Source organism: Melospiza melodia, chromosome 3 (genome assembly GCF_035770615.1).
Source record: "Melospiza melodia melodia isolate bMelMel2 chromosome 3, bMelMel2.pri, whole genome shotgun sequence".
Lineage (NCBI taxonomy): Eukaryota > Metazoa > Chordata > Aves > Passeriformes > Passerellidae > Melospiza > Melospiza melodia.
The window spans coordinates 74,760,959-74,831,502 of NC_086196.1; positions in this window are offsets into that span (position 1 = coordinate 74,760,959).

The following is a 70,544-nucleotide window of genomic DNA, read 5'->3' on the forward strand; positions in this document are numbered from 1 at the left end:
TTTGTAAGTACCAAGTGCATCCTGCAATCTGCCACCAAAAGCGGGGCAGCTTACTTTTGTTTGCCAGGGAAACGGGCCGAGGTTTGTGTCCGGGGGCCTATGGCAGGGAGTGACCGGCTGGCTCCTGAAAAGCTACGATAGGCAGGATGTTTACCAGACCCATGGTGGCACCAGTGCCAAGTTGGGCTGATTTGATAGTACCAAGTGGCTCCTGCAATCTGCCATCCAGAATCGGGGTAACTTACTTTTGTTTTCCAGGGAAACGGGCCGAGGTTTGTGTCTGGGGGTCTATGGCTGGGAGTGACCGGCTGGCTCCTGAAAAGCTACGATAGGCAGGATGGTTCCCAGACCAGAGGTGGCACCAGTGCCAAGTTGGGCTGGTTTGATAGTACCAAGTGGCTCCTGCAATCTACCATCAAAAAGTTGGCAGGCGAGTTTTGTTTTCCAGGGAAAAGCGCCGTTGTTTGTGTTTGGGGGCCTGTGGCTCAGAGTGGCCGGGTGGCTGCTTAGAATCCACGTTACGCAGGATGGTTCCCAGACCCAAGGTGGCACCAGTGCCAAGTCGGGCTGGTTTGACACAACCAAGTGGCTCCTGCAATCTGCCATCCAGAATCGGGGCAGCTTAATTTTGTTTGCCAGGGAAACGGTCCGAGGTTTGTGTCTGGGGGCCTATGGCTGGGAGTGACCGGCTGGCTCCTGAAATGCTACAATAGGCAGGATGGTTCCCAGACCCATAGTGGCACCAGTGCCAAGTTGGGATGATTTGATAGTACCAAGTGGCTCCTGCAATCTGCCATCAAAAAGCTGGCAGGCGAATTTTATTTTCCAGGGAAAAGCGCCGTTGTTTGTGTTTGGGGGCCTGTGGCAGGGAGTGGCCGGCTGGCTCCTTAGAATCCACGATATGCAGGATTGTTCCCAGACCCAAGGTGGCACCAGTGCCAAGTCGGGCTGGTTTGATGGTGCAAAGTGGCTCCTGCAATCTGCCATCCAGACGCGGGGCAGCGGATTTTTGTTTCCAAGAGAAATGGTCCGTGGTTTGTTTTTGGGGGTATATGGCTGGGCGTGGCCGGCTGGCTCCTTAAAAAGCTCGATATGCAGGATGGTTCCCTGACACAAGGTGGCACCAGTGCCACGTCGGGCGGTTTTCGTAGTACAAAGTGCGTCCTAAAATTTGCCATCCAGAAGAGGGGCAGTTGAGTTTTGTTTGCCAGAGAAAAGGGCCGTGGTTTGTTTTTGGGGCATATGGCTGAGAGTGGCCGGCTGGCCCCTGAAAATCCACGATAGGCAGGATGGTTCCCAGACCAGAGGTGTCACCAGTGCCAAGTCGGGCTGGTTTGATAGTACTAAGTAGCTCCTGCAATCTGCCATGCAGAAGCGGGGCAGCTTACTTTTGTTTGCCAGGGAAACGGGCCGAGGTTTGTGTCTGGGGGCCTATGGCTGGGAGTGACCGGCTGGCTCCTGAAAAGCTACGATAGGCAGGATGGTGACCAGACCCATGGTGGCACCAGTGCCAAGTTGGGCTGGTTTGATAGTACCAAGTGGCTCCTGCAATCTGCCATCAAAAAGTTGGCAGGCGAGTTTTGTTTTCCAGGGAAAAGCGCCGTTGTTTGTGTTTGGGGGCCTGTGGCTGGGAGTGGCCAGCTGGCTCCTTAGAACCCACGATACGCAGGATGGTTCCCAGACCTGAGTTGGCACCAGTGCCAAGTTGGGCTGGTTTGATGGTGCAAAGTGGCTCCTGCAATCTGCCATCCAGAAGCGGGGCAGCTTACTTTTGTTTGCCAGGGAAACGGGCCGAAATATTTGTCTGGGGGCCTCTGGCTGGGGGTGGCTGGCTGGCTCCTGAAAAGCTACGATAGGCAGGATGGTGACCAGACCCATGGTGGCACCAGTGCCAAGTTGGGCTGGTTTGATAATACCAAGTGGCTCCTGCAATCTGCCATCAAATGTTTGGCAGGCGAGTTTTGTTTTCCAGGGAAAAGCACCGTTGTGTGTGTTTTGGGGCCTGTGGCTGGGAGTGGCCAGCTGGCTCCTTAGAATCCACGATACGCAGGATGGTTCCCAGACCCAAGGTGGCATCAGTGCCAAGTCGGGCTGGTTTGTTAGTACCAAGTGGTTCCTGCAATCTGCCATCCAGAAGCGGGGCAGCTGAATTTTGTTTGCCAGAGAAAAAGGCTGTTGTTTGTGTTTCGGTGCCTGTGGCTGGCAGTGGCCGGCTGGCTCCTGAAAATCCATGATACGCAGCATGGTTCCCAGACCCAAGGTGGCATCAGTGCCAAGTAGGGCTGGTTTCATAGTACCCAGTGGCTCCTGCAATCTGCCATCCAGAAGAGGGGCAGTTGAGTTTTGTTTTCCAGAGAAAAGGGCCGTGGTTTGTGTTTGGGGCCTATGGCTGAGAGTGACCGGCTGGCCCCTGAAAATCCACGATAGGAAGGATGGTTCCCAGATCCAAGGTGGCAGCAGTGCCATGTTGTGCTGGTGTGATAGTCCCAAGTGGCTCCTGCAATCTGCCATCCAGAAGCGGGGCAGCTGAATTTTGTTTGCCAGACAAAAAGGCTGTGGTTTGTGTTTGGGGGCCTGTGGCTGGGAGTGGCCGGCTGGCTCCTGAAAATCCATGATACGCAGTATGGTTCCCAGACCCAAGGTGGCACCAGTGCCAAGTGGGGCTGGTTTCACAGTGTCAAGTGCCTCCTGCAATCTCCCATCCAGAAGCGGGGCAGCTGAGTTTTGTTTGCCTGTGAAACGGGCCGTTGTTTTTAATTGGGGTCTGTGGCCGAGAGTGTTCGGCTGGCTCCTGACAACCCACAATACGCAGGATGGTTCCCAGACCCAAGGTGGCACCAGTGCCAAGTCGGGCTGGTTTGATAGTACCAAGTGGCTCCTGCAATCTGCCATCCAGAAGCGGTGCAGTTGAGTTTTGTTTGCCAGAGAAAAGGGCCGTGGGTTGTGTTTGGGGGCATATGGCTGGGAGTGGCCGGCTGTCTCATTAAAAAGATCGATACGCAGGATGGTTCCCAGACCCAAGGGGGCACCAGTGCCAAGTCGGGCTGTTTTTGTAGTACCAAGTGCGTCCTGCAATTTGCCATCCAGAAGAGGGGCAGTTGAGTTTTGTTTGCCAGAGAATAGCGCCGTTGTTTGTGTTTGGGGGCTTGTGGCTCGTAGTGGCCGACTGGCGCCTTAGAATCTGTGTTACGCAGCATGGTTCCCAGACCCAAGGTGGCACCAGTGCCAAGTTGGGCTGGTTTGATAGTACCAAGTGGCTCCTGCAATCTGCCATCCAGAAGCGGGGTAGCTTACTTTTGTTTGCCAGGGAAACGGGCCGAGGTTTGTGACTGGGGACCTATGGCTGGGAGAGACCGGCTGGCTCCTGGAAAGCTACAATAGGCAGGATGGTTACCAGACCCATGGTGGCACCAGTGCCAAGTTGGGCTGGTTTGATAGTACCAAGTGGCTCCGGCAATCTGCCATCAAAAAGTTGGCAGGCGAGTTTTGTTTTCCAGGGAAAAGCGACATTGTTTTTATTTGGGGGCCTGTGGCTGGGAGTGGCCGGCTGGCTCCTTTGAACCCACGATATGCAGGATGGTTCCCAGACCCAAGGTGGCACCAGTGCCAAGTTTTGCTGGTTTGATACTACCAAGTGCGTCCTGCAATCTGCCATCCAGAAGCGGGGCAGCTTAATTTTGTTTGCCAGGGAAACGGGCCGTGGGTTTTGTTTGGGGGCATATATCTGAGAGTGGCCGGCTGGCTCCTGAAAATCCACGCTAGGCAGCATGGTTCCCAGATGCAATGTGGCACCAGTGCCAAGTCGGGCTGGTTTGATGGTGCAAAGTGGCTCCTGCAATCTGCCATCCAGAAGCGGGGCAGCTGATTTTTGTTTGCCAGAGGAAAATTCCGTGGATTGTTTTTGGGGGCATATTGCTGGGAGTGGCCGGCTGGCTCCTTAAAATGCTCGATAAGCATGATGGTTCCCAGGCCCAAGGTGTCACCACTACCAAGTCGGCCTGCGGTTTTAGTATCAAGTTCATCCTGCAATTTGCCATCCAGAAGAGGGGCAGTTGAGTTTTGTTTGCCAGAGAAACGGGCTGAGGTTTCTGTTTGGGGACATATGGCTGAGAGTGGCCGGCTGGCCCCTGAATATCCACGATACAGAGCATGGTTCCCAGATCCAAGGTGGCACCAGTGCCAAGTCGGGCTGGTTTGATAGTACCAAGTGTCTCCTGCAATCTGCCATCCAGAAGCAGGGCAGCTTACTTTTGTTTGCCAGAGAAATAGGCCTAGGTTTTTGTTTGGGGGCCTGTGGCTAGGAGTGGCTGGCTGGCTCCTAAGAATCCACGATACGCAGGATGTTTCCCAGACCCAAGGTGGCACCAGTGCCAAGTCGGGCTGGTTTGATAGTACCAAGTGGCTCCTGCAAACTCCATCAAAAAGTTGGCAGGCGTGTTTTGTTTTCCAGGGAACAGCGCCGTTGATTTTGTTTGGGGGCCTGTGGCTGGGAGTGGCCGGCTGGCTCCTTAGAATCCACGATACGCAGGATGGTTCCCAGACCCAAGGTGGCACCAGTGCCAAGTCGGGCTGGTTTGATTACACCAAGTGGCTCCTGCAATCTGCCATCCAGAAGTGAGGCAGCTAAGTTTTGTTTGCGAGAAAAAAGGGCCGTGGTTTTTGTTGGGGGCCTGTGGCTGGGAGTAGCCGGCTGGCTCCTTAAAATCCACGATAGGCAGGATGGTTCCCAGACCCAAGGTGGCACCAGTGCCAAGTCGGGCTGGTTTGATAGTACCAAGTGGCTCCTGCAATCTGCCATCCAGAAGCGGGGCAGCTGAGTTTTGTTTGCCAGAGAAAAAGGCTCTGGTTTGTGTTTGGGGGCCTGTGGCTGGGAGTGGCCGGCTGGCTCCTGAAAATCCACGATACGCAGCATGGTTCCCAGACCCAAGGTGGCACCAGTGCCAAGTGGGGCTCGTTTGACAGTGTCAAGTGCCTCCTGCAATCTCCCATCCAGAAGCGGGGCAGCTGAGTTTTTTTTGCCAGGGAAACGGACCTTTGTTTTTGATTGGGCTCTGTGGCCGAGAGTGGTCGGCTGTCTCCTGACAATCCACAATACGCAGGATGGTTCCCAGACCCAAGGTGGCACCAGTGCCAAGTCGGGCTGGTTTGATAGTACCAAGTGTCTCCTGCAATCTGCCATCCAGAAGCGGGGCAGCTGAGTTTTGTTTGCCAGAGAAAAGGGCCGTGGGTTGTGTTTGGGGGCATATGGCTGGGAGTGGCCACCTGGCTCCTTAAAATGCACGATACGCCGCATGGTAACCAGACGCAAGGTGGCACCAGTGCCAAGTCAGGCTGTTTTTGTAGTACCCAGTGGCTCCTGCAATTTGCCATCCAGAAGCGGGGCAGTTGAATTTTGTTTGCTAGAGAAAAGGGCTGTGGTTTGTGTTTGGGGGCCTATGGCTGAGAGTGGCCGGCTGGCCCCTGAAAATCAACGATAGGCAGGATGGTTCCCAGATCCAAGGTGGCGCCAGTGCCAAGTAAGGCTGGTTGTATGGTTCAAAGTAACTCCTGCAATCTGCCATCCAGAAGCGGGACAGCTGAGTTTTTTTTGCCAGAGAAAAGGTCCATGGTTTCTTTTTGGGGCATACGGCTGGGAATTGCCGGCTGGCTCCTGAAAATGCTCGATATGCAGGATGGTTCCCAGAGCCAAGGTGGCACCACTGCCAAGTCGGGCTCTTTTTGTAGTACCAAGTGCGTCCTGCAATTTGCCATCCAGAAGAGGGGCAGTTGAGTTTTGTTTGCCAGAGAAAAGGGCCGTTGTTTGTGTTTGGGGGCCTGTGGCTGGGAGTGTTCGGCTGGTTCCTGAATATGTACGATACGCAGGATTGTTCCCAGATCCAAGGTGGCAGCAGTGCCATGTTGTGCTGGTGTGATAGTCCCAAGTGGCTCCTGCAATCTGCCATCCAGAAGTGGGGCAGCTGATTTTTGTTTGCCAGAGAAAAGGTCCGTGGTTTGTTTTTGGGGGCATATGGCTGAGAGTGGCCGGCTGGCTCCTGAAAAGCTACGATAGGCAGGATGGTGACCAGACCCATGGTGGCACCAGTGCCAAGTTGGGCTGGTTTGATAGTACCAAGTGGCTCCTGCAATCTGCCATCAAAAAGTTGTCAGGCGAGTTTTGTTTTCCAGGGAAAAGCGCCGTTGTTTGTGTTTGGGTGCCTGAGGCTGGGAGTGGCCGGCTGGCTCCTTAGAATCCACGATACGCAGGATGGTTCCCAGACCAGTGGTGGCACCAGTGCCAAGTCGGGCTGGTTTGATAGTAACAAGTGCGTCCTACTATCTGCCATCCAGAAGCGGGGCAGCTTACTTTTGTTTGCCAGGGAAACGGGCCGAGCTTTGTGTCTGGGGGCCTGTGGCAGGGAGTGACCGGCTGGCTCCTGAAAAGCTACGATAGGCAGGATGGTGACCAGACCCATGGTGGCACCAGTGCCAAGTTGGGCTGGTTTGATAGTACCAAGTGGCTCCTGCAATCTGCCATCAAAAAGTTGTCAGGCGAGTTTAGTTTTCCAGGGAAAAGCGCCGTTGTTTGTGTTTGGGGGCCTGTGGCTGGGAGTGGCCGGCTGGCTAATTGGAATCCACGATACGCAGGATGGTTCCCAGACCAGAGGTGGCAACAGTGACAAGTCGGGCCAGTTTGATGGTGCAAAGTGGCTCCTGCAATCTGCCATCCAGAAGCAGGGCTGCTTACTTTTGTTTGCCAGGGAAAGGAGCCGAGGTTTTTGTCTGGGGGCCTATGGCTGGGAGTGACCAGCTGGCTCCTGAAAAGGTACGATAGGCAGGATGGTTACCAGACCCATGGTGGCACCAGTGCCAAGTTCGGCTGATTTGATAGTACCAAGTGGCTCCTGCAATCTGCCATCAAAATGTTGGTAGGCGAGTTTTGTTTTCCAGGGAAAAGCGCCGTTGTTTGTGTTTGGGGGCCTGTGGGTGGGAGTGGCCGGATGGCTAATTAGAATCCACGATACGCAGGATGGTTCCCAGACCTAAAGTGGCACCAGTGACAAGTCGGGCCAGTTTGATGGTGCAAAGTTGCTACTGAAATCTGCCATCCAGAAACGGGGCAGCTTACTTTTGTTTGCCAGGGAAACGGGCCAAGGTTTGTGTCTGGGGGCCTATGGCTGTGAGTGACCGGCTAGGTCCTGAAAAGCTACGAGAGGCATGATGGTGACCAGACCCATGGTGGCACCAGTGCCAAGTTGGGCTGGTTTGATAGTACCAAGTGGCTCCTGCAATCTGCCATCAAAAAGTCGGCAAGCGAGTGTTGATTTCCAGGGAAAAGCGCCGTTGTTTGTGTTTGGGGGCCTGTGGCAGGGAGTGGCCGGCTGGCTCCTTAGAATCCACGATACGCAGCATGGTTCCCAGACCCAAGGTGGCACCAGTGCCAAGTCGGGCTGGCTTGATAATACCAAGTGGTTCCTGCAATCGGCCATCAAAAAGTTGGCAGGCGAGTTTTGTTTTCCAGGGAAAAGCGCCGTTGTTTTTGTTTGGGGGCCTATGGGTGGGAGTGGCCGGCTGGCTCCTTAGAATCCACGAGACGCAGGATGGTTCCCAGACCTGAGGTGGCACCAGTGCCAAGTTGGGCTGGTTTGATAGTACCAAGTGCGTCCTGCAATCTGCCATCAAAAATTTGGCAGGCGAGTTTGTTATCCAGGGAAAAGCGCCGTTGTTTGCGCCTGGGGCCCTATGGCCTGGAGTGGACGGATGGCTAATTAGAATCCACGATACACAGGATGGTTCCCAGACCCATGGTGGCACCAGTGCCAACTTGGGCTGGTTTGATAGTACCAAGTGGTTCCTGCAATCTGCCATCCAGAAGCGGGGCAGCTTACTTTTGTTTGCCAGGGAAACGGTCCGAGGATTGTGTCTGGGGGCCTAAGCCTGGAAGTGACCGGCTGGCTCGTGAAAAGCTACGATAGGCAGGATGTGGACCAGACCCATGACGGCACCAGTGCCAAGTTGGGCTGGTTTGATAGTACCAAGTGGCTCCTGCAATCTGCCATCAAAAACTTGGCAGGCGAGTTTTGTTTTCCAGGGAAAAGCGCCATTGTTTGTGTTTGGGGGCCTGTGGCTGGGAGTGGCCGGCTGGCTCCTTAGAATCCACGATACTCAGCATGGTTCCCAGACCAGAGGTGGCACCAGTGCCAAGTTGGGCTGGTTTGATTGTAACAAGTGCGTCCGGGAATATGCCATCCAGAAGCGGGGCAGCTTACTTTTGTTTGCCAGGGAAACGGGCCGAGGTTTGTGTCTGGGGGCCTATGGCTGGGAGTGGCCGGCTGGCTTCTGAAACGTTACGATAGGCAGGATGGTGACCAGACCCATGGTGGCACCAGTGCCAAGTTGGGCTGGTTTGATAGTACCAAGTGGCTCCTGCAATCTGCCATCAAAAAGTCGGCAAGCGAGTGTTGATTTCCAGGGAAAAGCGTCGTTGTTTGTGTTTGGGGGCCTGTGGCTGGGAGTGGCCGGCTGGCTCCTTAGAATCCACGATACGCAGCATGGTTCCCAGACCCAAGGTGGCACCAGTGCCAAGTCGGGCTGGCTTGATAATACCAAGTGGTTCCTGCAATCGGCCATCAAAAAGTTGGCAGGCGAGTTTTGTTTTCCAGGGAAAAGCGCCGTTGTTTGTGCCTGGGGCCCTATGGCCTGGAGTGGACGGATGGCTAATTAGAATCCACGATACACAGGATGGTTCCCAGACCCATGGTGGCACCAGTGCCAAGTTGGGCTGGTTTGATAGTACCAAGTGGTTCCTGCAATCTGCCATCCAGAAGCGGGGCAGCTTACTTTTGTTTGCCAGGGAAACGGTCCGAGGTTTGTGTCTGGGGGCCTATGGCTGGGAGTGACCGGCTGGCTCCTGAAAAGCTACGATAGGCAGGATGGTGACCAGACCCATGGTGGCACCAGTGCCACGTTGGGCTGGCTTGATAATACCAAGTGGTTCCTGCAATCGGCCATCAAAAAGTTGGCAGGCGAGTTTTGTTTTCCAGGGAAAAGCGCCGTTTTTTGTGCCTGGGGCCCTATGGCCTGGAGTGGACGGATGGCTAATTAGAACCCACGATACGCAGGATGGTTCCCAGACCTGAGGTGGCACCAGTGCCAAGTTGGGCTGGTTTGACGGTGCAAAGTGGCTCCTGCAATGTGCCATGCAGAAGCGGGGCAGCTTACTTTTGTTTGCCAGGGAAACGGGCCGAAATATTTGTCTGGGGGCCTCTGGCTGGGGGTGGCTGGCTGGCTCCTGAAAAGCTACGATAGGCAGGATGGTGACCAGACCCATGGTGGCACCAGTGCCAAGTTGGGCTGGTTTGATAGTACCAAGTGGCTCCTGCAATCTGCCATCAAAAACTTGGCAGGCGAGTTTAGTTTTCCAGGGAAAAGCGCCGTTGTTTGTGTTTGGGGGCCTGTGGCTGGGAGTGGCCGGCTGGCTAATTAGAATCCACGATACGCAGGATGGTTCCCAGACCAGAGGTGGCAACAGTGACAAGTCGGGCCAGTTTGATGGTGCAAAGTGGCTCCTGCAATCTGCCATCCAGAAGCAGGGCTGCTTACTTTTGTTTGCCAGGGAAAGGAGCCGAGGTTTTTGTCTGGGGGCCTATGGCTGGGAGTGACCAGCTGGCTCCTGAAAAGGTACGATAGGCAGGATGGTTACCAGACCCATGGTGGCACCAGTGCCAAGTTCGGCTGATTTGATAGTACCAAGTGGCTCCTGCAATCTGCCATCAAAATGTTGGTAGGCGAGTTTTGTTTTCCAGGGAAAAGCGCCGTTGTTTGTGTTTGGGGGCCTGTGGGTGGGAGTGGCCGGATGGCTAATTAGAATCCACGATACGCAGGATGGTTCCCAGACCTAAAGTGGCACCAGTGACAAGTCGGGCCAGTTTGATGGTGCAAAGTTGCTACTGAAATCTGCCATCCAGAAACGGGGCAGCTTACTTTTGTTTGCCAGGGAAACGGGCCAAGGTTTGTGTCTGGGGGCCTATGGCTGTGAGTGACCGGCTAGGTCCTGAAAAGCTACGAGAGGCATGATGGTGACCAGACCTATGGTGGCACCAGTGCCAAGTTGGGCTGGTTTGATAGTACCAAGTGGCTCCTGCAATCTGCCATCAAAAAGTCGGCAAGCGAGTGTTGATTTCCAGGGAAAAGCGCCGTTGTTTGTGTTTGGGGGCCTGTGGCTGGGAGTGGCCGGCTGGCTCCTTAGAATCCACGATACGCAGCAGGGTTCCCAGACCCAAGGTGGCACCAGTGCCAAGTCGGGCTGGCTTGATAATACCAAGTGGTTCCTGCAATCGGCCATCAAAAAGTTGGCAGGCGAGTTTTGTTTTCCAGGGAAAAGCGCCGTTGTTTTTGTTTGGGGGCCTATGGGTGGGAGTGGCCGGCTGGCTCCTTAGAATCCACGAGACGCAGGATGGTTCCCAGACCTGAGGTGGCACCAGTGCCAAGTTGGGCTGGTTTGATAGTACCAAGTGGTTCCTGCAATCTGCCATCAAAAACTTGGCAGGCGACTTTTGTTTTCCAGGGAAAAGCGCCGTTGTTTGTGTTTGGGGGCCTGTGGCTGGGAGTGGCCGGCTGGCTCCTTAGAATCCACGATACTCAGCATGGTTCCCAGATCAGAGGTGGCACCAGTGCCAAGTTGGGCTGGTTTGATAGTACCAAGTGCGTCCGGGAATCTGCCATCCAGAAGCGGGGCAGCTTACTTTTGTTTGCCAGGGAAACGGGCCGAGGTTTTTGTCTGGGGGCCTATGGCTGGGAGTGACTGGCTGGCTCCTGAAAAGTTACGATAGGCAGGATGGTTCCCAGACCCATGGTGGCACCAGTGCCAAGTTGGGCTGGTTTGATAGTACCAAGTGGCTCCTGCAATCTGCCATCAAAAAGTTGGCAGGCGAGTTTTGTTTTCCAGGGAAAAGCGCCGTTGTTTGTGTTTGGGGGCCTGTGGCAGGGAGTGGCCGGCTGGCTCCTTAGAATCCACGATACGCAGGATGGTTCCCAGACTTGACGTGGCACCAGTGCCAAGTCGGGCTGGTTTGATAGTACCAAGTGCGTCCTGCAATCTGCCATCCAGAAGCGGGGCAGCTTACTTTTGTTTTCCAGGGAAACGGGCCGAGGTTTTTGTCTGGGGGCCTATGGCTGGGAGTGACCGGCTGGCTCCTGAAAAGCTACGATAGGCAGGATGGTGACCAGACCCATGGTGGCACCAGTGCCAAGTTGGGCTGGTTTGATAGTACCAAGTGGCTCCTGCAATCTGCCATCAAAAAGTTGTCAGGCGAGTTTTGTTTTCCAGGGAAAAGCGCCGTTGTTTGTGTTTGGGGGCCTGTGGCTGGGAGTGGCCGGCTGGCTAATTAGAATCCACGATACGCAGGATGGTTCCCAGACCAGAGGTGGCAACAATGACAAGTCGGGCCAGTTTGATGGTGCAAAGTGGCTCCTGCAATCTGCCATCCAGAAGCAGGGCTGCTTACTTTTGTTTGCCAGGGAAAGGAGCCGAGGTTTTTGTCTGGGGGCCTATGGCTGGGAGTGACCAGCTGGCTCCTGAAAAGGTACGATAGGCAGGATGGTTACAAGACCCATGGTGGCACCAGTGCCAAGTTCGGCTGATTTGATAGTACCAAGTGGCTCCTGCAATCTGCCATCAAAATGTTGGTAGGCGAGTTTTGTTTTCCAGGGAAAAGCGCCGTTGTTTGTGTTTGGGGGCCTGTGGGTGGGAGTGGCCGGATGGCTAATTACAATCCACGATACGCAGGGTGGTTCCCAGACCTAAAGTGGCACCAGTGACAAGTCGGGCCAGTTTGATGGTGCAAAGTTGCTACTGAAATCTGCCATCCAGAAACGGGGCAGCTTACTTTTGTTTGCCAGGGAAACGGGCCAAGGTTTGTGTCTGGGGGCCTATGGCTGTGAGTGACCGGCTAGGTCCTGAAAAGCTACGAGAGGCATGATGGTGACCAGACCCATGGTGGCACCAGTGCCAAGTTGGGCTGGTTTGATAGTACCAAGTGGCTCCTGCAATCTGCCATCAAAAAGTCGGCAAGCGAGTGTTGATTTCCAGGGAAAAGCGCCGTTGTTTGTGTTTGGGGGCCTGTGGCAGGGAGTGGCCGGCTGGCTCCTTAGAATCCACGATACGCAGCATGGTTCCCAGACCCAAGGTAGCACCAGTGCCAAGTCGGGCTGGCTTGATAATACCAAGTGGTTCCTGCAATCGGCCATCAAAAAGTTGGCAGGCGAGTTTTGTTTTCCAGGGAAAAGCGCCGTTGTTTTTGTTTGGGGGCCTATGGGTGGGAGTGGCCGGCTGGCTCCTTAGAATCCACGAGACGCAGGATGGTTCCCAGACCTGAGGTGGCACCAGTGCCAAGTTGGGCTGGTTTGATAGTACCAAGTGCGTCCTGCAATCTGCCATCCAGAAGCGGGGTAGCTTACTTTTGTTTGCCAGGGAAACGGGCCGAGGTTTGTGTCTCGGGGCCTATGGCTGGGAGTGACCGGCTGGCTCCTGAAAAGCTACGATAGGCAGGATGGTGACCAGACCCATGGTGGCACCAGTGCCAAGTTGGGCTGGTTTGATAGTACCAAGTGGCTCCTGCAATCTGCCATCAAAAATTTGGCAGGCGAGTTTGTTTTCCAGGGAAAAGCGCCGTTGTTTGCGCCTGGGGCCCTATGGCCTGGAGTGGACGGATGGCTAATTAGAATCCACGATACACAGGATGGTTCCCAGACCCATGGTGGCACCAGTGCCAACTTGGGCTGGTTTGATAGTAACAAGTGGTTCCTGCAATCTGCCATCCAGAAGCGGGGCAGCTTACTTTTGTTTGCCAGGGAAACGGTCCGAGGATTGTGTCTGGGGGCCTAAGCCTGGAAGTGACCGGCTGGCTCCTGAAAAGCTACGATAGGCATGATGGTGACCAGACCCATGACGGCACCAGTGCCAAGTTGGGCTGGTTTGATAGTACCAAGTGGCTCCTGCAATCTGCCATCAAAAACTTGGCAGGCGAGTTTTGTTTTCCAGGGAAAAGCGCCGTTGTTTGTGTTTGGGGGCCTGTGGCTGGGAGTGGCCAGCTGGCTCCTTAGAATCCACGATACTCAGCATGGTTCCCAGACCAGAGGTAGCACCAGTGCCAAGTTGGGCTGGTTTGTTTGTAACAAGTGCGTCCTGCAATCTGCCATCCAGAAGCGGGGCAGCTTACTTTTGTTTGCCAGGGAAACGGGCCGAGGTTTGTGTCTGGGGGCCTATGGCTGGGAGTGGCCGGCTGGCTCATGAAAAGCTACGATAGGCAGGATGGTGACCAGACCCATGGTGGCACCAGTGCCAAGTTGGGCTGGTTTGATAGTACCAAGTGGCTCCTGCAATCTGCCATCAAAAAGTCGGCAAGCGAGTGTTGATTTCCAGGGAAAAGCGTCGTTGTTTGTGTTTGGGGGCCTGTGGCAGGGAGTGGCCAGCTGGCTCCTTAGAATCCACGATACGCAGCATGGTTCCCAGACCCAAGGTGGCACCAGTGCCAAGTCGGGCTGGCTTGATAATACCAAGTGGTTCCTGCAATCGGCCATCAAAATGTTCGCAGGCGAGTTTTGTTTTCCAGGGAAAAGCGCCGTTGTTTGTGCCTGGGGCCCTATGGCCTGGAGTGGACGGATGGCTAATTAGAATCCACGATACACAGGATGGTTCCCAGACCCATGGTGGCACCAGTGCCAAGTTGGGCTGGTTTGATAGTAACAAGTGCGTCCGGGAATCTGCCATCCAGAAGCGGGGCAGCTTACTTTTGTTTGCCAGGGAAACGGTCCGAGGTTTGTGTCTGGGGGCCTATGGCTGGGAGTGACCGGCTGGCTCCTGAAAAGCTACGATAGGCAGGATGGTGACCAGACCCATGGTGGCACCAGTGCCAAGTTGGGCTGGCTAGATAATACCAAGTGGTTCCTGCGATCGGCCATCAAAAAGTTGGCAGGCGAGTTTTGTTTTCCAGGGAAAAGCGCCGTTGTTTGTGCCTGGGGCCCTATGGCCTGGAGTGGACGGATGGCTAATTAGAACCCACGATACGCAGGATGTTTCCCAGACCTGAGGTGGCACCAGTGCCAAGTTGGGCTGGTTTGACGGTGCAAAGTGGCTCCTGCAATCTGCCATGCAGAAGCGGGGCAGCTTACTTTTGTTTGCCAGGGAAACGGGCCGAAATATTTGTCTGGGGGCCTCTGGCTGGGGGTGGCTGGCTGGCTCCTGAAAAGCTACGATAGGCAGGATGGTGACCAGACCCATGGTGGCACCAGTGCCAAGTTGGGCTGGTTTGATAGTACCAAGTGGCTCCTGCAATCTGCCATCAAAAACTTGGCAGGCGAGTTTTGTTTTCCAGGGAAAAGCGCCGTTGTTTGTGTTTGGGGGCCAGTGGCAGGGAGTGGCCGGCTGGCTCCTTAGAATCCACGATACGCAGCATGGTTCCCAGACCCAAGGTGGCACCAGTGCCAAGTCGGGCTGGCTTGATAATACCAAGTGGTTCCTGCAATCGGCCATCAAAAAGTTGGCTGGCGAGTTTTGTTTTCCAGGGAAAAGCGCCGTTGTTTGTGCCTGGGGCCCTATGGCCTGGAGTGGACGGATGGCTAATTAGAATCCACGATACACAGGATGGTTCCCAGACCCATGGTGGCACCAGTGCCAAGTTGGGCTGGTTTGATAGTAACAAGTGGTTCCTGCAATCTGCCATCCAGAAGCGGGGCAGCTTACTTTTGTTTGCCAGGGAAACGGTCCGAGGTTTGTGACTGGGGGCCTATGGCAGGGAGTGACCGGCTGGCTCCTGAAAAGCTACGATAGGCAGGATGGTGACCAGACCCATGGTGGCACCAGTGCCAAGTTGGGCTGGCTAGATAATACCAAGTGGTTCCTGCAATCGGCCATCAAAAAGTTGGCAGGCGAGTTTTGTTTTCCAGGTAAAAGCGCCGTTGTTTGTGCCTGGGGCCCTATGGCCTGGAGTGGACGGATGGCTAATTAGAATCCACGATACACAGGATGGTTCCCAGACCCATGGTGGCACCAGTGCCAAGTTGGGCTGGTTTGATAGTACCAAGTGGTTCCTGCAATCTGCCATCCAGAAGCGGGGCAGCTTACTTTTGTTTGCCAGGGAAACGGGCCGAGGTTTTTGTCTGAGGGCCTATGGCTGGGAGTGACCAGCTGGCTCCTGAAAAGCTACGATAGGCAGGATGGTGACCAGACCCATGGTGGCACCAGTGCCAAGTTGGGCTGGTTTGATAGTACCAAGTGGCTCCTGCAATCTGCCATCAAAAAGTTGGCAGGCGAGTTTTGTTTTCCAGGGAAAAGCGCCGTTGTTTGTGTTTGGGGGCCTGTGGCAGGGAGTGGCCGGCTGGCTCCTTAGAATCCACGAGACGCAGGATGGTTCCCAGACCAGTGGTGGCACCAGTGCCAAGTCGGGCTGGTTTGATAGTACCAAGTGCGTCCTGCAATCTGCCATCCAGAAGCGGGGCAGCTTACTTTTGTTTGCCAGGGAAACGGGCCGAGGTATTTGTCTGGGGGCCTATGGCTGGGAGTGACCGGCTGGCTCCTGAAAAGCTACGATAGTCAGGATGGTGACCAGACCCATGGTGGCACCAGTGCCAAGTTGGGCTGGTTTGATAGTACCAAGTGGCTCCTGCAATCTGCCATCAAAAAGTTGGCAGGCGAGTTTTGTTTTCCAGGGAAAAGCGCCGTTGTTTGTGTTTGGGGGCCTGTGGGTGGGAGTGGCCGGCTGGCTCCTTAGAATCCACGATACGCAGGATGGTTCCCAGACCAGTGGTGGCACCAGTGCCAAGTCGGGCTGGTTTGATAGTAACAAGTGCGTCCTACTATCTGCCATCCAGAAGCGGGGCAGCTTACTTTTGTTTGCCAGGGAAACGGGCCGAGCTTTGTGTCTGGGGGCCTATGGCTGGGAGTGACCGGCTGGCTCCTGAAAAGCTACGATAGGCAGGATGGTGACCAGACCCATGGTGGCACCAGTGCCAAGTTGGGCTGGTTTGATAGTACCAAGTGGCTCCTGCAATCTGCCATCAAAAAGTTGGCAGGCGAGTTTTGTTTTCCAGGGAAAAGCGCCGTTGTTTGTGTTTGGGGGCCTGTGGCTGGGAGTGGCCGGCTGGCTAATTAGAATCCACGATACGCAGGATGGTTCCCAGACCAGAGGTGGCAACAGTGACAAGTCGGGCCAGTTTGATGGTGCAAAGTGGCTCCTGCAATCTGCCATCCAGAAGCAGGGCTGCTTACTTTTGTTTGCCAGGGAAAGGAGCCGAGGTTTTTGTCTGGGGGCCTATGGCTGGGAGTGACCAGCTGGCTCCTGAAAAGGTACGATAGGCAGGATGGTTACCAGACCCATGGTGGCACCAGTGCCAAGTTCGGCTGATTTGATAGTACCAAGTGGCTCCTGCAATCTGCCATCAAAAAGTTGGCAGGCGAGTTTTGTTTTCCAGGGAAAAGCGCCGTTGTTTGTGTTTGGGGGCCTGTGGGTGGGAGTGGCCGGATGGCTAATTAGAATCCACGATACGCAGGATGTTTCCCAGACCTAAAGTGGCACCAGTGACAAGTCGGGCCAGTTTGATGGTGCAAAGTTGCTACTGAAATCTGCCATCCAGAAACGGGGCAGCTTACTTTTGTTTGCGAGGGAAACGGGCCAAGGTTTGTGTCTGGGGGCCTATGGCTGTGAGTGACCGGCTAGGTCCTGAAAAGCTACGAGAGGCATGATGGTGACCAGACCCATGGTGGCACCAGTGCCAAGTTGGGCTGGTTTGATAGTACCAAGTGGCTCCTGCAATCTGCCATCAAAAAGTCGGCAAGCGAGTGTTGATTTCCAGGGAAAAGCGCCGTTGTTTGTGTTTGGGGGCCTGTGGCAGGGAGTGGCCGGCTGGCTCCTTAGAATCCACGATACGCAGCATGGTTCCCAGACCCAAGGTGGCACCAGTGCCAAGTCGGGCTGGCTTGATAATACCAAGTGGTTCCTGCAATCTGCCATCAAAAAGTTGGCAGGCGAGTTTTGTTTTCCAGGGAAAAGCGCCGTTGTTTTTGTTTGGGGGCCTATGGGTGGGAGTGGCCGGCTGGCTCCTTAGAATCCACGAGACGCAGGATGGTTCACAGACCTGAGGTGGCACCAGTGCCAAGTTGGGCTGGTTTGATAGTACCAAGTGGCTCCTGCAATCTGCCATCCAGAAGCGGGGTAGCTTACTTTTGTTTGCCAGGGAAACGGGCCGAGGTTTGTGTCTGGGGGCCTATGGCGGGGAGTGACCGGCTGGCTCCTGAAAAGCTACGATAGGCAGGATGGTGACCAGACCCATGGTGGCACCAGTGCCAAGTTGGGCGGGTTTGATAGTACCAAGTGGCTCCTGCAATCTGCCATCAAAAACTTGGCAGGCGAGTTTTGTTTTCCAGGGAAAAGCGCCGTTGTTTGTGTTTGGGGGCCTGTGGCTGGGAGTGGCCGGCTGGCTCCTTAGAATCCACGATACTCAGCATGGTTCCCAGACCAGAGGTGGCACCAGTGCCAAGTTGGGCTGGTTTGATTGTAACAAGTGCGTCCGGGAATCTGCCATCCAGAAGCGGGGCAGCTTACTTTTGTTTGCCAGGGAAACGGGCCGAGCTTTGTGTCTGGGGGCCTATGGCTGGGAGTGGCCGGCTGGCTCCTGAAAAGCTACGATAGGCAGGATGGTGACCAGACCCATGGTGGCACCAGTGCCAAGTTGGGCTGGTTTGATAGTACCAAGTGGCTCCTGCAATCTGCCATCAAAAAGTTGGCAGGAGAGTTTTGTTTTCCAGGGAAAAGCGCCCTTGTTTGTGTTTGGGGGCCTGTGGCTGGGAGTGGCCGGCTGGCTCCTTAGAATCCACGATACGCAGGATGTTTCCCAGACCCAAGTTGGCACCAGTACCAATTAGGGCTGGTTTGATACTACCAAGTGGCTCCGGCAATCTGCCATCAAAAAGATGGCAGACGAGTTTTGTTTTCCAGGGAAAAGCGCCGTTGTTTGTGTTTGGGGGCCTGTGCCTGGGAGTGGACGGATGGCTAATTAGAATCTACGATACGCAGGATGGTGCCCAGACCAGAGGTGGCACCAGTGCCAAGTCGGGTGGTTTGATAGTAGCAAGTGGCTCCTGCAATCTGCCATCCAGAAGCGGGACAGCTTACTTTTGTTTGTCAGGGAAACCGGCCGAGTTTTGTGTCTGTGGGCCTACGGCTGGGAGTGACCGGCTGGCTCCTGAAAAGCTACGATAGGCAGGATGGTGACCAGACCCATGGTGGCACCAGTGCCAAGTTGGGCTGGTTTGATAGTACCAAGTGGCTCCTGCAATCTGCCATCAAAAAGTTGGCAGGCAAGTTTTGTTTTCCAGGGAAAAGCGCCGTTGTTTTTGTTTGGGGGCCTATGGCTGGGAGTGGCCGGCTGGCTCCTTAGAATCCACGATACGCAGGATGGTTCCCAGACCTGAGGTGGCACCAGTGCCAAGTTGGGCTGGTTTGATAGTACCAAGTGCGTCCTGCAATCTGCCATCCAGAAGCGGGGTAGCTTACTTTTGTTTGCCAGGGAAACGGGCCGAGGTTTGTGTCTGGGGGCCTATGGCTGGGAGTGACCGGCTGGCTCCTGAAAAGCTACGATAGGCAGGATGGTTCCCAGACCCATGGTGGCACCAGTGCCAAGTTGGGCTGGTTTGATAGTACCAAGTGGCTCCTGCAATCTGCCATCAAAAAGTTGTCAGGCGAGTTTTGTTTTCCAGGGAAAAGCGCCGTTGTTTGTGTTTGGGTGCCTGTGGCTGGGAGTGGCCGGCTGGCTCCTTAGAATCCACGATACGCAGGATGGTTCCCAGACCAGAGGTGGCAGCAATGCCAAGTCGGGCTGGTTTGATGGTGAAAAGTGGCTCCTGCAATCTGCCATCCAGAAGCGGGATAACTTACTTTTGTTTGCCAGGGAAACGGGCCGAGCTTTGTGTCTGGGGGCCTATGGCTGGGAGTGACCGGCTGGCTCCTGAAAAGCTACGATAGGCAGGATGGTGACCAGACCCATGACGGCACCAGTGTCAAGTTGGGCTGGTTTGATAGTACCAAGTGGCTCCGGGAATCTGCCATCAAAATTTGGCAGGCGAGTTTTGTTGTCCAGGGAAAAGCGCCGTTGTTTGTGTCTGGGGGCCTGTGGCTGGGAGTGACCGGCTGGCTCTTTAGAATCCACGATACGCAGGATGGTTCCCAGACCCAAGGTGGCACCAGTGCCAAGTTGGGCTGGTTTGATACTACCAAGTGCGTCCTGGAATCTGCCATCCAGAAGCGGGGCAGCTTACTTTTGTTTGCCAGGGAAATGGGCCGAGGTTTTTCTCTGGGGGCCTATGGCAGGGAGGGACCGGCTGTCTCCTGAAAAGCTACGATAGGCAGGATGGTGACCAGACCCATGGTGGCACCAGTGCCAAGTTGGGCTGATTTGATAGTAGCAAGTGGCTCCTGCAATCTGCCATCAAAATGTTGGCAGGCGAGTTTTGTTTTCCAGGGAAAAGCGCTGTGGTTTGTGTTTGGGGGCCTGTGGCTGGGAGTGACCGGCTGGCTCCTTAGAATCCACGATACGCAGGATGGTTCCCAGACTAGAGGTGGCACCAATGCCAAGATGGGCTGGTTTGATAGTACCAAGTGGCTCCTGCAATCTGCCATCCAGAAGCGGGGCAGCTTGCTTTTGTTTGCCAGGGAAACGGGTCGAGCTTTGTGTCTGGGGGCCTATGGCTGGGAGTGACCGGCTGGCTCCTGAAAAGCTACGATAGGCAGGATGGTGACCAGACCCATGGTGGCACCAGTGCCAAGTTGGGCTGGTTTGATAGTACCAAGTGGCTCCTGCAATCTGCCATCAAAAAGTTAGCAGGCAAGTTTTGTTTTCCAGGGAAAAGCGCCGTTGTTTTTGTTTGGGGGCCTGTGGCTGGGAGTGGCCGGCTGGCTCCTTAGAATCCACGATACGCAGGATGGTTCCCAGACCTGAGGTGGCACCAGTGCCAAGTCGGGCTGGTTTGATAGTATCAAGTGGCTCCTGCAATCTGCCATCCAGAAGCGGGGTAGCTTACTTTTGTTTGCCAGGGAAACGGGCCGAGGTTTGTGTCTCGGGGCCTATGGCTGGGAGTGACCGGCTGGCTCCTGAAAAGCTACGATAGGCAGGATGGTGACCAGACCCATGGTGGCACCAGTGCCAAGTTGGGCTGGTTTGATAGTACCAAGTGGCTCCTGCAATCTACCATCAAAAACTTGGCAGGCGAGTTTTGTTTTCCAGGAAATAGCCCTGTGGTTTTGTTTGGGGGCCTGTGGCTGGGAGCGACCGGCTGGCCCCTTAGAATCCACGATACGCAGGATGGTTCCCAGACCCAAGGTGGCACCAGTGCCAAGTTGGGCTGGTTTGATAGTACCAAGTGGTTCCTGCCATCTGCCATCCAGAAGCGGGGCAGCTTACTTTTGTTTTCCAGGGAAACGGGCCGAGGTTTTTGTCTGCGGGCCTATGGCTGGGAGTGACCGGCTGGCTCGTGAAAAGCTACGATAGGCAGGATGGTGACCAGACCCATGACGGCACCAGTGCCAAGTTGGGCTGGTTTGATAGTACCAAGTGGCTCCTGCAATCTGCCATCAAAAACTTGGCAGGCGAGTTTTGTTTTCCAGGGAAAAGCGCCGTTGTTTGTGTTTGGGGGCCTGTGGCTGGGAGTGGCCGGCTGGCTCCTTAGAATCCACGATACTCAGCATGGTTCCCAGATCAGAGGTGGCACCAGTGCCAAGTTGGGCTGGTTTGATAGTACCAAGTGCGTCCGGGAATCTGCCATCCAGAAGCGGGGCAGCTTACTTTTGTTTGCCAGGGAAACGGGCCGAGGTTTTTGTCTGGGGGCCTATGGCTGGGAGTGACCGGCTGGCTCCTGAAAAGTTACGATAGGCAGGATGGTGACCAGACCCATGGTGGCACCAGTGCCAAGTTGGGCTGGTTTGATAGTACCAAGTGGCTCCTGCAATCTGCCATCAAAAAGTTGGCAGGCGAGTTTGTTTTCCAGGGAAAAGCGCCGTTGTTTGTGTTTGGGGGCCTGTGGCAGGGAGTGGCCGGCTGGCTCCTTAGAATCCACGATACGCAGGATGGTTCCCAGACCCAAGGTGGCACCAGTGCCAAGTTGGGCTGGTTTGATACTACCAAGTGCGTCCTGGAATCTGCCATCCAGAAGCGGGGCAGCTTACTTTTGTTTTCCAGGGAAACGGGCCGAGGTATTTGTCTGGGGGCCTATGGCTGGGAGTGACCGGCTGGCTCCTGAAAAGCTACGATAGGCAGGATGGTGACCAGACCCATGGTGGCACCAGTGCCAAGTTGGGCTGGTTTGATAGTACCAAGTGGCTCCTGCAATCTGCCATCAAAAAGTTGTCAGGCGAGTTTTGTTTTCCAGGGAAAAGCGCCGTTGTTTGTGTTTGGGTGCCTGTGGCTGGGATTGGCCGGCTGGCTCCTTAGAATCCACGATACGCAGGATGGTTCCCAGACCAGTGGTGGCACCAGTGCCAAGTCGGGCTGGTTTGATAGTAACAAGTGCGTCCTACTATCTGCCATCCAGAAGCGGGGCAGCTTACTTTTGTTTGCCAGGGAAACGGGCCGAGCTTTGTGTCTGGGGGCCTATGGCTGGGAGTGACCGGCTGGCTCCTGAAAAGCTACGATAGGCAGGATGGTGACCAGACCCATGGTGGCACCAGTGCCAAGTTGGGCTGGTTTGATAGTACCAAGTGGCTCCTGCAATCTGCCATCAAAAAGTTGTCAGGCGAGTTTTGTTTTCCAGGGAAAAGCGCCGTTGTTTGTGTTTGGGGGCCTGTGGCTGGGAGTGGCCGGCTGGCTAATTAGAATCCACGATACGCAGGATGGTTCCCAGACCAGAGGTGGCAACAGTGACAAGTCGGGCCAGTTGGATGGTGCAAAGTGGCTCCTGCAATCTGCCATCCAGAAGCAGGGCTGCTTACTTTTGTTTGCCAGGGAAAGGAGCCGAGGTTTTTGTCTGGGGGCCTATGGCTGGGAGTGACCAGCTGGCTCCTGAAAAGGTACGATAGGCAGGATGGTTACCAGACCCATGGTGGCACCAGTGCCAAGTTCGGCTGATTTGATAGTACCAAGTGGCTCCTGCAATCTGCCATCAAAATGTTGGTAGGCGAGTTTTGTTTTCCAGGGAAAAGCGCCGTTGTTTGTGTTTGGGGGCCTGTGGCTGGGAGTGGCCGGCTGGCTCCTTAGAATCCACGATACGCAGGATGTTTCCCAGACCCAAGTTGGCACCAGTACCAAGTAGGGCTGGTTTGATACTACCAAGTGGCTCCTGCAATCTGCCATCCAGAAGCGGGGCAGCTTACTTTTGTTTGCCAGGGAAACGGGCCGAGGTTTGGGTCTGAGGGCCTATGGCTGGGAGTGACCGGCTGGCTCCTGAAAAGCTACGATAGGCAGGATGTTGACCAGACCCATGGTGGCACCAGTGCCAAGTTGGGCTGATTTGATAGTACCAAGTGGCTCCTGCAATCTGCCATCAAAAAGTTGGCAGGCGAATTTTGTTTTCCAGGGAAAAGCGCCGTTGTTTGTGTTTGGGGGCCTGTGGCAGGGAGTGGCCGGCTGGCTCCTGAAAAGCTACGATAGGCAGGATGGTGACCAGACCCATGGTGGCACCAGTGCCAAGTTGGGCTGGTTTGATAGTACCAAGTGGCTCCGGCAATCTGCCATCAAAAAGATGGCAGACGAGTTTTGTTTTCCAGGGAAAAGCGCCGTTGTTTGTGTTTGGGGGCCTGTGCCTGGGAGTGGACGGATGGCTAATTAGAATCTACGATACGCAGGATGGTTCCCAGACCAGAGGTGGCACCAGTGCCAAGTCGGGTGGTTTGATAGTAGCAAGTGGCTCCTGCAATCTGCCATCCAGAAGCGGGACAGCTTACTTTTGTTTGTCAGGGAAACGGGCCGAGTTTTGTGTCTGTGGGCCTACGGCTGGGAGTGACCGGCTGGCTCCTGAAAAGCTACGATAGGCAGGATGGTGACCAGACCCATGGTGGCACCAGTGCCAAATTGGGCTGGTTTGATAGTACCAAGTGGCTCCTGCAATCTGCCATCCAGAAGCGGGGCAGCTGAGTTTTGTTTGCCAGAGAAAAGGCCCGTGGGTTGTGTTTGGGGGCATATGGCTGGGAGTGGCCACCTGGCTCCTTAAAATGCACGATACGCCGCATGGTAACCAGACGCAAGGTGGCACCAGTGCCAAGTCAGGCTGTTTTTGTAGTACCCAGTGGCTCCTGCAATTTGCCATCCAGAAGCGGGGCAGTTGAATTTTGTTTGCTAGAGAAAAGGGCTGTGGTTTGTGTTTGGGGGCCTATGGCTGAGAGTGGCCGGCTGGCCCCTGAAAATCAACGATAGGCAGGATGGTTCCCAGATCCAAGGTGGCACCAGTGCCAAGTAAGGCTGGTTGTAGGGTTCAAAGTGACTCCTGCAATCTGCCATCCAGAAGCGGGACAGCTGAGTTTTTTTTGCCAGAGAAAATGTCCATGGTTTCTTTTTGGGGCATACGGCTGGGAATTGCCGGCTGGCTCCTTAAAATGCTCGATACGCAGGATGGTTCCCAGAGCCAAGGTGGCACCACTGCCAAGTCGGGCTCTTTTTGTAGTACCAAGTGCGTCCTGCAATTTGCCATCCAGAAGAGGGGCAGTTGAGTTTTGTTTGCCAGAGAAAAGGGCCGAGGTTTGTGTTTGGGGGCATATGGCTGGGAATGACCGGCTGGCCCCTGAAAATCCACGATACGCCGGATGGTTCCCAGATCCAAGGTGGTACCATTACCAAGTCGGGCTGGTTTGATAGTCCCAAGTGGCTCCTGCAAACTGCCATCCAGAAGCGGGGCAGCTGAGTTTTGTTTTCCAGGGAAATGGGCCTTTGTTTGTGTTTGGGGGCCTGTGGCTGGGAGTGTTCGGCTGGTTCCTGAATATGTACGATACGTAGGATTGTTCCGAGATCCAAGTTGGCAGCAGTGCCATGTTGTGCTGGTGTGATAGTACCAAGTGGCTCCTGCAATCTGCCATCCAGAAGTGGGGCAGTTGATTTTTGTTTGCCAGAGAAAAGGTCCGTGGTTTGTTTTTGGGGGCATATGGCTGAGAGTGGCTGGCTGGCCCCTGAAAATCCACGATACACAGGATGGTTCCCAGATCCAAGGTGGCACCTGTGCCAAGTCGGGCTGATTTGATAGTACTAAGTAGCTCCTGCAATCTGCCATGCAGAAGCGGGGCAGCTTACTTTTGTTTGCCAGGGAAACGGGCCGAGTTTTGTGTCTCGGGGCCTATGGCTGAGAGTGACCGGCTGGCTCATGAAAAGCTACAATAGGCAGGATGGTGACCAGACCCATGGTGGCACCAGTGCCAAGTTGGGCTGGTTTGATAGTACCAAGTGGTTCCTGCAATCTGCCATCCAGAAGCAGGGCAGCTGAGTTTTGTTTTCCAGGGAAAAGCGCCGTTGTTTGTGTCTGCGGGCCTGTGGCTGGAGTGGCCGGCTGGCTCCTTTCAACACACGATACGCCGGATGGTTCCCAGACCCAAGGTGGCACCAGTGCCAGGTTGGGCTGGTTTGATAGTACCAAGTGCTTCCTGCAATCTGCCATCAAAATGTTGGCAGGCGAGTTTTGTTTTCCAGGGAAAAGCGCCGTTCTTTGTGTTTGGGGGCCTGTGGCTGGGAGTGGCCGTCTTGCTAATTGGAATCCACGATACGCAGGATGGTTCCCAGACCTGAGGTGGCACCAGTGACAAGTCGGGCCAGTTTGATGGTGCAAAGTGGCTCCTGCAATCTGCCATCCAGAAGCGGGGCAGCTTACTTTTGTTTTCCAGGGAAACGGGCCGAGGTTTGTGTCTGGGGCCCTATGGCTGGGAGTGACCGGATGGCTCCTGAAAAGCTACCATAGGCAGGATGGTGACCAGACCCATGGTGGCACCAGTGCCAAGTTGGGCTGGTTTGATAGTACCAAGTGGCTCCTGCAATCTGCCATCAAAATTTGGCAGGCGAGTTTTGTTTTCCAGGGAAAAGCGCCGTGTTTTGGGTTTGAGGGCCTGCGGCTGGGAGTGGCCGGCTGGCTCCTTAGAATCCACGATACGCAGGATGGTTCCCAGACCAGAGGTGGCACCAGTGCCAAGTCGGGCTGGTTTGATTATACCAAGTGGCTCCTGCAATCTGCCATCCAGAAGCGGGGCAGCTTACTTTTTTTTGCCACGGAAACGGGTCGAGCTTTGTGTCTGGGGGCCTATGGCTGGGAATGACCGGCTGGTTCCTGAAGAGCTACGATGTGCAGGATGGTGACCAGACCCATGGTGGCACCAGTGCCAAGTTGGGCTGGTTTGATAGCACCAAGTGGCTCCTGCAATCTGTCATCAAAATTTTGCAGGCGAGTTTTGTTTTCCAGGGAAATGCGTCGTTGTTTGTGTTTGGGGGCCTGTGGCTGGGAGTGGCCGGATGGCTAATTAGAATCCACGATACGCAGGATGGTTCCCAGACCAGAGGTGGCACCAGTGCCACATTGGGCTGGTTTGATAGTACCAAGTGCGTCCGGCAATCTGCCATCCAGAAGCGGGGCAGCTTTCTTTTTTTTGCCAGGGAAACGGGCCGAGCTTTGTGTCTTGGGGCCTATGGCTGGGAGTGACCGGCTGGCTCCTGAAAAGCTACGATAGGCAGGATGGTGACCAGACCCATGGTGGCACCAGTGCCAAGTTGGGCTGATTTGATAGTACCAAGTGGCTCCTGCAATCTGCCATCAAAACGTTGGCAGGCGAGTTTTCTTTTCCAGGGAAAAGCGTCGTTGTTTGTGTTTGAGGGCCTGTGGCTGGGAGTGGCCGGCTGGCTCCTTAGAATCCACGATACGCAGGATGGTTCCCAGACTTGACGTGGCACCAATGCCAAGTTGGGCTGCTTTGATAGTACCAAGTGCGTCCTGCAATCTGCCATCCAGAAGTGGGGCAGCTTACTTTTGTTTTCCAGGGAAACGGGCCGAGGTATTTGTCTGGGGGCCTATGGCTGGGAGTGACCGGCTGGCTCCTGAAAAGCTACGATAGGCAGGATGGTGACCAGACCCATGGTGGCACCAGTGCCAAGTTGGGCTGGTTTGATAGTACCAAGTGGCTCCTGCAATCTGCCATCAAAAAGTTGGCAGGCGAGTTTTGTTTTCCAGGGAAAAGCGCCGTTGTTTGTGTTTGAGGGCCTGTGGCTGGGAGTGGCCGGCTGGCTCCTTAGAATCCACGATACGCAGGATGGTTCCCAGACCTGAGGTGGCACCAGTGCCAAGTCCGGCTAGTTTGATGGTGCAAAGTGGCTCCTGCAATCTGCCATCCAGAAGCGGGGCAGCTTACTTTTGTTTGCCAGGGAAACGGGCCGAGCTTTCTGTCTGGGGTCTATGGCTGGGAGTGACCGGCTGGCTCCTGAAAAGGTACGATAGGCAGGATGGTGACCAGACCCATGGTGGCACCAGTGCCAAGTTGGGCTGGTTTGATAGTGCCAAGTGGCTCCTGTAATCTGCCATCAAAATTTGGCAGGCGAGTTTTGTTTTCTAGGGAAAAGCGCCGTTGTTTGTGTTTGGGGGCCTGTGGCTGGGAGTGGCCGGCTGGCTCCTTAGAATCCACAATACGCAGGATGGTTCCCAGACCTGAGGTGGCACCAGTGCCAAGTTGGGCTGGTTTGATAGTACCAAGTGCGTCCTGCAATCTGCCATCCAGAAGCGGGGCAGCTTACTTTTGTTTGCCAGGGAAACGGGCCGAGCTTTGTGTCTGGGGGCCTATGGCTGGGAGTGACCGGCTGGCTCGTGAAAAGCTACGATAGGCAGGATGGTGACCAGACCCATGGTGGCACCAGAGCCATGTTCGGCTGATTTCAGAGTACAAAGTGGCTCCTGCAATCTTCCATCAAAAAGTCAGCAGGCGAGTTTTGTTTTCCAGGGAAAAGCGCCGTTGTTTTTGTCTGCGGGCCTGTGGCTGGAGTGGCCGGCTGGCTCCTTTCAACACACGATACGCCGGATTGTTCCCAGACCCAAGGTGGCACCAGTGCCAAGTTGGGCTGGTTTGATAGTACCAAGTGGTTCCTGCAATCTGCCATCAAAATGTTGGAAGGCGAGTTTTGTTTTCCAGGGAAAAGCGCCGTTGTTTTTTTTTGGGGGCCTGTGGCTGGGAGTGGCCGGCTGGCTCCTTAGAATCCACGATACGCAGGATGGTTCCCAGACCAGAGGTGGCACCAGTACCAAGTCGGGCTGGTTTGATAATAACAAGTGGATCCTGCAATCTGCCATCCAGAAGCGGGGCAGCTTACTTTTGTTTGCCAGGGAAACGGGCCGAGCTTTGTGTCTGGGGGCCTATGGCTGGGAGTGACCGGCTGGCTCCTGAAAAGCTACGATAGGCAGGATGGTGACCAGACCCATGGTGGCACCAGTGCCAAGTTGGGCTGGTTTGATAGTACCAAGTGGCTCCTGCAATCTGCCATCAAAAAGTTGGCAGGCGAGTTTTGTTTTCCAGGGAAAAGCGCCGTTCTTTGTGTTTGGGGGCCTGTGGCTGGGAGTGGTCGTCTTGCTAATTGGAATCCACGATACTCAGGATGGTTCCCAGACCTGAGGTGGCACCAGTGACAAGTCGGGCCAGTTTGATGGTGCAAAGTGGCTCCTGCAATCTGCCATCCAGAAGCGGGGCAGCTTACTTTTGTTTGCCAGGGAAACGGGCCGAGGTTTGTGTCTGGGGGCCTATGGCTGGGAGTGACCGGCTGGCTCCTGAAAAGCTACGATAGGCAGGATGGTGACCAGACCCATGGTGGCACCAGTGCCAAGTTGGGCTGATTTGATAGTACCAAGTGGCTCCTGCAATCTGTCATCAAAAAGTTGGCAGGCGAGTTTTGTTTTCCAGGGAAAAGCGCTGTGGTTTGTATTTGGGGGCCTGTGGCTGGGAGTGACCGGCTGGCTCCTTAGAATCCACGATACGCAGGATGGTTCCCAGACCCAAGGTGGCACCATTTCCAAGTTGGGCTGGTGTGATAGTACCAATTGCGTCCTGCAATCTGCCATCCAGAAGCGGGGCAGCTTACTTTTGTTTGCCAGGGAAACGGGCCGAGGTTTTTGTCTGGGGGCCTATGGCTGGGAGTGACCGGCTGGCTCCTGAAAAGCTACGATAGGCAGGATGGTGACCCGACCAGAGGTGGCACCAGTGCCAAGTTGGGCTGGTTTGATAGTACCAAGTAGCTCCTGCAATCTGCCATCAAAAAGTTGGCAGGCGAGTTTTGTTTTCCAGGGAAAAGCGCCGTTGTTTGTGTTTGGGGGCCTGTGGCTGGGAGTGGCCAGCTGGCTCCTTAGAATCCACGATACGCAGGATGGTTCCCAGACCCAAGGTGGCACCAGTGCCAAGTTGGGCTGGTTTGATTATAACAAGTGGATCCTGCAATCTGCCATCCAGAAGCGGGGCAGCTTACTTTTGTTTGCCAGGGAAATGGGCCGAGCTTTTTGTCTGGGGGCCTATGGCTGGGAGTGACCTGCTAGGTCCTGAAAAGCTACGATAGGCAGGATGGTGACCAGACCCATGGTGGCACCAGTGCCAAGTTGGGCTGGTTTGATAGTACCAAGTGGCTCCTGCAATCTGCCATCAAAAAGTTGGCAGGCGAGTTTTGTTTTCCAGGAAAAAGCGCCGTTGTTTGTGTTTGGGGGCCTGTGGCTGGGAGTGGCCGGCTGGCTCCTTAGAATCCACGATACGCAGCATTGTTCCCAGACCAGAGGTGGCACCAGTGCCAAGTCGGGCTAGTTTGATGGTGCAAAGTGGCTCCTGCAATCTGCCATCCAGTAGCGGGGTAGCTTACTTTTTTTTGCCAGGGAAACGGGCCGAGGTTTTTGTCTAGAGGCCTATGGCTGGGAGTGACCGGCTGGCTCGTGAAAAGCTACGATAGGCAGGATGGTGACCAGACCCATGGTGGCACCAGTGCCAAGTTGGGCTGATTTGATAGTACCAAGTGGCTCCTGCAATCTGCCATCAAAACGTTGGCAGGCGAGTTTTGTTTTCCAGGGAAAAGCGCCGTTGTTTGTGTTTGCGGGCCTGAGGCTGGGAGTGGCCGGCTGGCTCCTTAGAATCCACGATACGCAGGATGGTTCCCAGACCCAAGATGGCACCAGTGCCAAGTCGGGCTGGTTTGATAGTACCAAGTGGTTCCTGCAATCTGCCATCCAGAAGCGGGGTAGCTTACTTTTGTTTTCCAGGGAAACGGGCCGAGGTTTGTGTTTGGGGGCCTGTGGCTGGCAGTGGCCAGTTGGCTCCTGAAAATCCATGATACGCAGCATGGTTCCCAGACCCAAGATGGCACCAGTGCCAAGTGGGGCTGGTTTGACAGTGTCAAGTGCCTCATGCAGTCTCCCATCCAGAAACGGGGCAGCTGAGTTCTTTTGCCTGTGAACCGGCCGTTGTTTTTGATTGGGGTCTGTGGCCGAGAATGGTCGACTGGCTACTGACAATCCACAATACGCAGGATGGTTCCCAGACTCAAGGTGGCACCAGGGCCAAGTCGGGCTCGTTTGATAGTACCAAGTGGCTCCTGCAATCTGCCATCCTGACGGGGGGCAGCGGATCTTTGTTTGCCAGAGTAAAGTTCCGTGGTTTGTTTTTGGGGGCATATGGCTGGGAGTGGCCGGCTGGCTCCTTAAGAAGCTCGATACGCAGGATGGTTCCCAGATCCATGGTGGCACCATTGCCTAGTTTGGCTGTTTTTGTAGTACCAAGTGCGTCCTGCAATTTTCCATCCAGAAGAAGGGCAGTTGAGTTTTGTTTTCCAGGGAAAAGCGCCGTTGTTTTTGATTGGAGGCCTGTGGCTGGGAGTGGCCGGCTGGCTCCTTTCAACACACGATACGCCGGATGGTTCCCAGACCCAAGGTGGCAACAGTGCAAAGTCGGGCTGGTTTGATACTACCAAGTGGTTCCTGCAATCTGCCATCCAGAAGCGGGGCAGCTTACTTTTGTTTGCCAGGGAAACGGGCCGAGGTTTGTGTCTCAGGGCCTATGGCTGGGAGTGACCGGCTGGCTCCTGAAAAGCTACGATAGGCAGGATGGTGACCAGACCCATGGTGGCACCAGTGCCAAGTTGGGCTGGTTTGATAGTACCAAGTGGCTCCTGCAATCTGCCATCAAATGTTTGGCAGGCGAGTTTTGTTTTCCAGGGAAAAGCACCGTTGTGTGTGTTTTGGGGCCTGTGGCCGGGACTGGCCAGCTGGCTCCTTAGAATCCACGATACGCAGGATGGTTCCCAGACCCAAGGTGGCACCAGTGCCAAGTCGGGCTGGTTTGTTAGTACCAAGTGGTTCCTGCAATCTGCCATCCAGAAGCGGGGCAGCTGAATTTTGTTTGCCAGAGAAAAAGGCTGTTGTTTGTGTTTCGGGGCCTGTGGCTGGCAGTGGCCGGCTGGCTCCTGAAAATCCATGATACGCAGCATGGTTCCCAGACCCAAGGTGGCACCAGTGCCAAGTAGGGCTGGTTTCATAGTACCCAGTGGCTCCTGCAATCTGCCATCCAGAAGAGGGGCAGTTGAGTTTTGTTTTCCAGAGAAAAGGGCCGTGGTTTGTGTTTGGGGCCTATGGCTGAGAGTGACCGGCTGGCCCCTGAAAATCCACGATAGGACGGATGGTTCCCAGATCCAAGGTGGCAGCAGTGCCATGTTGTGCTGGTGTGATAGTCCCAAGTGGCTCCTGCAATCTGCCATCCAGAAGCGGGGCAGCTGAATTTTGTTTGCCAGACAAAAAGGCTGTGGTTTGTGTTTGGGGGCCTGAGGCTGGGAGTGGCCGGCTGGCTCCTGAAAATCCATGATACGCAGCATGGTTCCCAGACCCAAGGTGGCACCAGTGCCAAGTGGGGCTGGTTTCACAGTGTCAAGTGCCTCCTGCAATCTCCCATCCAGAAGCGGGGCAGCTGAGTTTTGTTTGCCTGTGAAACGGGCCGTTGTTTTTGATTGGGGTCTGTGGCCGAGAGTGTTCGGCTGGCTCCTGACAACCCACAATACGCAGGATGGTTCCCAGACCCAAGGTGGCACCAGTGCCAAGTCGGGCTGGTTTGTTAGTACCAAGTGGTTCCTGCAATCTGCCATCCAGAAGCGGGGCAGCTTACTTTTGTTTGCCAGAGAAAAAGGCTGTTGTTTGTGTTTCGGGGCCTGTGGCTGGCAGTGGCCGGCTGGCTCCTGAAAATCCATGATACGCAGCATGGTTCCCAGACCCAAGGTGGCACCAGTGCCAAGTAGGGCTGGTTTCATAGTACCCAGTGGCTCCTGCAATCTGCCATCCAGAAGAGGGGCAGTTGAGTTTTGTTTTCCAGAGAAAAGGGCCGTGGTTTGTGTTTGGGGCCTATGGCTGAGAGTGACCGGCTGGCCCCTGAAAATCCACGATAGGAAGGATGGTTCCCAGATCCAAGGTGGCAGCAGTGCCATGTTGTGCTGGTGTGATAGTCCCAAGTGGCTCCTGCAATCTGCCATCCAGAAGCGGGGCAGCTGAATTTTGTTTGCCAGAGAAAAAGGCTGTGGTTTGTGTTTGGGGGCCTGAGGCTGGGAGTGGCCGGCTGGCTCCTGAAAATCCATGATACGCAGCATGGTTCCCAGACCCAAGGTGGCACCAGTGCCAAGTGGGGCTGGTTTGACAGTGTCAAGTGCCTCCTGCAATCTCCCATCCAGAAGCGGGGCAGCTGAGTTTTGTTTTCCAGAGAAAAGGGCCGTGGTTTGTGTTTGGGGCCTATGGCTGAGAGTGACCGGCTGGCCCCTGAAAATCCACGATAGGACGGATGGTTCCCAGATCCAAGGTGGCAGCAGTGCCATGTTGTGCTGGTGTGATAGTCCCAAGTGGCTCCTGCAATCTGCCATCCAGAAGCGGGGCAGCTGAATTTTGTTTGCCAGAGAAAAAGGCTGTGGTTTGTGTTTGGGGGCCTGTGGCTGGGAGTGGCCGGATGGCTCCTGAAAATCCATGATACGCAGCATGGTTCCCAGACCCAAGGTGGCACCAGTGCCAAGTGGGGCTGGTTTCACAGTGTCAAGTGCCTCCTGCAATCTCCCATCCAGAAGCGGGGCAGCTGAGTTTTGTTTGCCTGTGAAACGGGCCGTTGTTTTTGATTGGGGTCTGTGGCCGAGAGTGTTCGGCTGGCTCCTGACAACCCACAATACGCAGGATGGTTCCCAGACCAAAGGTGGCACCAGTGCCAAGTCGGGCTGGTTTGTTAGTACCAAGTGGTTCCTGCAATCTGCCATCCAGAAGCGGGGCAGCTGAATTTTGTTTGCCAGAGAAAAAGGCTGTTGTTTGTGTTTCGGGGCCTGTGGCTGGCAGTGGCCGGCTGGCTCCTGAAAATCCATGATACGCAGCATGGTTCCCAGACCCAAGGTGGCACCAGTGCCAAGTAGGGCTGGTTTCATAGTACCCAGTGGCTCCTGCAATCTGCCATCCAGAAGAGGGGCAGTTGAGTTTTGTTTTCCAGAGAAAAGGGCCGTGGTTTGTGTTTGGGGCCTATGGCTGAGAGTGACCGGCTGGCCCCTGAAAATCCACGATAGGAAGGATGGTTCCCAGATCCAAGGTGGCAGCAGTGCCATGTTGTGCTGGTGTGATAGTCCCAAGTGGCTCCTGCAATCTGCCATCCAGAAGCGGGGCAGCTGAATTTTGTTTGCCAGAGAAAAAGGCTGTGGTTTGTGTTTGGGGGCCTGAGGCTGGGAGTGGCCGGCTGGCTCCTGAAAATCCATGATACGCAGCATGGTTCCCAGACCCAAGGTGGCACCAGTGCCAAGTGGGGCTGGTTTGACAGTGTCAAGTGCCTCCTGCAATCTCCCATCCAGAAGCGGGGCAGCTGAGTTTTGTTTGCCTGTGAAACGGGCCGTTGTTTTTGATTGGGGTCTGTGGCCGAGAGTGTTCGGCTGGCTCCTGACAACCCACAATACGCAGGATGGTTCCCAGACCCAAGGTGGCACCAGTGCCAAGTCGGGCTGGTTTGATAGTACCAAGTGGCTCCTGCAATCTGCCATCCAGAAGCGGTGCAGTTGAGTTTTGTTTGCCAGAGAAAAGGGCCGTGGGTTGTGTTTGGGGGCATATGGCTGGGAGTGACCGGCTGTCTCATTAAAAAGATCGGTACGCAGGATGGTTCCCAGACCCAAGGTGGCACCAGTGCCAAGTCGGGCTGTTTTTATAGTACCAAGTGCGTCCTGCAATTTGCCATCCAGAAGAGGGGCAGTGGAGTTTTGTTTGCCAGAGAATAGCGCCGTTGTTTGTGTTTGGGGGCTTGTGGCTGGGAGTGGCCGACTGGCGCCTTAGAATCTGCGTTACGCAGCATGGTTCCCAGACCAGAGGTGGCACCAGTGCCAAGTTTGGCTGGTTTGATAGTACCAAGGGGCTCCTGCAATCTGCCATCCAGAAGCGGGGCAGCTTACTTTTGTTTGCCAGGGAAACGGGCCGAGGTTTGTGACTGGGGACCTATGGCTGGGAGTGACCGGCTGGCTCCTGGAAAGCTACAATAGGCAGGATGGTTACCAGACCCATGGTGGCACCAGTGCCAAGTTGGGCTGGTTTGATAGTACCAAGTGGCTCCTGCAATCTGCCATGAAAAAGTTGGCAGGCGAGATTTGTTTTCCAGGGAAAAGCGCCGTTGTTTGTATTTGGGGGCCTGTGGCTGGGAGTGGCCGGCTGGCTCCTTTGAACCCACGATACGCATGATGGTTCCCAGACCCAAGGTGGCACCAGTGCCAAGTCGGGCTGGTTTGATACTACCAAGTGCGTCCTGCAATCTGCCATCCAGAAGCGGGGCAGCTTAATTTTGTTTGCCAGGGAAACGGGCCGTGGGTTTTGTTTGGGGGCCTATGGCTGAGAGTGGCCGGCTGGCTCCTGAAAATCCACGCTAGGCAGCATGGTTCCCAGATGCAAGGTGGCACCAGTGCCAAGTCGGGCTGGTTTGATGGTGCAAAGTGGCTCCTGCAATCTGCCATCCAGAAGCGGGGCAGCTGATTTTGTTTGCCAGAGAAAAATTCCGTGGATTGTTTTTGGGGGCATATTGCTGGGAGTGGCCGGCTGGCTCCTTAAAATGCTCGATACGCATGATGGTTCCCAGGCCCAAGGTGTCACCACTACCAAGTCGGCCTGCGGTTTTAGTATCAAGTTCATCCTGCAATTTGCCATCCAGAAGAGGGGCAGTTGAGTTTTGTTTGCCAGAGAAACGGGCCGAGGTTTCTGTTTGGGGACATATGGCTGAGAGTGGCCGGCTGGCCCCTGAATATCCACGATACACAGCATGGTTCCCAGATCCAAGGTGGCACCAGTGCCAAGTTGGGCTGGTTTGATAGTACCAAGTGTCTCCTGCAATCTGCCATCCAGAAGCGGGGCAGCTTACTTTTGTTTGCCAGAGAAATAGGCCTAGGTTTTTGTTTGGGGGCCTGTGGCTAGGAGTGGCCGGCTGGCTCCTAAGAATCCACGATACGCAGGATGTTTCCCAGACCCAAGGTGGCACCAGTGCCAAGTCGGGCTGGTTTGATAGTACCAAGTGGCTCCTGCAAACTCCATCAAAAAGTTGGCAGGCGTGTTTTGTTTTCCAGGGAACAGCGCCGTTGATTTTGTTTGGGGGCCTGTGGCTGGCAGTGGCCGGCTGGCTCCTTAGAATCCACGATACGCAGGATGGTTCCCAGACCCAAGGTGGCACCAGTGCCAAGTCGGGCTGGTTTGATTACACCAAGTGGCTCCTGCAATCTGCCATCCAGAAGTGAGGCAGCTAAGTTTTGTTTGCCAGAAAAAAGGGCCGTGGTTTTTGTTGGGGGCCTGTGGCTGGGAGTAGCCGGCTGGCTCCTTAAAATCCACGATACGCAGGATGGTTCCCAGACCCAAGGTGGCACCAGTGCCAAGTTGGGCTGGTTTGATAGTACCAAGTGGCTCCTGCAAACTGCCATCCAGAAGCGGGGCAGCTGAGTTTTGTTTTCCAGGGAAATGGGCCTTTGTTTGTGTTTGGGGGCCTGTGGCTGGGAGTGTTCGGCTGGTTCCTGAATATGTACGATACGTAGGATTGTTCCGAGATCCAAGTTGGCAGCAGTGCCATGTTGTGCTGGTGTGATAGTCCCAAGTGGCTCCTGCAATCTGCCATCCAGAAGTGGGGCAGTTGATTTTTGTTTGCCAGAGAAAAGGTCCGTGGTTTGTTTTTGGGGGCATATGGCTGAGAGTGGCTGGCTGGCCCCTGAAAATCCACGATACACAGGATGGTTCCCAGATCCAAGGTGGCACCTGTGCCAAGTCGGGCTGATTTGATAGTACTAAGTAGCTCCTGCAATCTGCCATCCAGAAGCGGGGCAGCTTACTTTTGTTTGCCAGGGAAACGGGCCGAGTTTTGTGTCTCGGGGCCTATGGCTGAGAGTGACCGGCTGGCTCCTGAAAAGCTACAATAGGCAGGATGGTGACCAGACCCATGGTGGCACCAGTGCCAAGTTGGGCTGGTTTGATAGTACCAAGTGGTTCCTGCAATCTGCCATCCAGAAGCAGGGCAGCTGAGTTTTGTTTGCCAGAGAAAAGGGCCTTGGTTTGTGTTTGGGGGCATATGGCTGGGTGTGGCCAGCTGGCTCCTTAAAATGCACGATATGCAACATGGCTCCCAGACCCAAGGTGGCACCAGTGCCAAGTTGGGCTGGTTTGATAGTACCAAGTGGCTCCTGCAATCTTCCATGATCACGTGGAGAAATACTTTCTGGTTTCAGCCTCATGCTCTTTCTTCTCTCCCTCAACTTCTCTATCACCTCTCATCTGGTTCACATGCGCTGTCTTCAAGGTCCACAGGCTACTTTTCACAGAATCTTCTGGCCTGATGAAGTAAGAATGATGAATAGAACAGAGCTGGGATCTATTTTCCAGTTTGGATAAAATGCATTCTGCACACAAATCCAAGGAGAACGGGCTGCCCCGATGCCCAGAAAATCTTTCACTCCTGCTAGTGTTCTACGTCAACCGCAACTTAGTCTGAAAGAAAAGCTTTTTCTCTGAGAGCATCTGAGAGGTTTGCATGAAGCACTGATATCTGACATATGCAATTTTGAATAGGAGAGGAAAAAGAAAATGGCAAGGAGTTTTTAATTTTAGTGGTTTCAATTTTAATTTCCGTGCACTTTTTCAAAACTTGTCAGCTCAAATGCCCATCAACATCTTTTAGTCATCTGTAAGTCAGTATTCATATAAAATGTGCTTCAAATCCAAAGAATTTCAAATTTGCACTCCAAGCTTCTATGCCTAGATTTATGATTTCCTACACATATTAGATGAAAGGAAGGCCTTTTTTACTGTGGGAGTGCTGGAACACTGGAACAGGTTGCCCAGAGAAGTTGTGGGTGTCCCATCCCTGAAAGTATTCAAGGTCACCTTGGACGGGGCTTGGAGCAGCAACAAAGGAGAAGCTTGATGGTAGAGAAACAAAGTTGGACTATAGAAGAAACTCGGATTGAAGTATAGGATCAAGTTTTCTCTCAGCTCTTGGGGTAAATTCAAAGTTGTACAAAATGACATTTATCTGTGCTATTCACTACTGTAACAGAAAGTTTCATGAAAACTGTACAGAAGATAGTAAATTTTAAAAGAGATAAGAATTACAGCATAAAATCCATGGGATAGGTTACAACATGAGACACTCTCTAAGAGAAAATCTCTGTGTTTCAGCACTTCATCGGGGTAAGATTTCATGAAGTGCCAAAGAAGGCGGCAAAATATCATTCGGGACATTATTTACTGGAATTCAGCCTGGCCATTAGTAGGAACTGCCTTTGAACATATCATGTAGATATACCACACACACTTTCCCTTCACTGAAAAATTACTGTTTACAACAAATAAGCAATTGACGATCAAAATTGATTGAAAGCATCTTAAACATGTCAAGTATTTCATTGTAGATGATCTGTGATCCAAATGCTTCTTCCACCTTCGAGAGGGACAGAAGAATTCTTCCATATCATGATGGTTTAAAATTGTATCAACCAATGTTTTCTGCTGAAAAGATATCATCTATTTTTTTCTATTTTTGGAAGAAAATATTCCTAGACATACAACAGGTGAGAACTAAGTAATTTTAAAGAAACAAATGAAATGAAAATATTCTGTAAATAGAATGAAATGAAAAGCTGTGTTTTAAATAGGAGCTAAATATTAAACAGAATTTTTGTACCAGGCATTTGAATTACTGCACCAGCTCTTTTGCCCATCAAGAGAGGCATTTAGCATTTCAGTCTTTTCCAAGGTGTTCATGATCTGCTATGCTGATCTCTGTGTGTGCCTAGGTGTGTGTGGAGGGGGGGGCATATGAAGGGGAGTGTGTATGTTTGCTTTACAATTGTTGTGGCAGATTCATGCCTCAGCTCCACATTTTGTTTTAAAAAGGTCACACCGAGTGGATATGAAGTTTACTATCAACAAGAGATCGATTCCCAAATCATCCATTTGACTCTCCCTTATAAATCATGTGCTTTGTTGCATATTTTATCAAATATACTTTCAAGCCAGATGGAGGAAGGAGGATGTGGGAATCCCTCCACCATCTTGCAACTTTTATGTAAGTAGGTTTTCAAGAAAATCATCATTTCTCTTTTAAATATGTCTGGAACAGGCATGATGGTAGTGTCAACCTGTTGGAGTTTTTGTTGCTGGAAGAAGTTGTACAAAAGGATTGGTTTTTACATTGACCAGTTACTGAATCAAGCGCAGGAATACATTGGAAATTTAGCTGGGGGTTCCTTTTCCCAGCAGACTACTTCTAGAACGAGCTTGTACACTGAAGCTGACTCTTTTGCTCTCTTTTTGTTTCTTTCCTATTTTCTTGGCTTCTTTGCCACTATCTAGACAATTTTGGAACTTTGTTCCCAACTAAAATGGTTTCAATAGTCTGATTGTGATCATACATTTTTACAAGGAATTTTTAAAATCTTTCCTCGAGTCCAGAAAGTCAAGGACTTAGATCTTTTTCTTCCCTTATCAATATTGCCATGAAATTGATAAATAAAGACCAACTCTTTATTTTTGTTTTTAACCCACGTAGATAATTCCCATCCATTAATCCATTTTGTGGACCAATAGCTGCCATTCTGATGGAAGCTGTCACTTCTTAACAATAGGCATTCTGTGACTATGTTGACAGCACTTTGGGTGAAGATCCTAACTGGTCTTAGATATACATAGGGAGAAATTTGCTCAGCCAGTGTCAGTCTTAAGCATGCGTATCAGAAGATCTTTCTAGAGCTGGGAATTTTCCCATGAAAGGGATTCAGTTAGGGAAGAGACACTTGTGCCAGAGTTTTACATTCTTCTTGAACACTGCTTAAGGAACTTAGATGCCATGTCCATTTGGATCTCTGTCTGCACAGAACTTTGTCATGCCAGTGCTTTGAAATGCATCTTGAAGAGAATTCACTAGCACAGAATGAAAGAGAGTGGAAGGGGTTGGTGGGGCTAACCAGGCCCAACCCCCCTGCCTAAACCAGGATACCTAGAGCCTCTTGCCCAGGATTCTATCTGGGTGTACTTTTAATGTCTTCAAAGATCCAGGCTCCACAATCTTTCTGGGCAGTCTGTGCCGTGGTTCAGTCACCCTGACAGTAAAGAAACATTTACTGATGTTCAAAGGCAATCTCCTGTATTTCAGTGTGTGCCCACTGCCTCTTGTCTTTTCCCTCAGCATCACTGAAAAGACACTGATTCCCTCCCCTTTGCACTATTGCTTCCATATGTATGTGTGATGCCATGTAGAGGTACGTCAAAAACCTCCCTGAAGCCCAGGCAGATAATATTCCCTTCATCTACCAGTCAAGTTGATTCATCAGAGGAGTTTAAAGTGATGTTCAGCATGAAATTCCCCTGAAAAATCATGCTAACTACATTATTTGGTCATCTGTCATGTGCCTGGCAAGGATTTCCAGGAAGAGCTGCTTCATCAACTTCCTGGGGATAAAAAAGAGGCTGGCTGGTTTGTACTATGGCGAGTCCTCTTAATTGCCTTTTTTGAAGATGGGTGTCATTTGCTAACATCCACTCTTTAGCCTCTCTTGTCGTCTACATCTTAGCAAAACGCTTTTCCACTATGTCTGGCTAGGAAAAACTGTGCCAGCACAGAAAACATCTCCCATCGTGTTCTAGAAGTTGCACGGATGTCTGCCAAGTGTTTGGCAGGAAGAAAAGAAAAGTTGTCCAAAACAGCTTCCAATCGAATGTTCCTGTGATTGGAAAAGTCAGGAGAGTGCAAAGGTACTGTTTTCTATCAGTTGGCAAGGTGCGCACACAATCCCAGTGTTGTACAGCTTGCTTCTTCACCTTCCCGAAGCTGCCGCTCTCGCCGGCTGCCGGAGCCGAAGAAGCGGCTTCTTCGCGCAAAGACGATTGTGCCGCTCACAGTGCTCTCCTTAGCGCGGCTTCTGCCGAAAGACGCCCGGCAGCGGCTCTTACCTCCGGAGAGCACCCTACCTTCGTCTTTAGCTCCTCTTCTCATCTACACCTCGGCAAAAAGCTTCTCCACTATGTCTGGCTAGGAAAAACTGTGCCAGCACAGAAAACATCTCCCATCGTGTTCTAGAAGTTGCACGGATGTCTGCCAAGTGTTTGGCAGGAAGAAAAGAAAAGTTGTCCAAAACAGCTTCCAATCGAATGTTCCTGTGATTGGAAAAGTCAGCAGAGTGCAAAGGTACTGTTTTCTATCAGTTGGCAAGGTGCGCACACAATCCCAGTGTTGTACAGCTTGCTTCTTCACCTTCCCGAAGCTGCCGCTCTCGCCGGCTGCCGGAGCCCAAGAAGCGGCTTCTTCGCGCAAAGACGATTGTGCCGCTCACAGGGCTCTCCTTAGCGCGGCTTCTGCCGAAAGACGCCCGGCAGCGGCTCTTACCTCCGGAGAGCATCCTACCTTCGTCTTTCGCGTCTTTTGTAGTCTACATCTTAGCAAAACGCTTTTCCACTATGTCTGGCTAGGAAAAACTGTGCCAGCACAGAAAACATCTCCCATCGTGTTCTAGAAGTTGCACGGATGTCTGCCAAGTGTTTGGCAGGAAGAAAAGAAAAGTTGTCCAAAACAGCTTCCAATCGAATGTTCCTGTGATTGGAAAAGTCAGGAGAGTGCAAAGGTACTGTTTTCTATCAGTTGGCAAGGTGCGCACACAATCCCAGTGTTGTACAGCTTGCTTCTTCACCTTCCCGAAGCTGCCGCTCTCGCCGGCTGCCGGAGCCCAAGAAGCGGCTTCTTCGCGCAAAGACGATTGTGCCGCTCACAGGGCTCTCCTTAGCGCGGCTTCTGCCGAAAGACGCCCGGCAGCGGCTCTTGCCTCCGGAGAGCATCCTACCTTCGTCATTAGCTCCTCTTCTCATCTACACCTCGGCAAAAAGCTTTTCCACTATGTCTGGCTAGGAAAAACTGTGCCAGCACAGAAAACATCTCCCATCGTGTTCTAGAAGTTGCACGGATGTCTGCCAAGTGTTTGGCAGGAAGAAAAGAAAAGTTGTCCAAAACAGCTTCCAATCGAATGTTCCTGTGATTGGAAAAGTCAGGAGAGTGCAAAGATACTGTTTTCTATCAGTTGGCAAGGTGCGCACACAATCCCAGTGTTGTACAGCTTGCTTCTTCACCTTCCCGAAGCTGCCGCTCTCGCCGGCTGCCGGAGCCCAAGAAGCGGCTTCTTCGCGCAAAGACGATTGTGCCGCTCACAGTGCTCTCCTTAGCGCGGCTTCTGCCGAAAGACGCCCGGCAGCGGCTCTTACCTCCGGAGAGCATCCTACCTTCGTCTTTCGCGTCTTTTGTAGTCTACATCTTAGCAAAACGCTTTTCCACTATGTCTGGCTAGGAAAAACTGTGCCAGCACAGAAAACATCTCCCATCGTGTTCTAGAAGTTGCACGGATGTCTGCCAAGTGTTTGGCAGGAAGAAAAGAAAAGTTGTCCAAAACAGCTTCCAATCGAATGTTCCTGTGATTGGAAAAGTCAGGAGAGTGCAAAGGTACTGTTTTCTATCAGTTGGCAAGGTGCGCACACAATCCCAGTGTTGTACAGCTTGCTTCTTCACCTTCCCGAAGCTGCCGCTTTCGCCGGCTGCCGGAGCCCAAGAAGCGGCTTCTTCGCGCAAAGACGATTGTGCCGCTCACAGGGCTCTCCTTAGCGCGGCTTCTGCCGAAAGACGCCCGGCAGCGGCTCTTACCTCCGGAGAGCATCCTACCTTCGTCTTTCTCGTCTTTTGTAGTCTACATCTTAGCAAAACGCTTTTCCACTATGTCTGGCTAGGAAAAACTGTGCCAGCACAGAAAACATCTCCCATCGTGTTCTAGAAGTTGCACGGATGTCTGCCAAGTGTTTGGCAGGAAGAAAAGAAAAGTTGTCCAAAACAGCTTCCAATCGAATGTTCCTGTGATTGGAAAAGTCAGGAGAGTGCAAAGGTACTGTTTTCTATCAGTTGGCAAGGTGCGCACACAATCCCAGTGTTGTACAGCTTGCTTCTTCACCTTCCCGAAGCTGCCGCTCTCGCCGGCTGCCGGAGCCCAAGAAGCGGCTTCTTCGCGCAAAGACGATTGTGCCGCTCACAGGGCTCTCCTTAGCGCGGCTTCTGCCGAAAGACGCCCGGCAGCGGCTCTTACCTCCGGAGAGCATCCTACCTTCGTCTTTCGCGTCTTTTGTAGTCTACATCTTAGCAAAACGCTTTTCCACTATGTCTGGCTAGGAAAACCCGTGCCAGCACAGAAAACATCTCCCATCGTGTTCTAGAAGTTGCACGGATGTCTGCCAAGTGTTTGGGAGGAAGAAAAGAAAAGTTGTCCAAAACAGCTTCCAATCGAATGTTCATGTGATTGGAAAAGTCAGCAGAGTGCAAAGGTACTGTTTTCTATCAGTTGGCAAGGTGCGCACACAATCCCAGTGTTGTACAGCTTGCTTCTTCACCTTCCCGAAGCTGCCACTCTCAGGAGGTAAGAGCCGCTGCCGGGCGTCTTTCGGCAGAAGCTGCGCTAAGGAGAGCACTGTGAGCGGCACAATCGTCTTTGCGCGAAGAAGCCGCTTCTTGGGCTCCGGCAGCCGGCGAAAGCGGCAGCTTCGGGAAGGTGAAGAAGCAAGCTGTACAACACTGGGATTGTGTGCGCACCTTGCCAACTGATAGAAAACAGTACCTTTGCACTCTCCTGACTTTTCCAATCACAGGAACATTCGATTGGAAGCTGTTTTGGACAACTTTTCTTTTCTTCCTGCCAAACACTTGGCAGACATCCGTGCAACTTCTAGAACACGATGGGAGATGTTTTCTGTGCTGGCACAGTTTTTCCTAGCCAGACATAGTGGAAAAGCGTTTTGCTAAGATGTAGACTATAAAAGACGCGAAAGACGAAGGTAGGATGCTCTCCGGATGTAAGAGCCGCTGCCGGGCGTCTTTCGGCAGAAGCCGCGCTAAGGAGAGCCCTGTGAGCGGCACAATCGTCTTTGCGCGAAGAAGCCGCTTCTTGGGCTCCGGCAGCCGGCGAGAGCGGCAGCTTCGGGAAGGTGAAGAAGCAAGCTGTACAACACTGGGATTGTGTGCGCACCTTGCCAACTGATAGAAAACAGTACCTTTGCACTCTCCTGACTTTTCCAATCACATGAACATTCGATTGGAAGCTGTTTTGGACAACTTTTCTTTTCTTCCTCCCAAACACTTGACAGACATCCGTGCAACTTCTAGAACACGATGGGAGATGTTTTCTGTGCTGGCACGGGTTTTCCTAGCCAGACATAGTGGAAAAGCGTTTTGCTAAGATGTAGACTACAAAAGACGCGAAAGACGAAGGTAGGATGCTCTCCGGAGGTAAGAGCCGCTGCCGGGCGTCTTTCGGCAGAAGCCGCGCTAAGGAGAGCCCTGTGAGCGGCACAATCGTCTTTGCGCGAAGAAGCCGCTTCTTGGGCTCCGGCAGCCGGCGAGAGCGGCAGCTTCGGGAAGGTGAAGAAGCAAGCTGTACAACACTGGGATTGTGTGCGCACCTTGCCAACTGATAGAAAACAGTACCTTTGCACTCTCCTGACTTTTCCAATCACAGGAACATTCGATTGGAAGCTGTTTTGGACAACTTTTCTTTTCTTCCTGCCAAACACTTGGCAGACATCCGTGCAACTTCTAGAACACGATGGGAGATGTTTTCTGTGCTGGCACAGTTTTTCCTAGCCAGACATAGTGGAAAAGCGTTTTGCTAAGATGTAGACTACAAAAGACGCGAAAGACGAAGGTAGGATGCTCTCCGGAGGTAAGAGCCGCTGCCGGGCGTCTTTCGGCAGAAGCCGCGCTAAGGAGAGCCCTGTGAGCGGCACAATCGTCTTTGCGCGAAGAAGCCGCTTCTTGGGCTCCGGCAGCCGGCGAGAGCGGCAGCTTCGGGAAGGTGAAGAAGCAAGCTGTACAACACTGGGATTGTGTGCGCACCTTGCCAACTGATAGAAAACAGTATCTTTGCACTCTCCTGACTTTTCCAATCACAGGAACATTCGATTGGAAGCTGTTTTGGACAACTTTTCTTTTCTTCCTGCCAAACACTTGGCAGACATCCGTGCAACTTCTAGAACACGATGGGAGATGTTTTCTGTGCTGGCACAGTTTTTCCTAGCCAGACATAGTGGAAAAGCGTTTTGCTAAGATGTAGACTACAAAAGACGCGAAAGACGAAGGTAGGATGCTCTCCGGAGGTAAGAGCCGCTGCCGGGCGTCTTTCGGCAGAAGCCGCGCTAAGGAGAGCACTGTGAGCGGCACAATCGTCTTTGCGCGAAGAAGCCGCTTCTTGGGCTCCGGCAGCCGGCGAGAGCGGCAGCTTCGGGAAGGTGAAGAAGCAAGCTGTACAACACTGGGATTGTGTGCGCACCTTGCCAACTGATAGAAAACAGTACCTTTGCACTCTCCTGACTTTTCCAATCACAGGAACATTCGATTGGAAGCTGTTTTGGACAACTTTTCTTTTCTTCCTGCCAAACACTTGGCAGACATCCGTGCAACTTCTAGAACACGATGGGAGATGTTTTCTGTGCTGGCACAGTTTTTCCTAGCCAGACATAGTGGAAAAGCGTTTTGCTAAGATGTAGACTACAAAAGACGCGAAAGACGAAGGTAGGATGCTCTCCGGAGGTAAGAGCCGCTGCCGGGCGTCTTTCGGCAGAAGCCGCGCTAAGGAGAGCCCTGTGAGCGGCACAATCGTCTTTGCGCGAAGAAGCCGCTTCTTGGGCTCCGGCAGCCGGCGAGAGCGGCAGCTTCGGGAAGGTGAAGAAGCAAGCTGTACAACACTGGGATTGTGTGCGCACCTTGCCAACTGATAGAAAACAGTACCTTTGCACTCTCCTGACTTTTCCAATCACAGGAACATTCGATTGGAAGCTGTTTTGGACAACTTTTCTTTTCTTCCTGCCAAACACTTGGCAGACATCCGTGCAACTTCTAGAACACGATGGGAGATGTTTTCTGTGCTGGCACAGTTTTTCCTAGCCAGACATAGTGGAAAAGCGTTTTGCTAAGATGTAGACTACAAAAGACGCGAAAGACGAAGGTAGGATGCTCTCCGGAGGTAAGAGCCGCTGCCGGGCGTCTTTCGGCAGAAGCCGCGCTAAGGAGAGCACTGTGAGCGGCACAATCGTCTTTGCGCGAAGAAGCCGCTTCTTGGGCTCCGGCAGCCGGCGAGAGCGGCAGCTTCGGGAAGGTGAAGAAGCAAGCTGTACAACACTGGGATTGTGTGCGCACCTTGCCAACTGATAGAAAACAGTACCTTTGCACTCTCCTGACTTTTCCAATCACAGGAACATTCGATTGGAAGCTGTTTTGGACAACTTTTCTTTTCTTCCTGCCAAACACTTGGCAGACATCCGTGCAACTTCTAGAACACGATGGGAGATGTTTTCTGTGCTGGCACAGTTTTTCCTAGCCAGACATAGTGGAAAAGCGTTTTGCTAAGATGTAGACGACAAGAGAGGCTAAAGAGTGGATGTTAGCAAATGACACCCATCTTCAAAAAAGGCAATTAAGAGGACTCGCCATAGTACAAACCAGCCAGCCTCTTTTTTATCCCCAGGAAGTTGATGAAGCAGCTCTTCCTGGAAATCCTTGCCAGGCACATGACAGATGACCAAATAATGTAGTTAGCATGATTTTTCAGGGGAATTTCATGCTGAACATCACTTTAAACTCCTCTGATGAATCAACTTGACTGGTAGATGAAGGGAATATTATCTGCCTGGGCTTCAGGGAGGTTTTTGACGTACCTCTACATGGCATCACACATACATATGGAAGCAATAGTGCAAAGGGGAGGGAATCAGTGTCTTTTCAGTGATGCTGAGGGAAAAGACAAGAGGCAGTGGGCACACACTGAAATACAGGAGATTGCCTTTGAACATCAGTAAATGTTTCTTTACTGTCAGGGTGACTGAACCACGGCACAGACTGCCCAGAAAGATTGTGGAGCCTGGATCTTTGAAGACATTAAAAGTACACCCAGATAGAATCCTGGGCAAGAGGCTCTAGGTATCCTGGTTTAGGCAGGGGGGTTGGGCCTGGTTAGCCCCACCAACCCCTTCCACTCTCTTTCATTCTGTGCTAGTGAATTCTCTTCAAGATGCATTTCAAAGCACTGGCATGACAAAGTTCTGTGCAGACAGAGATCCAAATGGACATGGCATCTAAGTTCCTTAAGCAGTGTTCAAGAAGAATGTAAAACTCTGGCACAAGTATCTCTTCCCTAACTGAATCCCTTTCATGGGAAAATTCCCAGCTCTAGAAAGATCTTCTGATACGCATGCTTAAGACTGACACTGGCTGAGCAAATTTCTCCCTATGTATATCTAAGACCAGTTAGGATCTTCACCCAAAGTGCTGTCAACATAGTCACAGAATGCCTATTGTTAAGAAGTGACAGCTTCCATCAGAATGGCAGCTATTGGTCCACAAAATGGATTAATGGATGGGAATTATCTACGTGGGTTAAAAACAAAAATAAAGAGTTGGTCTTTATTTATCAATTTCATGGCAATATTGATAAGGGAAGAAAAAGATCTAAGTCCTTGACTTTCTGGACTCGAGGAAAGATTTTAAAAATTCCTTGTAAAAATGTATGATCACAATCAGACTATTGAAACCATTTTAGTTGGGAACAAAGTTCCAAAATTGTCTAGATAGTGGCAAAGAAGCCAAGAAAATAGGAAAGAAACAAAAAGAGAGCAAAAGAGTCAGCTTCAGTGTACAAGCTCGTTCTAGAAGTAGTCTGCTGGGAAAAGGAACCCCCAGCTAAATTTCCAATGTATTCCTGCGCTTGATTCAGTAACTGGTCAATGTAAAAACCAATCCTTTTGTACAACTTCTTCCAGCAACAAAAACTCCAACAGGTTGACACTACCATCATGCCTGTTCCAGACATATTTAAAAGAGAAATGATGATTTTCTTGAAAACCTACTTACATAAAAGTTGCAAGATGGTGGAGGGATTCCCACATCCTCCTTCCTCCATCTGGCTTGAAAGTATATTTGATAAAATATGCAACAAAGCACATGATTTATAAGGGAGAGTCAAATGGATGATTTGGGAATCGATCTCTTGTTGATAGTAAACTTCATATCCACTCGGTGTGACCTTTTTAAAACAAAATGTGGAGCTGAGGCATGAATCTGCCACAACAATTGTAAAGCAAACATACACACTCCCCTTCATATGCCCCCCCCTCCACACACACCTAGGCACACACAGAGATCAGCATAGCAGATCATGAACACCTTGGAAAAGACTGAAATGCTAAATGCCTCTCTTGATGGGCAAAAGAGCTGGTGCAGTAATTCAAATGCCTGGTACAAAAATTCTGTTTAATATTTAGCTCCTATTTAAAACACAGCTTTTCATTTCATTCTATTTACAGAATATTTTCATTTCATTTGTTTCTTTAAAATTACTTAGTTCTCACCTGTTGTATGTCTAGGAATATTTTCTTCCAAAAATAGAAAAAAATAGATGATATCTTTTCAGCAGAAAACATTGGTTGATACAATTTTAAACCATCATGATATGGAAGAATTCTTCTGTCCCTCTCGAAGGTGGAAGAAGCATTTGGATCACAGATCATCTACAATGAAATACTTGACATGTTTAAGATGCTTTCAATCAATTTTGATCGTCAATTGCTTATTTGTTGTAAACAGTAATTTTTCAGTGAAGGGAAAGTGTGTGTGGTATATCTACATGATATGTTCAAAGGCAGTTCCTACTAATGGCCAGGCTGAATTCCAGTAAATAATGTCCCGAATGATATTTTGCCGCCTTCTTTGGCACTTCATGAAATCTTACCCCGATGAAGTGCTGAAACACAGAGATTTTCTCTTAGAGAGTGTCTCATGTTGTAACCTATCCCATGGATTTTATGCTGTAATTCTTATCTCTTTTAAAATTTACTATCTTCTGTACAGTTTTCATGAAACTTTCTGTTACAGTAGTGAATAGCACAGATAAATGTCATTTTGTACAACTTTGAATTTACCCCAAGAGCTGAGAGAAAACTTGATCCTATACTTCAATCCGAGTTTCTTCTATAGTCCAACTTTGTTTCTCTACCATCAAGCTTCTCCTTTGTTGCTGCTCCAAGCCCCGTCCAAGGTGACCTTGAATACTTTCAGGGATGGGACACCCACAACTTCTCTGGGCAACCTGTTCCAGTGTTCCAGCACTCCCACAGTAAAAAAGGCCTTCCTTTCATCTAATATGTGTAGGAAATCATAAATCTAGGCATAGAAGCTTGGAGTGCAAATTTGAAATTCTTTGGATTTGAAGCACATTTTATATGAATACTGACTTACAGATGACTAAAAGATGTTGATGGGCATTTGAGCTGACAAGTTTTGAAAAAGTGCACGGAAATTAAAATTGAAACCACTAAAATTAAAAACTCCTTGCCATTTTCTTTTTCCTCTCCTATTCAAAATTGCATATGTCAGATATCAGTGCTTCATGCAAACCTCTCAGATGCTCTCAGAGAAAAAGCTTTTCTTTCAGACTAAGTTGCGGTTGACGTAGAACACTAGCAGGAGTGAAAGATTTTCTGGGCATCGGGGCAGCCCGTTCTCCTTGGATTTGTGTGCAGAATGCATTTTATCCAAACTGGAAAATAGATCCCAGCTCTGTTCTATTCATCATCCTTACTTCATCAGGCCAGAAGATTCTGTGAAAAGTAGCCTGTGGACCTTGAAGACAGCGCATGTGAACCAGATGAGAGGTGATAGAGAAGTTGAGGGAGAGAAGAAAGAGCATGAGGCTGAAACCAGAAAGTATTTCTCCACGTGATCATGGAAGATTGCAGGAGCCACTTGGTACTATCAAACCAGCCCAACTTGGCACTTGTGCCACCTTGGGTCTGGGAGCCATGTTGCATATCGTGCATTTTAAGGAGCCAGCTGGCCACACCCAGCCATATGCCCCCAAACACAAACCAAGGCCCTTTTCTCTGGCAAACAAAACTCAGCTGCCCTGCTTCTGGATGGCAGATTGCAGGAACCACTTGGTACTATCAAACCAGCCCAACTTGGCACTGGTGCCACCATGGGTCTGGTCACCATCCTGCCTATTGTAGCTTTTCAGGAGCCAGCCGGTCACTCTCAGCCATAGGCCCCCAACACAAACCTCGGCCCGTTTCACAGGCAAACAAAACTCAGCTGCCCCGCTTCTGGATGGGAGATTGCAGGAGGCACTTGGTGTAATCAAACCAGCCCGACTTGGCACTGGTGCCACCTTGGGTCTGGGAACCATCCTGCGTATCGTGGATTCTAAGGAGCCAGCCGGCCACTCCTAGCCACAGGCCCCCAAACAAAAACCTAGGCCTATTTCTCTGGCAAACAAAAGTAAGCTGCCCTGCTTCTGGATGGCAGATTGCAGGAGACACTTGGTACTATCAAACCAGCCCGACTTGGCACTGGTGCCACCTTGGATCTGGGAACCATGCTCTGTATCGTGGATATTCAGGGGCCAGCCGGCCACTCTCAGCCATATGTCCCCAAACAGAAACCTCGGCCCGTTTCTCTGGCAAACAAAACTCAACTGCCCCTCTTCTGGATGGCAAATTGCAGGATGAACTTGATACTAAAACCGCAGGCCGACTTGGTAGTGGTGACACCTTGGGCCTGGGAACCATCATGCGTATCGAGCATTTTAAGGAGCCAGCCGGCCACTCCCAGCAATATGCCCCCAAAAACAATCCACAGAATTTTCCTCTGGCAAACAAAAATCAGCTGCCTCGCTTCTGGATGGCAGATTGCAGGAGCCACTTTGCACCATCAAACCAGCCCGACTTGGCACTGGTGCCACATTGCATCTGGGAACCATGCTGCCTAGCGTGGATTTTCAGGAGCCAGCCGGCCACTCTCAGCTATATGCCCCCAAACAAAACCCACGGCCCGTTTCCCTGGCAAACAAAATTAAGCTGCCCCACTTCTGGATGGCAGATTGCAGGACGCACTTGGTAGTATCAAACCAGCAAAACTTGGCACTGGTGCCACCTTGGGTCTGGGAACCATCCTGCGTATCGTGGGTTCAAAGGAGCCAGCCGGTCACTCCCAGCCACAGGTCCCCAAATACAAACAATGTCGCTTTTCCCTGGAAAACAAAACTCGCCTGCCAACTTTTTGATGGCAGATTGCAGGAGCCACTTGGTACTATCAAACCAGCCCAACTTGGCACTGGTGCCACCATGGGTCGGGTAACCATCCTGCCTATTGTAGCTTTCCAGGAGCCAGCCGGTCACTCCCAGCCATAGGTCCCCAGTCACAAACCTCGGCCCGTTTCCCTGGCAAACAAAAGTAAGCTACCCCGCTTCTGGATGGCAGATTGCAGGAGCCACTTGGTACTATCAAACCAGCCCAACTTGGCACTGGTGCCACCTTGGGTCTGGGAACCATGCTGCGTAACACAGATTCTAAGGCGCCAGTCGGCCACTACGAGCCACAAGCCCCCAAACACAAACAACGGCGCTATTCTCTGGCAAACAAAACTCAACTGCCCCTCTTCTGGATGGCAAATTGCAGGACGCACTTGGTACTATAAAAACAGCCCGACTTGGCACTGGTGCCCCCTTGGGTCTGGGAACCATCCTGAGTATCGATCTTTTTAATGAGACAGCCGGCCACTCCCAGCCATATGCCCCCAAACACAACCCACGGCCCTTTTCTCTGGCAAACAAAACTCAACTGCACCGCTTCTGGATGGCAGATTGCAGGAGCCACTTGGTACTATCAAACCAGCCCGACTTGGCACTGGTGCCACCTTGGGTCTGGGAACCATCCTGCGTATTGTGGGTTGTCAGGAGCCAGCCGAACACTCTCGGCCACAGACCCCAATTAAAAACAACGGCCCGTTTCACAGGCAAACAAAACTCAGCTGCCCCGCTTCTGGATGGGAGATTGCAGGAGGCACTTGACACTGTGAAACCAGCCCCACTTGGCACTGGTGCCACCTTGGGTCTGGGAACCATGCTGCGTATCATGGATTTTCAGGAGCCAGCCGGCCACTCCCAGCCACAGGCCCCCAAACACAAACCACAGCCTTTTTGTCTGGCAAACAAAATTCAGCTGCCCCGCTTCTGGATGGCAGATTGCAGGAGCCACTTGGGACTATCACACCAGCACAACATGGCACTGCTGCCACCTTGGATCTGGGAACCATCCTTCCTATCGTGGATTTTCAGGGGCCAGCCGGTCACTCTCAGCCATAGGCCCCAAACACAAACCACGGCCCTTTTCTCTGGAAAACAAAACTCAACTGCCCCTCTTCTGGATGGCAGATTGCAGGAGCCACTGGGTACTATGAAACCAGCCCTACTTGGCACTGATGCCACCTTGGGTCTGGGAACCATGCTGCGTATCATGGATTTTCAGGAGCCAGCCGGCCACTGCCAGCCACAGGCCCCGAAACACAAACAACAGCCTTTTTCTCTGGCAAACAAAATTCAGCTGCCCCGCTTCTGGATGGCAGATTGCAGGAACCACTTGGTACTAACAAACCAGCCCGACTTGGCACTGATGCCACCTTGGGTCTGGGAACCATCCTGCGTATCGTGGATTCAAAGGAGCCAGCTGGCCACTCCCAGCCACAGGCCCCAAAACACACACAACGGTGCTTTTCCCTGGAAAACAAAACTCGCCTGCCAAACTTTTGATGGCAGATTGCAGGAGCCACTTGGTATTATCAAACCAGCCCAACTTGGCACTGGTGCCACCATGGGTCTGGTCACCATCCTGCCTATCGTAGCTTTTCAGGAGCCAGCCAGCCACCCCCAGCCAGAGGCCCCCAGACAAATATTTCGGCCCGTTTCCCTGGCAAACAAAAGTAAGCTGCCCCGCTTCTGGATGGCAGATTGCAGGAGCCACTTTGCACCATCAAACCAGCCCAACTTGGCACTGGTGCCAACTCAGGTCTGGGAACCATCCTGCGTATCGTGGGTTCTAAGGAGCCAGCTGGCCACTCCCAACCACAGGCCCCCAAACACAAACAACGGCGCTTTTCCCTGGAAAACAAAACTCGCCTGCCAACTTTTTGATGGCAGATTGCAGGAGCCACTTGGTACTATCAAACCAGCCCAACTTGGCACTGGTGCCACCATGGGTCTGGTCACCATCCTGCCTATCGTAGCTTTTCAGGAGCCAGCCGGTCACTCCCAGCCATAGGCCCCCAGACACAAACCTCGGCCCGTTTCCCTGGCAAACAAAAGTAAGCTGCCCCGCTTCTGCATGGCAGATTGCAGGAGCTACTTAGTACTATCAAACCAGCCCGACTTGGCACTGGTGACACCTCTGGTCTGGGAACCATCCTGCCTATCGTGGATTTTCAGGGGCCAGCCGGCCACTCTCAGCCATATGCCCCAAAAACAAACCACGGCCCTTTTCTCTGGCAAACAAAACTCAACTGCCCCTCTTCTGGATGGCAAATTTTAGGACGCACTTTGTACTACGAAAACCGCCCGACGTGGCACTGGTGCCACCTTGTGTCAGGGAACCATCCTGCATATCGAGCTTTTTAAGGAGCCAGCCGGCCACGCCCAGCCATATACCCCCAAAAACAAACCACGGACCATTTCTCTTGGAAACAAAAATCCGCTGCCCCGCGTCTGTATGGCAGATTGCAGGAGCCACTTTGCACCATCAAACCAGCCCGACTTGGCACTGGTGCCACCTTGGGTCTGGGAACAATCCTGCATATCGTGGATTCTAAGGAGCCAGCCGGCCACTCCCTGCCACAGGCCCCCAAACACAAACAACGGCGCTTTTCCCTGGAAAACAAAATTCGCCTGCCAGCTTTTTGATGGCAGATTGCAGGAGCCACTTGGTACTATCAAATCATCCCAACTTGGCACTGGTGCCACTATGGGTCTGGGAACCATCCTGCCTATTGTAGCATTTCAGGAGCCAGCCGGTCACTCCCAGCCATAGGCCCCCAGACACAAACCTCGGACCGTTTCCCTGGCAAACAAAATTAAGCTGCCCCGATTCTGGATGGCAGATTGCAGGAGCCACTTGGTTGTGTCAAACCAGCCCGACTTGGCACTGGTGCCACCTTGGGTCTGGGAACCATCCTGCGTAACGTGGATTCTAAGCAGCCACCCGGCCACTCTGAGCCACAGGCCCCCAAACACAAACAACGGCGCTTTTCCCTGGAAAACAAAACTCGCCTGCCAAATTTGATGGCAGATTGCAGGAGCCACTTGGTACTATCAAACCAGCCCAACTTGGCACTGGTGCCACGTCTGGTCTGGGAACCATCCTGCCTATCGTAGCTTTTCAGGAGCCAGCCGGTCACTCCCAGCCATAGACCCCCAGACACAAACCTCGGCCCGTTTCCCTGGAAAACAAAAGTAAGTTTACCCCGATTCTGGATGGCAGATTGCAGGAGCCACTTGGTACTATCAAATCAGCCCAACTTGGCACTGGTGCCACCATGGGTCTGGTAAACATCCTGCCTATCGTAGCTTTTCAGGAGCCAGCCGGTCACTCCCTGCCATAGGCCCCCGGACACAAACCTCGGCCCGTTTCCCTGGCAAACAAAAGTAATCTACCCCACTTCTGGATGGCAGATTGCAGGACGCACTTGGTACTATCAAACCAGCCCAACTTGGCACTGGTGCCACGTCAAGTCTAGGAACCATCCTGCGTATCGTGGATTCTAAGGAGCCAGCCTGCCACTCCCAGCCATAGGCCTCTAAACAAAAACAACGGCGCTTTTCCCTGGTAAAGAAAACTTGCCTGCCAACTTTTTGATGGCAGATTGCAGGAGCCACTTGGTACTATCAAACCAGCCCAACTTGGCACTGGTGCCACCATGGGTCTGGTCACCATCCTGCCTATCGTAGCTTTTCAGGAGCCAGCCGGTCACTCCCAGCCATAGGCCCCCAGACACAAAACTCGGCCCGTTTCCCTGGCAAACAAAAGTAAGCTGCCCCGCTTCTGGATGGCAGATTGCAGGAACCACTTGGTACTATCAAACCAGCCCGACTTGGCACTGGTGCCACCTCTGGTCTGGGAACCATCCTGCGTATCGTGGATTCTAAGGAGCCAGCTGGCCACTCCCAGCCACAGGCCCCCAAACAAAAACAACGGCGCTTTTCCCTGGAAAACAAAACTCGCCTGCCAATTTTTTGATGGCAGATTGCAGGAGCCACTTGGTACTATCAAACCAGCCCAACTTGGCACTGGTGCCGCCATGGGTCTTGTCACCATCCTGCCTATCGTAGCTTTTCACGAGCCAGCCGGTCACTCCCAGCCATAGGACCCCAGACAAAAACCTCGGCCCGTTTCCCTGGAAAACAAAAGTAAGCTGCCCCGCTTCTGGATGGCAGATTGTAGGACGCATTTGTTACTATCAAACCCGCCCGACTTGGCACTGGTGCCACCACTGGTCTGGGAACCATCCTGCGTATCGTGGATTCTAAAGAGCCAGCCGGCCACTCCCAGCCACAGGCACCCATACACAAACAACGGCACTTTTCCCTGGAAAACAAAACTCGCCTGCCAACTTTTTGATGGCAGATTGCAGGAGCCACTTGGTACTATCAAACCAGCCCAACTTGGCACTGGTGCCACCATGGGTCTGGTCACCATCCTGCCTATCGTAGCTTTTCAGGAGCCAGCCGGTCACTCCCAGCCATAGGCCCCCAGACAAAAACCTCGGCCCGTTTCCCTGGCAAACAAAAGTAAGCTGCCCCGCTTCTGGATGGCAGAATGCAGGATCCACTTGGTACTATCAAACCAGCCCGACTTGGCACTGGTGCCACGACAAGTCTGGGAACCATCCTGCGTATCGTGGATTCTAATGAGCCAGCCGGCCACTCCCAGCCACAGGCCCCCAAACAAAAACAACGGCGCTTTTCCCTGGAAAACAAAACTCGCCTGCCAAGTTTTTGATGGCAGATTGCAGGAGCCACTTGGTACCATCAAACCAGCCCAACTTGGCACTGGTGCCACCTTGGGTCTGGTCACCATCCTGCCTATCGTAACTTTTCAGGAGCCAGCCGGTCACTCCCAGCCATAGGCCCCCAGACACAAACCTCGGCCCGTTTCCCTGGCAAACAAAAGTAAGCTGCCCCGCTTCTGGATGGCAGATTGCAGGAGCCACTTTGCACCATCAAACTATCCCGACTAGGCACTGGTGCCACCTTGGGTCTGGGAACCATCCTGCGTATGGTGGATTCTAAGGAGCCAGCCGGCCACTCCCAGCCACAGGCCCCTAAACACATCAACGGCGCTTTTCCCTGGAAAACAAAACTCGCCTGCCAAACTTTTGATGGCAGATTGCAGGAGCCACTTGGTACTATCAAACCAGCCCAACTTGGGACTGGTGCCACCATGGGTCTGGTCACCATCCTGGCTATCGTAGCTTTTCAGGAGCCAGCCGGTCACTCGCAGCCATAGGCCCCCAGACACAAACCTCGGCCCGTTTCCCTGGCAAACAAAAGTAAGCTGCCCTGCTTCTGGATGGCAGATTGCAGGAACCACTTGGTACTATCAAACCAGCAAAACTTGGCACTGGTGCCACCTTGGGTCTGGATATCATGGTGCGTATCGTGGATTCTAAGGAGCCAGCCGGCCACTCCCAGCCACAGGCCCCCAAACAAAAACAACGGCGCTTTTCCCTGGAAAACAAAACTCGCCTACCAACGTTTTGATGGCAGATTGCAGGAGCCACTTGGTACTATCAAACCAGCCCAACTTGGCACTGGTGCCACCATGGGTCTGGTCACCATCCTGCCTATCGTAACTTTTCAGGAGCCAGCCGGTCACTCCCAGCCATAGGCCCCCAGACACAAAGCTCGGCCCGTTTCCCTGGCAAAGGAAATTAAGCTGCCCCGCTTCTGGATGGCAGATTGCAGGAGCCACTTGGTACTATCAAACCAGCCCGACTTGGCACTGGTGCCACCTCTGGTCTGGGAACCATCCTGCGTATCGTGGATTCTAAGGAGCCAGTCGGCCACTCCCAGCCACAGGCCCCCAAACACAAACAACGGCCCGTTTCCGTGGCAAACAAAAGTAAGCTGCCCCGCTTCTGGATGGCAGATTGCAGGAGCCACTTGGTACTATCAAACCAGCCCGACTTGGCACTGGTGCCACCTCTGGTCTGGGAACCATCCTGCGTATTGTGGTTTCTAAGGAGCCAGCCGGCCACTCCCAACCACAGGCCCCCAAACACAAACAACGGCGCTTTTCCCTGGAAAACAAAACTCGCCTGCCAACGTTTTGATGGCAGATTGCAGGAGCCACTTGGTACTATCAAACCAGCCCAACTTGGCACTGGTGCCACCATGGGTCTTGTCACCATCCTGCCTATCGTAGCTTTCAGGAGCCAGCAAGTCACTGCCTGCCATAGGCCCCGAGACACAAACCTCGGCCCGTTTCCCTGGCAAACAAAAGTAAGCTGCCCCGCTTCTGGATGGCAGATTGCAGGAGCCACTTGGTACTATCAAACCAGCCCGACTTGGCACTGGTGCCACTTCTGGTCTGGGAACCATCCTGCGTATCGTGGATTTTATGGAGCCAGCCGGTCAGTCCCAGCCATAGGCCCCCAAACACAAACAACGATCCGTTTCCCTGGCAAACAAAAGTAAGCTGCCCCGCTTCTGGATGGCAGATTGCAGGAACCACTTGGTAGTATCAAACCAGCCCAACTTGGCACTGGTGCCACCTCTGGTCTGGGAACCATGCTGCGTATCGTGGTTTCTAAGGAGCCAGCCGGCCACTCCCAACCATAGACCCCCAGACACAATCCTCGGCCCGTTTCCCTGAAAAACAAAAGTAAGCTACCCCGATTCTGGATGGCAGATTGCAGGAGCCACTTGGTACTATCAAATCAGCCCAACTTGGCACTGGTGCCACCATGGGTCTGGTAAACATCCTGCCTATCGTAGCTTTTCAGGAGCCAGCCGGCCACTCTCAGCCATATGCCCCCAAAAACAAACCACGGCCCTTTTCTCTGGCAAACAAAACTCAACTGCCCCTCTTCTGGATGGCAAATTTTAGGACGCACTTTGTACTACGAAAACCGCCCGACGTGGCACTGGTGCCACCTTGTGTCAGGGAACCATCCTGCATATCGAGCTTTTTAAGGAGCCAGCCGGCCACGCCCAGCCATAAACCCCCAAAAACAAACCACGGACTATTTCTCTTGGAAACAAAAATCCGCTGCCCCGCGTCTGTATGGCAGATTGCAGGAGCCACTTTGCACCATCAAACCAGCCCGACTTGGCACTGGTGCCACCTTGGGTCTGGGAACAATCCTGCATATCGTGGATTCTAAGGAGCCAGCCGGCCACTCCCAGCCACAGGCCCCCAAACACAAACAACGGCGCTTTTCCCTGGAAAACAAAATTCGCCTGCCAACTTTTTGATGGCAGATTGCAGGAGCCACTTGGTACTATCAAATCATCCCAACTTGGCACTGGTGCCACTATGGGTCTGGGAACCATCCTGCCTATTGTAGCATTTCAGGAGCCAGCCGGTCACTCCCAGCCATAGGCCCCGAGACACAAACCTCGGACCGTTTCCCTGGCAAACAAAATTAAGCTGCCCCGATTCCGGATGGCAGATTGCAGGAGCCACTTGGTTGTGTCAAACCAGCCCGACTTGGCACTGGTGCCACCTTGGGTCTGGGAACCATCCTGCGTATCGTGGATTCTAAGCAGCCACCCGGCCACTCTGAGCCACAGGCCCCCAAACAAAAACTACGGCGCTTTTCCCTGGAAAACAAAACTCGCCTGCCAACTTTTTGATGGCAGATTGCAGGAGCCACTTGGTACTATCAAACCAGCCCAACTTGGCACTGGTGCCACGTCTGGTCTGGGAACCATCCTGCCTATCGTAGCTTTTTCAGGAGCAGCCGGTCACTCCCAGCCATAGACCCCCAGACACAAACCTCGGCCCGTTTCCCTGGCAAACAAAAGTAAGCTGCCCCGCTTTTGGATGGCAGATTGCAGGAGCCACGTTGCACCATCAAACCAGCCCCACGTGGCACTGGTGCCACCTTGGGTCTGGGAACAAGTTGGGCTGGTTTGATAGTACCAAGTGGCTCCTGCAATCTGCCATCCAGAAGCGGGACAGCTTACTTTTTTTTCCCAGGGAAACGGGCCGAGGTATTTGTCTGGGGGCCTATGGCTGGGAGTGACCGGCTGACTACTGAAAAGCTACGATAGGCAGGTTGGTTACCAGACTCATGGTGCCACCAGTGCCAAGTCGGGCTGCTTTGATAATACTAAATAGCTCCTGCAATCTGCCATCCAGACGCGGGGCAGCGGATATTTTGTTTGCTGGAGAAAAGTTCCGTGGTTTTTTTTTGGGGGTATATGACTGGACGTGGCCGGCTGGCTCCTTAAAAAGCTCTATACGCAGGATGTTCCCTGACCCAAGGTGGCATCCAGTGCCAAGTCGGGCTGTTTTCGTAGTACCAAGTGCGTCCTGCAATTTGCCATCAGAAGCGGGGCAGCCTACTTTTGTTTGCCCAGGGAAACGTGCCGAGGTATTTGTCTGGGGGCCTATGGGTGGGAGTGAGCGGCTGCTCCTGAAAAGCTACGATAGGCAGGATGGTGACCAGACGCATGGTGGCACCAGTGCCAAGTTGGGCTGGTATAGTACCTAAGTGGCTCCTGCAATCTGCCATCAAGAAGTTGGCAGGCGAGTTTTGTTTTCCAGGGAAAAAGCGCCGTTGTTTTTGTTTAGAGGCCTGTGGCTGGGAGTGGCCGCCTGTCCTCGTAGAATCTACGTTACGCAGCATGGTTCCAGAGCCAAGGTGGCACAGGGTCAAGGGCTGGTTTGTAACCCAAGTGCATCCTGCAATCTGCCATCAAAAGCAGGGGCAGCCTTACTTTCTGCCAGCCAGGAAACGGGCCCGACTTGTTTCAGGGAAACGGCCGAGGTTGGTGTCCGGGGGCCTAGTGGCGAGTGACCGCTGGCTCCTGAAAAGCTACGATAGGCAGGATGTTTACCAGACCCATGGTGGCACCAGTGCCAAGTTGGGCTGATTTGATAGTACCAAGTGGCAGTGGCTCCTGCAATCTGCATCCAGAATCGGGGTAACTTACTTTTGTTTTCCAGGGAACGGCCGAGGTTTGTGTCTGGGGGTCTATGGCTGGGAGTGACCGGCTGGCTCCTGAAAAGCTACAATAGGCAGGATGGTTCCCACAGTCCATTGGTGAGTGGCACCAGTGCCAGAGTGGGCTGGTTTGATAGTACCGAAGTGGCTCCTGCAATCTGCCATCAAAAGTTGGCAGGCGAGTTTGTTTTCCAGGGAAAAGCGCCGTTGTTGTGTTTGGGGCCGGTGGCTCTAGATCCAGGGTGGCTGCCTTAGATCCAACGTGACGCACGGTGGTACCAGATGCCCCAAGGGTGGCACCAGTGCAAGTCGGGCTGTTGACACAACATATGTGGCTCCTTCAATCTGCATCCAGATCGGGGCAGCTTAATTTTGTTTGGCCAGGGAAACGGTCCGAGGTTGTTGTCTGGGGGCCTATGGCGTGGGAGTGACCGGCTGGCTCCTGAAATGCTACAATAGAGGCCAGGATGGTTCCAGACCCATAGTGGCACCAGTGCCAAGTTGGGATGATTTGATAGTACCAAGATGGCTCCTGCAATCTGCCATCAAAAAGCTGCAGGCGAATTTTGTTTTCCAGGGAAAAGCGCCGTTGTTTGTGTTGGGTGGGGCCTGTGGCAGGGAGTGGCCGGCTGGCTCCTTAGAATCCACGATATGCAGGATTGTTCCCAGACCCAAGGTCGGGCTGGTTTGATGGTGCAAAGTGGCTCCTGCAATCTGCCATACAGACGCGGGGCAGCGGATTTTTGTTTCCAAGAGAAATGGTCCGTGGTTTGTTTTTGGGGGTATATGGCTGGGCGTGGCCGGCTGGCTCCTTAAAAAGCTCGATATGCAGGATGGTTCCCTGACACAAGGTGGCACCAGTGCCACGTCGGGCGGTTTTCGTAGTACAAAGTGCGTCCTAAAATTTGCCATCCAGAAGAGGGCAGTTGAGTTTTGTTTGCCAGAGAAAAGGGCCGTGGTTTGTTTTTGGGGCATATGGCTGAGAGTGGCCGGCTGGCCCCTGAAAATCCACGATAGGCAGGATGGTTCCCAGACCAGAGGTGTCACCAGTGCCAAGTCGGGCTGGTTTGATAGTACTAAGTAGCTCCTGCAATCTGCCATGCAGAAGCGGGGCAGCTTACTTTTGTTTGCCAGGGAAACGGGCCGAGGTTTGTGTCTGGGGGCCTATGGCTGGGAGTGACCGGCTGGCTCCTGAAAAGCTACGATAGGCAGGATGGTGACCAGACCCATGGTGGCAGCAGTGCCAAGTTGGGCTGGTTTGATAGTACCAAGTGGCTCCTGCAATCTGCCATCAAAAAGTTGGCAGGCAAGTTTTGTTTTCCAGGGAAAAGCGCCGTTGTTTGTGTTTGGGGGCCTGTGGCTGGGAGTGGCCAGCTGGCTCCTTAGAACCCACGATACGCAGGATGGTTCCCAGACCTGAGTTGGCACCAGTGCCAAGTTGGGCTGGTTTGATAGTACCAAGTGGCTCCTGCAATCTGCCATCCAGAAGCGGGGCAGCTTACTTTTGTTTGCCAGGGAAACGGGCCGAAATATTTGTCTGGGGGCCTCTGGCTGGGGGTGGCTGGCTGGCTCCTGAAAAGCTACGATAGGCAGGATGGTGACCAGACCCATGGTGGCACCAGTGCCAAGTTGGGCTGGTTTGATAATACCAAGTGGCTCCTGCAATCTGCCATCAAATGTTTGGCAGGCGAGTTTTGTTTTCCAGGAAAAGCACCGTTGTGTGTGTTTTGGGGCCTGTGGCTGGGAGTGGCCAGCTGGCTCCTTTGAATCCACGATACGCAGGATGGTTCCCAGACCCAAGGTGGCATCAGTGCCAAGTCGGGCTGTTTTGTTAGTACCAAGTGGTTCCTGCAATCTGCCATCCAGAAGCGGGGCAGCTGAATTTTGTTTGCCAGAGAAAAAGGCTGTTGTTTGTGTTTCGGGGCCTGTGGCTGGCAGTGGCCGGCTGGCTCCTGAAAATCCATGATACGCAGCATGGTTCCCAGACCCAAGGTGGCACCAGTGCCAAGTAGGGCTGATTTCATAGTACCCAGTGGCTCCTGCAATCTGCCATCCAGAAGAGGGGCAGTTGAGTTTTGTTTTCCAGAGAAAAGGGCCGTGGTTTGTGTTTGGGGCCTATGGCTGAGAGTGACCGGCTGGCCCCTGAAAATCCACGATAGGAAGGATGGTTCCCAGATCCAAGGTGGCAGCAGTGCCATGTTGTGCTGGTGTGATAGTCCCAAGTGGCTCCTGCAATCTGCCATCCAGAAGCGGGGCAGCTGAATTTTGTTTGCCAGACAAAAAGTCTGTGGTTTGTGTTTGGGGGCCTGTGGCTGGGAGTGGCCGGCTGGCTCCTGAAAATCCATGATACGCAGCATGGTTCCCAGACCCAAGGTGGCACCAGTGCCAAGTGGGGCTGGTTTCACAGTGTCAAGTGCCTCCTGCAATCTCCCATCCAGAAGCGGGGCAGCTGAGTTTTGTTTGCCTGTGAAACGGGCCGTTGTTTTTAATTGGGGTCTGTGGCCGAGAGTGTTCGGCTGGCTCCTGACAACCCACAATACGCAGGATGGTTCCCAGACCCAAGGTGGCACCAGTGCCAAGTCGGGCTGGTTTGATAGTACCAAGTGGCTCCTGCAATCTGCCATCCAGAAGCGGTGCAGTTGAGTTTTGTTTGCCAGAGAAAAGGGCCGTGGGTTGTGTTTGGGGGCATATGGCTGGGAGCGGCCGGCTGTCTCATTAAAAAGATCGATACGCAGGATGGTTCCCAGACCCAAGGGGGCACCAGTGCCAAGTCGGGCTGTTTTTATAGTACCAAGTGCGTCCTGCAATTTGCCATCCAGAAGAGGGGCAGTTGAGTTTTGTTTGCCAGAGAATAGCGCCGTTGTTTGTGTTTGGGGGCTTGTGGCTCGTAGTGGCCGACTGGCGCCTTAGAATCTGTGTTACGCAGCATGGTTCCCAGACCCAAGGTGGCACCAGTGCCAAGTTGGGCTGGTTTGATAGTACCAAGTGGCTCCTGCAATCTGCCATCCAGAAGCGGGGTAGCTTACTTTTGTTTGCCAGGGAAACGGGCCGAGGTTTGTGACTGGGGACCTATGGCTGGGAGTGACCGGCTGGCTCCTGGAAAGCTACAATAGGCAGGATGGTTACCAGACCCATGGTGGCACCAGTGCCAAGTTGGGCTGGTTTGATAGTACCAAGTGGCTCCTGCAATCTGCCATCAAAAAGTTGGCAGGCGAGTTTTGTTTTCCAGGGAAAAGCGCCGTTGTTTGTGTTTGGGGGCCTGTGGCTGGGAGTGGCCAGCTGGCTCCTTAGAACCCACGATACGCAGGATGGTTCCCAGACCTGAGTTGGCACCAGTGCCAAGTTGGGCTGGTTTGATAGTACCAAGTGGCTCCTGCAATCTGCCATCCAGAAGCGGGGCAGCTTACTTTTGTTTGCCAGGGAAACGGGCCGAAATATTTGTCTGGGGGCCTCTGGCTGGGGGTGGCTGGCTGGCTCCTGAAAAGCTACGATAGGCAGGATGGTTCCCAGACCAAAGGTGGCATCAGTGCCAAGTCGGGCTGGTTTGTTAGTACCAAGTGGTTCCTGCAATCTGCCATCCAGAAGCGGGGCAGCTGAATTTTGTTTGCCAGAGAAAAAGGCTGTTGTTTGTGTTTCGGGGCCTGTGGCTGGCAGTGGCCGGCTGGCTCCTGAAAATCCATGATACGCAGCATGGTTCCCAGACCCAAGGTGGCATCAGTGCCAAGTAGGGCTGGTTTCATAGTACCCAGTGGCTCCTGCAATCTGCCATCCAGAAGAGGGGCAGTTGAGTTTTGTTTTCCAGAGAAAAGGGCCGTGGTTTGTGTTTGGGGCCTATGGCTGAGAGTGACCGGCTGGCCCCTGAAAATCCACGATAGGAAGGATGGTTCCCAGATCCAAGGTGGCACCAGTGCCAAGTTTTGCTGGTTTGATACTACCAAGTGCGTCCTGCAATCTGCCATCCAGAAGCGGGGCAGCTTAATTTTGTTTGCCAGGGAAACGGGCCGTGGGTTTTGTTTGGGGGCATATAGCTGAGAGTGGCCGGCTGGCTCCTGAAAATCCACGCTAGGCAGCATGGTTCCCAGATGCAATGTGGCACCAGTGCCAAGTCGGGCTGGTTTGATGGTGCAAAGTGGCTCCTGCAATCTGCCATCCAGAAGCGAGGCAGCTGATTTTTGTTTGCCAGAGGAAAATTCCGTGGATTGTTTTTGGGGGCATATTGCTGGGAGTGGCCGGCTGGCTCCTTAAAATGCTCGATACGCATGATGGTTCCCAGGCCCAAGGTGTCACCACTACCAAGTCGGCCTGCGGTTTTAGTATCAAGTTCATCCTGCAATTTGCCATCCAGAAGAGGGGCAGTTGAGTTTTGTTTGCCAGAGAAACGGGCCGAGGTTTCTGTTTGGGGACATATGGCTGAGAGTGGCCGGCTGGCCCCTGAATATCCACGATACAGAGCATGGTTCCCAGATCCAAGGTGGCACCAGTGCCAAGTCGGGCTGGTTTGATAGTACCAAGTGGCTCCTGCAATCTGCCATCCAGAAGCAGGGCAGCTTACTTTTGTTTGCCAGAGAAATAGGCCTAGGTTTTTGTTTGGGGGCCTGTGGCTAGGAGTGGCCGGCTGGCTCCTTAGAATCCACGATACGCAGGATGGTTCCCAGACCCAAGGTGGCACCAGTGCCAAGTCGGGCTGGTTTGATTACACCAAGTGCCTCCTGCAATCTCCCATCCAGAAGCGGGGCAGCTGAGTTTTGTTTGCCTGTGAAACGGGCCGTTGTTTTTAATTGGGGTCTGTGGCCGAGAGTGTTCGGCTGGCTCCTGACAACCCACAATACGCAGGATGGTTCCCAGACCCAAGGTGGCACCAGTGCCAAGTCGGGCTGGTTTGATAGTACCAAGTGGCTCCTGCAATCTGCCATCCAGAAGCGGTGCAGTTGAGTTTTGTTTGCCAGAGAAAAGGGCCGTGGGTTGTGTTTGGGGGCATATGGCTGGGAGTGGCCGGCTGTCTCAGTAAAAAGATCGATACGCAGGATGGTTCCCAGACCCAAGGGGGCACCAGTGCCAAGTCGGGCTGTTTTTATAGTACCAAGTGCGTCCTGCAATTTGCCATCCAGAAGAGGGGCAGTTGAGTTTTGTTTTCCAGAGAATAGCGCCGTTGTTTGTGTTTGGGGGCTTGTGGCTCGTAGTGGCCGACTGGCGCCTTAGAATCTGTGTTACGCAGCATGGTTCCCAGACCCAAGGTGGCACCAGTGCCAAGTTGGGCTGGTTTGATAGTACCAAGTGGCTCCTGCAATCTGCCATCCAGAAGCGGGGTAGCTTACTTTTGTTTGCCAGGGAAACGGGCCGAGGTTTGTGACTGGGGACCTATGGCTGGGAGTGACCGGCTGGCTCCTGGAAAGCTACAATAGGCAGGATGGTTACCAGACCCATGGTGGCACCAGTGCCAAGTTGGGCTGGTTTGATAGTACCAAGTGGCTCCTGCAATCTGCCATCAAAAAGTTGGCAGGCGAGTTTTGTTTTCCAGGGAAAAGCGACATTGTTTTATTTGGGGGCCTGTGGCTGGGAGTGACCGGCTGGCTCCTTTGAACCCACGATACGCAGGATGGTTCCCAGACCCAAGGTGGCACCAGTGCCAAGTTTTGCTGGTTTGATACTACCAAGTGCGTCCTGCAATCTGCCATCCAGAAGCGGGGCAGCTTAGTTTTGTTTGCCAGGGAAACGGGCCGTGGGTTTTGTTTGGGGGTATATAGCTGAGAGTGGCCGGCTGGCTCCTGAAAATCCACGCTAGGCAGCATGGTTCCCAGATGCAATGTGGCACCAGTGCCAAGTCGGGCTGGTTTGATGGTGCAAAGTGGCTCCTGCAATCTGCCATCCAGAAGCGAGGCAGCTGATTTTTGTTTGCCAGAGGAAAATTCCGTGGATTGTTTTTGGGGGCATATTGCTGGGAGTGGCCGGCTGGCTCCTTAAAATGCTCGATACGCATGATGGTTCCCAGGCCCAAGGTGTCACCACTACCAAGTCGGCCTGCGGTTTTAGTATCAAGTTCATCCTGCAATTTGCCATCCAGAAGAGGGGCAGTTGAGTTTTGTTTGCCAGAGAAACGGGCCGAGGTTTCTGTTTGGGGACATATGGCTGAGAGTGGCCGGCTGGCCCCTGAATATCCACGATACAGAGCATGGTTCCCAGATCCAAGGTGGCACCAGTGCCAAGTCGGGCTGGTTTGATAGTACCAAGTGGCTCCTGCAATCTGCCATCCAGAAGCAGGGCAGCTTACTTTTGTTTGCCAGAGAAATAGGCCTAGGTTTTTGTTTGGGGGCCTGTGGCTAGGAGTGGCCGGCTGGCTCCTTAGAATCCACGATACGCAGGATGGTTCCCAGACCCAAGGTGGCACCAGTGCCAAGTCGGGCTGGTTTGATTACACCAAGTGCCTCCTGCAATCTCCCATCCAGAAGCGGGGCAGCTGAGTTTTGTTTGCCTGTGAAACGGGCCGTTGTTTTTAATTGGGGTCTGTGGCCGAGAGTGTTCGGCTGGCTCCTGACAACCCACAATACGCAGGATGGTTCCCAGACCCAAGGTGGCACCAGTGCCAAGTCGGGCTGGTTTGATAGTACCAAGTGGCTCCTGCAATCTGCCATCCAGAAGCGGTGCAGTTGAGTTTTGTTTGCCAGAGAAAAGGGCCGTGGGTTGTGTTTGGGGGCATATGGCTGGGAGTGGCCGGCTGTCTCATTAAAAAGATCGATACGCAGGATGGTTCCCAGACCCAAGGGGGCACCAGTGCCAAGTCGGGCTGTTTTTATAGTACCAAGTGCGTCCTGCAATTTGCCATCCAGAAGAGGGGCAGTTGAGTTTTGTTTGCCAGAGAATAGCGCCGTTGTTTGTGTTTGGGGGCTTGTGGCTCGTAGTGGCCGACTGGCGCCTTAGAATCTGTGTTACGCAGCATGGTTCCCAGACCCAAGGTGGCACCAGTGCCAAGTTGGGCTGGTTTGATAGTACCAAGTGGCTCCTGCAATCTGCCATCCAGAAGCGGGGTAGCTTACTTTTGTTTGCCAGGGAAACGGGCCGAGGTTTGTGACTGGGGACCTATGGCTGGGAGTGACCGGCTGGCTCCTGGAAAGCTACAATAGGCAGGATGGTGACCAGACCCATGGTGGCACCAGTGCCAAGTTGGGCTGGTTTGATAGTACCAAGTGGCTCCTGCAATCTGCCATCAAAAAGTTGGCAGGCGAGATTTGTTTTCCAGGGAAAAGCGACATTGTTTGTATTTGGGGGCCTGTGGCTGGGAGTGACCGGCTGGCTCCTTTGAACCCACGATACGCAGGATGGTTCCCAGACCCAAGGTGGCACCAGTGCCAAGTTTTGCTGGTTTGATACTACCAAGTGCGTCCTGCAATCTGCCATCCAGAAGCGGGGCAGCTTAATTTTGTTTGCCAGGGAAACGGGCCGTGGGTTTTGTTTGGGGGCATATAGCTGAGAGTGGCCGGCTGGCTCCTGAAAATCCACGCTAGGCAGCATGGTTCCCAGATGCAATGTGGCACCAGTGCCAAGTCGGGCTGGTTTGATGGTGCAAAGTGGCTCCTGCAATCTGCCATCCAGAAGCGAGGCAGCTGATTTTTGTTTGCCAGAGGAAAATTCCGTGGATTGTTTTTGGGGGCATATTGCTGGGAGTGGCCGGCTGGCTCCTTAAAATGCTCGATACGCATGATGGTTCCCAGGCCCAAGGTGTCACCACTACCAAGTCGGCCTGCGGTTTTAGTATCAAGTTCATCCTGCAATTTGCCATCCAGAAGAGGGGCAGTTGAGTTTTGTTTGCCAGAGAAACGGGCCGAGGTTTCTGTTTGGGGACATATGGCTGAGAGTGGCCGGCTGGCCCCTGAATATCCACGATACACAGCATGGTTCCCAGATCCAAGGTGGCACCAGTGCCAAGTCGGGCTGGTTTGATAGTACCAAGTGTCTCCTGCAATCTGCCATCCAGAAGCAGGGCAGCTTACTTTTGTTTGCCAGAGAAATAGGCCTAGGTTTTTGTTTGGGGGCCTGTGGCTAGGAGTGGCCGGCTGGCTCCTTAGAATCCACGATACGCAGGATGGTTCCCAGACCCAAGGTGGCACCAGTGCCAAGTCGGGCTGGTTTGATTACACCAAGTGCCTCCTGCAATCTCCCATCCAGAAGCGGGGCAGCTGAGTTTTGTTTGCCTGTGAAACGGGCCGTTGTTTTTAATTGGGGTCTGTGGCCGAGAGTGTTCGGCTGGCTCCTGACAACCCACAATACGCAGGATGGTTCCCAGACCCAAGGTGGCACCAGTGCCAAGTCGGGCTGGTTTGATAGTACCAAGTGGCTCCTGCAATCTGCCATCCAGAAGCGGTGCAGTTGAGTTTTGTTTGCCAGAGAAAAGGGCCGTGGGTTGTGTTTGGGGGCATATGGCTGGGAGTGGCCGGCTGTCTCATTAAAAAGATCGATACGCAGGATGGTTCCCAGACCCAAGGGGGCACCAGTGCCAAGTCGGGCTGTTTTTATAGTACCAAGTGCGTCCTGCAATTTGCCATCCAGAAGAGGGGCAGTTGAGTTTTGTTTGCCAGAGAATAGCGCCGTTGTTTGTGTTTGGGGGCTTGTGGCTCGTAGTGGCCGACTGGCGCCTTAGAATCTGTGTTACGCAGCATGGTTCCCAGACCCAAGGTGGCACCAGTGCCAAGTTGGGCTGGTTTGATAGTACCAAGTGGCTCCTGCAATCTGCCATCCAGAAGCGGGGTAGCTTACTTTTGTTTGCCAGGGAAACGGGCCGAGGTTTGTGACTGGGGACCTATGGCTGGGAGTGACCGACTGGCTCCTGGAAAGCTACAATAGGCAGGATGGTGACCAGACCCATGGTGGCACCAGTGCCAAGTTGGGCTGGTTTGATAGTACCAAGTGGCTCCTGCAATCTGCCATCAAAAAGTTGGCAGGCGAGATTTGTTTTCCAGGGAAAAGCGACATTGTTTGTATTTGGGGGCCTGTGGCTGGGAGTGACCGGCTGGCTCCTTTGAACCCACGATACGCAGGATGGTTCCCAGACCCAAGGTGGCACCAGTGCCAAGTTTTGCTGGTTTGATACTACCAAGTGCGTCCTGCAATCTGCCATCCAGAAGCGGGGCAGCTTAATTTTGTTTGCCAGGGAAACGGGCCGTGGGTTTTGTTTGGGGGCATATAGCTGAGAGTGGCCGGCTGGCTCCTGAAAATCCACGCTAGGCAGCATGGTTCCCAGATGCAATGTGGCACCAGTGCCAAGTCGGGCTGGTTTGATGGTGCAAAGTGGCTCCTGCAATCTGCCATCCAGAAGCGAGGCAGCTGATTTTTGTTTGCCAGAGGAAAATTCCGTGGATTGTTTTTGGGGGCATATTGCTGGGAGTGGCCGGCTGGCTCCTTAAAATGCTCGATACGCATGATGGTTCCCAGGCCCAAGGTGTCACCACTACCAAGTCGGCCTGCGGTTTTAGTATCAAGTTCATCCTGCAATTTGCCATCCAGAAGAGGGGCAGTTGAGTTTTGTTTGCCAGAGAAACGGGCCGAGGTTTCTGTTTGGGGACATATGGCTGAGAGTGGCCGGCTGGCCCCTGAATATCCACGATACAGAGCATGGTTCCCAGATCCAAGGTGGCACCAGTGCCAAGTCGGGCTGGTTTGATAGTACCAAGTGTCTCCTGCAATCTGCCATCCAGAAGCAGGGCAGCTTACTTTTGTTTGCCAGAGAAATAGGCCTAGGTTTTTGTTTGGGGGCCTGTGGCTAGGAGTGGCCGGCTGGCTCCTTAGAATCCACGATACGCAGGATGGTTCCCAGACCCAAGGTGGCACCAGTGCCAAGTCGGGCTGGTTTGATTACACCAAGTGCCTCCTGCAATCTCCCATCCAGAAGCGGGGCAGCTGAGTTTTGTTTGCCTGTGAAACGGGCCGTTGTTTTTAATTGGGGTCTGTGGCCGAGAGTGTTCGGCTGGCTCCTGACAACCCACAATACGCAGGATGGTTCCCAGACCCAAGGTGGCACCAGTGCCAAGTCGGGCTGGTTTGATAGTACCAAGTGGCTCCTGCAATCTGCCATCCAGAAGCGGTGCAGTTGAGTTTTGTTTGCCAGAGAAAAGGGCCGTGGGTTGTGTTTGGGGGCATATGGCTGGGAGTGGCCGGCTGTCTCATTAAAAAGATCGATACGCAGGATGGTTCCCAGACCCAAGGGGGCACCAGTGCCAAGTCGGGCTGTTTTTATAGTACCAAGTGCGTCCTGCAATTTGCCATCCAGAAGAGGGGCAGTTGAGTTTTGTTTGCAAGAGAATAGCGCCGTTGTTTGTGTTTGGGGGCTTGTGGCTCGTAGTGGCCGACTGGCGCCTTAGAATCTGTGTTACGCAGCATGGTTCCCAGACCCAAGGTGGCACCAGTGCCAAGTTGGGCTGGTTTGATAGTACCAAGTGGCTCCTGCAATCTGCCATCCAGAAGCGGGGTAGCTTACTTTTGTTTGCCAGGGAAACGGGCCGAGGTTTGTGACTGGGGACCTATGGCTGGGAGTGACCGGCTGGCTCCTGGAAAGCTACAATAGGCAGGATGGTTACCAGACCCATGGTGGCACCAGTGCCAAGTTGGGCTGGTTTGATAGTACCAAGTGGCTCCTGCAATCTGCCATCAAAAAGTTGGCAGGCGAGTTTTGTTTTCCAGGGAAAAGCGACATTGTTTGTATTTGGGGGCCTGTGGCTGGGAGTGACCGGCTGGCTCCTTTGAACCCACGATACGCAGGATGGTTCCCAGACCCAAGGTGGCACCAGTGCCAAGTTTTGCTGGTTTGATACTACCAAGTGCGTCCTGCAATCTGCCATCCAGAAGCGGGGCAGCTTAATTTTGTTTGCCAGGGAAACGGGCCGTGGGTTTTGTTTGGGGGTATATAGCTGAGAGTGGCCGGCTGGCTCCTGAAAATCCACGCTAGGCAGCATGGTTCCCAGATGCAATGTGGCACCAGTGCCAAGTCGGGCTGGTTTGATGGTGCAAAGTGGCTCCTGCAATCTGCCATCCAGAAGCGAGGCAGCTGATTTTTGTTTGCCAGAGGAAAATTCCGTGGATTGTTTTTGGGGGCATATTGCTGGGAGTGGCCGGCTGGCTCCTTAAAATGCTCGATACGCATGATGGTTCCCAGGCCCAAGGTGTCACCACTACCAAGTCGGCCTGCGGTTTTAGTATCAAGTTCATCCTGCAATTTGCCATCCAGAAGAGGGGCAGTTGAGTTTTGTTTGCCAGAGAAACGGGCCGAGGTTTCTGTTTGGGGACATATGGCTGAGAGTGGCCGGCTGGCCCCTGAATATCCACGATACAGAGCATGGTTCCCAGATCCAAGGTGGCACCAGTGCCAAGTCGGGCTGGTTTGATAGTACCAAGTGTCTCCTGCAATCTGCCATCCAGAAGCAGGGCAGCTTACTTTTGTTTGCCAGAGAAATAGGCCTAGGTTTTGGTTTGGGGGCCTATGGCTGAGAGTGGCCGGCTGGCCCCTGAAAATCAACGATAGGCAGGATGGTTCCCAGATCCAAGGTGGCACCAGTGCCAAGTAAGGCTGGTTGTATGGTTCAAAGTAACTCCTGCAATCTGCCATCCAGAAGCGGGACAGCTGAGTTTTTTTTGCCAGAGAAAAGGTCCATGGTTTCTTTTTGGGGCATACGGCTGGGAATTGCCGGCTGGCTCCTTAAAATGCTCGATACGCAGGATGGTTCCCAGAGCCAAGGTGGCACCACTGCCAAGTCGGGCTCTTTTTGTAGTACCAAGTGCGTCCTGCAATTTGCCATCCAGAAGAGGGGCAGTTGAGTTTTGTTTGCCAGAGAAAAGGGCCGTTGTTTGTGTTTGGGGGCCTGTGGCTGGGAGTGTTCGGCTGGTTCCTGAATATGTACAATACGCAGGATTGTTCCCAGATCCAAGGTGGCAGCAGTGCCATGTTGTGCTGGTGTGATAGTCCCAAGTGGCTCCTGCAATCTGCCATCCAGAAGTGGGGCAGCTGATTTTTGTTTGCCAGAGAAAAGGTCCGTGGTTTGTTTTTGGGG